The 72,089-nt window shown below is 46.9% G+C and overlaps 1 long non-coding RNA gene across 1 annotated transcript; it reads right to left on the minus strand.

Moving 5' to 3' along the window:
* Window positions 1-619: 619 nt before the first annotated feature.
* Window positions 620-50,876, minus strand: LOC120982005. The gene is made up of 3 exons (XR_005774823.1): window positions 50,864-50,876; window positions 50,505-50,766; window positions 620-827 (listed from the first exon to the last, which is right to left on the minus strand). It is a non-coding gene; the product is annotated as an uncharacterized LOC120982005 (long non-coding RNA).
* Between the last annotated feature and the right edge of the window lie 21,213 nt (window positions 50,877-72,089).

A 72,089-nucleotide genomic window follows, 5' to 3' on the forward strand; every position in this document is an offset into this window, starting at 1 on the left:
AGCTCTCAGATACCTCATCTCTCCACCAATTTCCATTGTGCTTGTTTCTCTATATGCCCAGAGTGCTGCTAAAGATATAATTTCTGCTTCATCTAAGGGTCCAAGTGTGCAGTGATACAGTAGGTGGGTCCATACAATGATTAGCTAAAACTCCCCTGACGAATACTATCTAAGTACAGTAATAGAATTTCCAGTGTATGTGATATTTCTTCACATTTGCTATCCTCTGTCTTGCAAGTGCTAATAGAGAGAACCCAATCACAAGCAGGAGGCACGGGACACAGGCTGAAGCTGCATCACAGAGGGTACACCGATACTCTGGAGAGGGAGGTAGGGAACAACAGTTCTGTCCCTGATCTTATACTTTCTGCCTGTATTACAATGCCACTCCACCACTTTGTCTCTGCAAAGCCAGGGGAATGATGGGAAATATAGGCATCATTAGGATAACCAGATCAGTATGAAAGAAGGAAACAGGATGGTAGACAACCCATAAATGACACCTCAACTAAAACAGGTATACGCAAGAAATACACAAAAACCTCTATATTATTTTTTACTATCAGCAAATGCTGCACTACATAGGTAAAAAAAAGTGCTAGAATGTGTCTTCAAAAGATACATGGATTTTGTTTTCATCAAGGACTTAATTTTATACAAAAACAGACAGCGCGTTTCTCCAAATCATGAGGTCTTCAAATCATGACTTGATGAAAGCATCAGTCCAGTGCTGGAAGACGTTGTTTATGTATGATCTTGGTCGCAGCAGTGCCCATGTATTCCTTGGATTTTCTATCTGATTCTGGAGAGGTCCATCATATTATCAGCTAAGAAAGGAAAAAAAGTAAGGTTTTCAACAATCATCCACAATAATGAGAAATGTTTTGCATATTTAATATATAATAAAAATCAAATTTTGAACCTATAACAATATATATATATATATATATATATATATATACACACATTACCACAAAAATACCTTTGTACAAACCAGTCCAGATTTTTAGGTCTTTTTGGCTACTGAGAAGGGGGTCTAGAGCCCTGAAACGCGTATAACCTTAGCAAGCCTTTGCACATAGTGTGCCTGTCTTTACATTGGAAATACTATTATCATTATATATTATATCGATAACAGGAGCATTGATCAATTTGGAACTGGCAACACACTAGCAATACTTTATTACTATCACTTATGCATTGGAACTCCTTTGACTACTTCTGATAAGCCCGAAGCTTGCTCGCTATCCAGCTAAACCACGGCAGGACCAAAGAGCCCACCCAGCCATTCCAACCAAATGGCACATGTGCCGGGTTTCAGTTTTGATGAAAGTGCTCCGGACGTCACGGCGAATCCCGCTATGTACCACTCAAACTGCTGAGTCCACTCAAGTGGATATTATACATTTAACTACTTATTTCCACAATTTGGACAAATAAACTGAAATTCAGAGCTATTGACTAGTGGGACTTACATTACAGCCTGGCATTATCTACTCTATTCAGCCGGCATTACGTTTATGATTTATATATAGACTTATGAGAGCTTTCCACTCCAGCTACTCAAAAAATACTGAGTTTTAAAGACCGGACAGTATTTTGATAGACAGATCTGTTTTATACTTTTAATAAGTGTGTTGCTGCATGGCCCACAGCTGATGTTTTAATTATTTTCTGTGATTATTTGCAAAACATTTCTCATTATCGTGGGGAATTTTTGACTCTATTCCCTTCCTAACCATTATTTTTTAGTCTATTACCACCGGAGTTTGTAAGTGCGTTCATCAATCACATACCCATCTATATATCAGTCTCTAGACTGAGTTCTATATATCCACCATTATTACTACTGTCATTTATCCATATATTGGATAGTGAGCTGTCTTTTTGTATTGATTATACTATCAGGTACAATGCTTTTGGAAATCACTTTTTCAGATTTTGGCCTTGAGCTAAAATAAAAAATAATGTTTTTTCCCCATCAGTCTGCAGTCAATACTCCACAATGAGAAAGTCAAAACAAAATTTTAGAAACGTTTGCAAATGTATTAAAAGAGAAAACAAAATTTTTGCATGGACATAAGTATTCAGACCCTTTGCTTTCACAACTGTGGTAAATTCAGTTGACTGGACATGATTTGGGAAGAAACACCCTGTCTATATAAGGTCTCACAGCTGACAATGCATATCAGAGCAAAAATCAAGGCATGAGGAGGAAAGAACTGCGGAACGTGGAAGCATAGATATGGAAGGGTACAAAAAATTCCTGCTGCACTGAAAGTTCCCAAGAGCACAGTGTCCTCCATAATTCCTAAATAGAACATGTTTGAAACAAAGGCTTCCTTTAGCTGGCCGCCCCACCAAAAGGAGAAACTGAGGGAAAAATGCCTTGGTAAGAGAGTCGAACAAGAACCCAATGGTCACTCTGTCTGTGCAGATGGAAGAAACTTCCATAAGGTTATTCATTACTGCAGCGACCAGAAAGAAGTCTCTCCTCAGTAAAAGTCAAATGGAGTTTGCAAAAAAGCACCTAAAGGACTGTCAGACTGTGAGAAACAAGATTTTCTGGTTTGATTGAACTTCGTGGCCTCCATGTCTGGAGGAAACTAGTCACTGCTCATCACCTGCTCAAAACTATCCCTACAATGAAGCATGATGGTGGCAGCATCATGCTGTGGAGGTGTTTTTCAGCAGCTTGGACAGGGAGACTTGTCCGAGTTGACGGAAAGCTGAATGGAGAAGACTGGGCTGAAGGTTCACCTTCCAACTAGACAATGACCATAAGCACAAAGCTAAGACAAAACAGAAGTGGCCTAGGGACACCTCTTTGAATGTCCTAGAGTTGCCCAGCCAGAGCCCTGACTTGAATCCAACTGAATATCTCTGGAGAGACCTAAAAATGGCTGTCCACTGATGTTGCCTATCCAAACTGAGAGAGTTTGAGAGAATCTGCAAAGAAGAATTCTCAAATGGAGGTATGCAAACCCAAGAAAACTGGAGGTTGATATACAGTATGCAACAGCAGGCACAGTTCATGGGGGTATGGCATACTATAAATTATACGCACAATTTATGGGAGGGTTATGGCAAACTGCATAGTAATCTGCAGCAGGCACAGTTTATGGGGAGTATGGCACACAATATATTATACACAGCAACAGGCATAGTTCATGGGGAGGTATGGCACACTATATATTATATGCAGCAACAGGCATAGTTCATGGGGAGGTATGGCACACTATATATTATACACAGCAACAGGCATAGTTCATGGGGAGGTATGGCACACTATATATTATATGCAGCAACAGGAATAGTTCATGGGGAGGTATGGCACACTATATAATATGCAACAGCAAGCATAGTTCATGGGGGGCATGGCACACTATAAATTATATGCAGCAACAGGCATAGTTTATGGGGAGGTATGGCACACTATATATTATATGCAGCAACAGGAATAGTTTATGAAGAGGTTTGGCACACTATATAATATGCAACAGCAAGCACAGTTCATGGGGGGCATAGCACACTATAAATTATATGCAGCAACAGGCACAGTTTATGGGGGGGTGGGATATGGCACATTATATAGTAAGCAGCAGGCAGCCAGGTACAGTTCATGGGAGAGTATGGCACATTATATATTATATGCAGCAGGCACAGTTCATGGGGCGGTAAGGCACACTATATATTATACACAGTTCAGATGGGTTATGGCAGACTATATAATATGCAGCAGTAGGCACAGTTCATGGGACAGTTGAAGAGAACATGGACAGGTAGTGGGAGGGTTTAGGAATGGGGAATGGGGTCCCAATTCCAGATTCTTGCTATGGAGCCCAATGATTTCTATATACGCCCTTGCCTAAGACTATAGTATCTTAGAAATTATTGAGTGAACTGCTATATGCAATTTCAAAAAACAGTATCTGCTACTGCATGAAGCAATATCCAGATGATTCTGTCATGTCAAATGAGACATTCAAGTGAAATATTGAAACATATGATATTTAGATACATGCATAAATCATTATGATAGATAGATAGATAGATAGATAGATAGATAGATAGATAGATAGATAGATAGATAGATAGATAGATAGATAGGCAGAGATAGATAGATAGATAGATAGATATGAGATAGATAGATAGATAGATAGATAGATAGATAGATAGATAGATAGATAGATAGATAGATAGATAGATAGGCAGATTGGTAACTTAAAGTTCCCTTGGAAAATAAAAATACCTAAACATGGCCCCATGTTAAGATAGATTGGTATATAGGTTTGTTATAAAAAATATGTTTCTTTTGTTTTATATTCTTTTTTTAGCTGTTGTGTATAGAGATTAATATGAAATTTCTCAGTCTGTGTTTATGTGTTATTGTTACTGCCTCTGTCTTTTCTCTTTCTTGCTTATCAAGGGAAGAATGAAATGGGAAGGAGATTTCAGTTAATGATCTCCGATAAATAAAGCATTCTTTTGAGAAAAACATAACACTGTATTTGTTTTTGGTACCTAATATGCTACTGGCACCCCCCTCTGTGACCTGTCGGTCCAGCTTTGGAAGAAGACTATCCCCCCATCGGGAGGGGCACGCAGCATCCGATGTGCTCCTCTGAGCATTAATAAAAGCCCTCCGTTAGCCTCATCTCATTACTCTACTACGAGTATTGACTTTGGCCTGCAGTCATGTATAGATGAAATGAAGATGGCTTGTCCTAAGTGATTACTCAGAATTACAAATCATTTCACAAGTAACTCTACACCACAGCAGGGCTGGCACCCTGCCCCTGCACCCCCATTAGCTTCCCCCCACTCAACAATACTGTATAATAATATATATAGCCGTGCACTCCATCATGGATGTGATTAGAATCTTTGCACAATAAGTCTTATATTCACTGGAAGTAATACTAAGAAGAGTACAGATTTAATGTTACTGTAAGCACTTTACATGCCGGTGGGGCCAACAGATATAAATGCAAGTGTTTGTATGTGACAAGTAGCACATAAACTGAAAAATACTTACTAAACTACAACCCCAATTCCAAATAAAAGTTGGGACGCTGTGTAAGATGTAAATAAATGTAAATAAGAACAGAATATAATGCAATTCTTATAAATTTCCCAATAGATTATAGAACACATATATCAAATGTTGAAAGTTTTACCATTTCATGGAAAGAAAAAAATTATTTAGAACTTGACGACAGCATCTCAAAAAAGTTGGCACAAGGCAGTGTCTACCATACCATAGCATCCCCTCTTTTAACAAGTTTGTAAACATCTGCAAAGTGAGGAGACCAATTGTTGGAGTTTTAGGAGAGGAATGAAGTCCCATTCTTGTCTGATGCAGGATCCAACAGTCCTAGGTCTTCTTTGCCAGATTTGTTGTTTCATGATGCGAAAATGTTTTCTATTAGTGAAAGGTCTGGACTCCAGGCAGGCCGGTACAGCACACGGACTCTTCTTCTCTGAAGCCATGCTGTTGTGATGGATGTAGTATATGGTTTAGCATTGTTTTACTGATATATGCAAGGCCTTCCCTGAAAGAGACATTGTCTTGATGGGAGCACATGTTGTTCTAAAACCTCTATATACTGTGCAGCATTAAGGGTCTCTCCAGATGTGTAAGCTGCCCATGCCACAGGCCAGGGATGTTGCAGATGTTGCAAAACTACAACTCCCAGCATGCCCAGACTGCTTACAGCTATCAGCCTACAGCAGGGCCTGGTGGGAGTTGTAGCTTTACAGCAGCTGGAGAGCCGCTGGTTGGCCATCCCTGCCATAGGCACTAATGTAACCACATACCATCAGAGATGCATTGCAGGATATTGAACTGTGCGCTGATAACAAGCTGGATGGTCCTTCTCCTCTTGAGTCTGCAGGACATGTCATTCGTGCTTTCCAAAGAGAATTTCAAATTTTGGTTTATCTGACTACAGAACAGTTTTCCATTTTGCTTCAGTCAATTTTAAATGAGCTTTGGCCCTGAGAAGATGGCAGCATTTCTGGATCATGTTGACGTGTTCTATGCATGATATAGCTTAAACTTGCATTTATGGATTGCACAATAAACTGTGTGTCATAATGGTATTTTTACTTCTGCCCCTGTACTGTGAGCACCATGTTCATGGTTCATGTTGCCACGGCTCCATGTATCCTGGCATTGGTTACTTGTGGTTCTAATTGTGCCAATGTGATTATATTCCACCTCAAGTTTAGTATTTTGAGGGTTAATCATTCCTTGCTATGTATGTATCTCTTTGATAAATCAGTATGGTGGCTTTTGTCCGTATTCCTGTGCCGCTGTGTCTGAACTGTGTTTTAGGGTTCTGTGCCTGTTCTACCTTGCTATGTTTTGCTCATGTATGTGCTATGTCTGAACTGTGGCAAATTTCCTGTAGTCCGTTCCTGAAGTCCATGTGTCCAAGTGCAAGTTCGTTCGTAAAGTCTGCCCCTCTACCAGTGCTCTGTTTTTGTCTCATTCCTGTATTATGTCTCGGATTTGCCTGTGCTCTTTCTGGTTCTTAATCTTGCCATGCCTGTGTCTTTGGTGCTTTGAACTAAGGTTCCTGATCCCAGTTGGTCACCTGGAGACCATCCCAGAAGGTAGCAGTCTGGTCGCTAACTTGCAACAAAGTCCACATAACTGTAGAGGGATAAAGGGTGAATACCAGGGAGGCGCCAGAATAACTCCCTTAGGGTTTGGCCCAATATCAAACCGGTTACTTGGCACAGTGGTTCCACAACCATTGTCTGTATCATCTGTTTGGTATCCTGAGCCTATGCAGTGATTTCCAGTACAGAATCATGCCTGTTTTTAATGTAGTGCCACCTTGGGGCCCATAGATCACAAGCATCCAATATTGACTGTCAACCTTGTCCCTTGTACACATGGAATTCTCCAGATTCTCTGAATCATTTGATGATATTATTGTCACGGAACCATGAACCAGACGTACAACAAGAGATAAGTGAAAATAAGAAGGCTTTATTGAAAATAAAGCTGTAAAGCAAAAGTCCAAACGGATGGTGAAACCGAGCAGAGTCTTTGCGAAGCCAGAGGTCAGGAACCAGAAGGGTAGTCAGACGAAGCCAGGATCAGGAACCAGCAGGGTAGTCAGACGAAGCCAGGATCAGGAACCAGCAGGGTAGTCAGACGAAGCCAGGATCAGGAACCAGCAGGGTAGTCAGACGAGGCCAGGATCAGGAACCAGAAGCAGCAGCAGTCTTAGAAGCATGTGAACACAAGAGGACCAAGCAAGGAACTGAAGCCACAGACCTCCTATATATATGAGCTAGGCATCCAGCTCCTCCCAGGGGAAGGAGGAGCCGCAGGGTGGAAGGCTACAAGAAACCCAGGACCCAAGATGGCCGCCAGCACATGTCAAACGAAGGAGAGCAGCAAGCAGGTAAGACCATGACAGTACCTCCCCCTCATGGGCCCCTCCTCCGCGGAGCACAAAACGGTTTCTGAGGGAAGCGTGCGTGGAAGGCTCGGAGCAAGGCAGGAGCATGGACATCTGCGGAGGGAACCCAGGAACGCTCCTCTGGACCATAACCACGCCAATGGACCAAAAACTGCAACCGACCGCGGACCAGGCGTGAGTCCAGGATATTGCTCACCTCATATTCCTCACGATTGCCCACTTGGACCGGACGAGGCCGAGGAACCGAGGAAGTGAAACGATTACACACCAGTGGCTTCAACAGGGAGACATGAAACACGTTGGAGATCCGCATGCCAGGAGGAAGCGCAAGGGCATAGGCTACCGGGTTTACCCTGCGAAGCACTCGGAAGGGACCAACAAAGCGAGGCGCCAGCTTGGGAGTGGGCACTCGAAGGTTGAGGTTGCGGGTGGACAACCATACACGGTCTCCGACCTGGTAGGAAGGAGCAGGCGCTCGTCTGCGATCAGCCTGGAATCTCTGGCGCTGCGCAGAGACCTCAAGGGACTTCTGGATCTGTACCCAAGAAGCACGTAGGACGGAAAGGTGATCCTCCACAGCCGGAATATCCTGGGGAGAGAATACCTCCGGTAACACGGCAGGTTGGAACCCATAATTGGCCATGAAGGGAGACGTCCCAGAGGAAGAGTTCACCGCCGTGTTCCTGGCAAACTCAGCCCAAGGCAGGAGGTCAACCCAATTGTCTTGGTGATCGGAGACATAGCAACGAAGGAATTGCTCCAAGGCCTGATTGGATCGTTCTGCGGCCCCATTGGACTGAGGGTGGTAGGCCGAGGAGAAGGAGAGATGAATCCCCAACTGGGAGCAAAAGGCGCGCCAGAACCTGGACACAAACTGACTCCCCCGATCCGACACAATCTCCTTAGGCAAACCGTGCAACCGGAAGACCTCCCTGGCAAAAATCGTGGCCAACTCTTGTGCAGAGGGTAACTTCTTGAGAGGAACACAGTGGCACATTTTGGAAAACCGATCCACAATCATGAGAATGACCGTATGGCCTCGGGATGCAGGGAGGTCCACAATGAAATCCATCCCCCGGTGTGACCATGGGCGCTCCCCGGTGGCTATGGGTTGCAGAAGGCCCAACGGAAGGTGCCGAGGGGACTTACTCTGGGCACAAACGGAGCATGCCGCTACATATGCGGCGATGTCGGAACGTAGGGAAGGCCACCAGAACAGACGTGAAACAGCCCAGGACAGCTGATTCTTTCCAGGATGCCCCGCGGTCTTGGAGTTATGGTAGGTTCGCAACAACCGAGTGCGCAACTCCTCAGGCACAAAACATCTGCCGTTGGGTCTCCCAGAGGGAGCACCAGATTGAGCCGCCAAAATCTGCTCACCCAGGGGAGAGGTCAGGCTGGTGCGAATGGCGGCCAGGATCTGATTCGGAGGTATGACCGAAGTCGGAATCGACTCCTCCCTGGACAGCTCGGAGTACTGCCGTGATAAGGCATCCGCCCTGATGTTCTTGGAACCGGGTAGGTAGGAGACCACGTAATTAAAACGTGACAAGAACAGAGCCCATCTGGCCTGACGTGGTGTCAATCTCTTGGCCTCAGAAAGGTAGGTCAGATTCTTGTGGTCCGTCAGGATGAGAACCGGAACCACCGAACCCTCGAGCAAGTGCCTCCATTCTTTAAGGGCCTGCACGATGGCCAATAACTCCCTGTCACCAATCTGATAGTTGCACTCCGCGGAAGACAGTTTCCGGGAGTAAAACCCACAAGGAAGCAGAGGACCCTCTGGTGTTCTACGCTGAGACAGAAGGGCGCCTACTCCCGTCTCAGACGCGTCCACCTCGAGGACAAAGGGCAACCCAGGGTTGGGATGCGACAGAATCGGAGCCGACACAAAGGCGGACTTTAGGGCCTCAAAAGCTCGGATGGCCTCGAGCGGCCAGACCTGGGAATTACTGCCCTTCCTGGTCAGATCCGTGAGAGGCTTGGCCAGCATGGAAAAGTCCCTGATGAACTTCCGATAATAATTGGCGAAGCCCAAAAAGCGCTGCAGGGAACGAAGACCACTGGGCTGGGGCCACTGTAAGACAGCCGAAACCTTCTCAGGATCCATGGAGAACCCCTCAGCGGAAATGATGTAACCTAAGAAGGTTACCTGGGATCGGTGAAATTCGCATTTCTCAAGCTTACCGAACAGCTTGTTCTCTCGTAACCGTTGCAACACTCGTCTGACATCCAGAATGTGGGCCTCCATGGATTCAGAATATACCAAGATGTCATCCAAATAGACTACCACACACTGCTGCAACAGGTCACGGAAAACATCGTTGATGAATTCCTGAAAGACTGCGGGCGCATTGCACAACCCAAAGGGCATAACCAAGGATTCGTAATGACCGGTCCTGGTGTTAAACGCGGTCTTCCACTCATCGCCCGCCTTGATCCTTACCAGGTTATATGCCGCCCTCAGGTCGAGTTTGGTAAAGACCGTGGCCCCTTTAAGGCGATCGAACAGCTCGGAAATCAAGGGTATCGGGTAAGCGTTCTTGATCGTGATGCGATTGAGACCCCTGTAATCGATGCAAGGCCTCAACTCACCGCCCTTCTTTTTCACAAAGAAAAATCCAGCCCCTGCCGGGGACGAAGATTTGCGAATGTGTCCGCGTGAAAGCGCCTCCCTCACGTACTCCTCCATGGCCTCATTCTCCGCTACCGACAGTGGATAGACTTTGCCACGAGGAGGAACGGCACCAGATTGTAACTCTATGGCACAATCGTATGGGCGGTGCGGAGGTAGGGCAACCGCGCGCACCTTATCGAATACATCCCGGTACTCCTCGTATTCAGGAGGCAACAGAGAGTCCGAGGAAGTACACAGCAACTTGACAGACCCATGGATGCAACTAGCCCCACACTGCGGTGACCACGAGAGGATCTCGACCGATCTCCAATCGAAAGTCGGATTATGCTTCTGGAGCCAGGGGTACCCCAAGACCACCGAGTAGTGTGGAGACGAAATAACCTGGAGGCAGACCGACTCTCTGTGAACGGCACCAATGGCTATTCCCACTGGAAGGGTCTCATGAGTCACGTGTGGCGGCAGAAGGGGTCTGCCGTCTATCGCCTCAAGAGCCAGTGGGGAACCTCGAGCCTGCAGAGGAATGGAATTGGCGGCAGCGAACACACTATCAATGAACAAACCACCAGCACCAGAGTCCACCAACGCCTGGGTCGTCACCGAGCCCCCGACCCAGGAGAGGACAACAGTGATCAGTGGTTTGTCAACACGGGAAACCGGGGACGAGGAGACTCCACCCAAGATCTGCCCCCGACAGGATCTCAGGGTACGAGCGTTTCCCGGACGGTTCGGACATGCCAACCGAAAATGCCCACCGAGACCACAGTACATGCATCGGCCCTCGCGTCTCCGGAGTGCCCTCTCCCCCTCGGACAGGCGAGCAAACCCCAGCTGCATGGGTTCACCCCCAGACAAGTCATCCCCAGGAGGCGTGGGAGGAGAGGGAGGCACGGGTGGGACAGCAAACGTAGGCACCAATCTGTTAGAAGACCTCCGCAGGTTCTCCTTAAAGGAAGGTCTCTCCCTGAGTCTGGTGTCAATCAAAATCAGGAAAGAAATAAGAGACTCGAGCTCAACTGGTAGGTCCTTAGCTGCAACCTCATCCTTCAAGGCATCCGAGAGACCATGAGAGAAAGCAGCGACCAGAGCCTCATTATTCCAGCCCACCTCTGCTGCCAGGGTACGAAACTCAATGGCGTATTCAGCTACGGATCGTGAACCCTGTCTGATGGACATAAGGAGCTTCGCAGCAGAGGCAGCACGAGCCGGCACATCGAATACCTTCCGAAGAGAAGCAACAAAACCGGAAAACTCGGCAACCACCGGATTGTTGTTCTCCCATAAAGGGCTGGCCCAGGCCAAGGCCTTGTCCGAGAGCAGCGAGATCAAGAAGCCCACCTTTGATCTCTCAGTAGGAAAGGCATGTGGCAGCAACTCGAAATAAATGCCCACCTGGTTAAGGAAACCTCGGCACTGAGTTGGCTCTCCCCCAAAGCGCTGTGGAAGAGGGGCAGAACCGGTCATACCCCGAAACACCGCAGGCGCAACAACAGGTGTCGGGGTAGACTCTGGCGCAACAACCGGAGCGGCAGTAGGAGCGAGCCCAGGAGCGACAACCGACCCATCGGCAACGGGAGCGAAATGAGCCGTGCGTTCAAGCAGGGTTTGCAACGCCACAGCGAACCGACCCAACAGGTGATCCTGCTGATCAAGTCTGGCAACCAGCGTGGGTAGCGAGGATGGCCCTGTACCGTCAGAATTCATGGCTTGGTCCTAATGTCACGGAACCATGAACCAGACGTACAACAAGAGATAAGTGAAAATAAGAAGGCTTTATTGAAAATAAAGCTGTAAAGCAAAAGTCCAAACGGATGGTGAAACCGAGCAGAGTCTTTGCGAAGCCAGAGGTCAGGAACCAGAAGGGTAGTCAGACGAAGCCAGGATCAGGAACCAGCAGGGTAGTCAGACGAAGCCAGGATCAGGAACCAGCAGGGTAGTCAGACGAAGCCAGGATCAGGAACCAGCAGGGTAGTCAGACGAGGCCAGGATCAGGAACCAGAAGCAGCAGCAGTCTTAGAAGCATGTGAACACAAGAGGACCAAGCAAGGAACTGAAGCCACAGACCTCCTATATATATGAGCTAGGCATCCAGCTCCTCCCAGGGGAAGGAGGAGCCGCAGGGTGGAAGGCTACAAGAAACCCAGGACCCAAGATGGCCGCCAGCACATGTCAAACGAAGGAGAGCAGCAAGCAGGTAAGACCATGACAATTATGTACTGTAGATGGTGGGATATTTAAAGTTCTCACAATTTTACATTGAGGAACATTTTTCTGAAATTGTTACACAATTATTAGATTGTTTTGCAGATTGGTGAATCTCTGCCCATCATTGTGTCTGAGTGACTCTGCCTTTCTAACTTCTCTTTTTATATCCAGTCATGTATTAGTAGCAAATTGCTCCTCCAGCTGTTTTTTATTAGCACTGCTTACTTTTCCAGCCTTTTGCTGCCCCTGTCCCAACTTTTCTGAAATATGTTGCTGCTATCAAGTTCTAAATGAGTTACATTTTTTTCATGAAATGGTATGTGTCTCACTTTCAACATCTGATATGTATACTACGTTCTATTGTGAATAAAATATGGGTCTATGAAATTTACAAATCGTTGCACTCTGTTTTTATTTACATTTTACAGAGCTTCCCAACTTTTTTTGGAATGGAGGTTGTACTAATAGTGTGCAAAATATTAATTTACTATCTGTGGATGTGATTTTCTAAATGTATAGATATCTTGTTACACATCATCAATACAATTGCCACAGCAAACAATTAGTAGACATAGTGAACCTTTTACATGGGATGAAGATCAAGCAATTGGCATTTGTATAAATGCTTATTCCCGATAATTGCTCCATGTAAAGGTGCGGCTGATCACCAGGTGATCAAGTAAACATTTTTTCTTCAGGATATCTTTTAATGTGGCACATAAAATAATGGTTTGCTAGTAGGAGATCATCTTGAGTAAACACAAAGTTGTGATTGCTCATCCCCATACTGAGGGGATGATTGCTGCATATAAATTCATCTCTCCTCTGAGCTCAATGATATGCAGTTATCATTGTTCCCAATAATTGCCTGTCAATTGGCTACGTAAAAGGGTCAATTCGCTACGTAATAAAAATGCAGGAGTTAGTTCTGCCCATACAGGCATACAGTAAAGAGATAGATAGCTTTATTAAAGATGAATTATAGTATGCCACCTGCAGCCTTCCTCTTGTATGCTCTGATCCCATGCATGCTCCTCCAAGCTCTTAAAGAGCCATTGTGTGCACTGCTTAATTTGTCAACAGCCTATGACTGCATTCCCTGCGGTATATATGGAACTCTTCCCTAATAGATGGTGCCTGTGCAAAAGGTTTGTAGCTTGTCAAGTCCTGCAAATGTATGCTTATAGTGTTTTCCAAAGTTCCATACCTGACCTGTGCTTTTTAAACATATTGACCCTATGCTGCCTGTCCTGACCTCTGCATGAACACCATATAGTAGGCCCTGTGCCACCTGCCCTGATGTGCTGTATTACCTTATATCACAAACTCTGACTGTACTGACCTCGGCTCATTCACAGACTATGCTTTCGCATGCCAGGCATCGGTGTTGTTTGACCCCTGTGGGTCAGCAGCCTCTGAATGTAGACTACCCCTAGAGGAACAGCCTGTTGGTCCCTGCAGAAAAGTCCAGATCTTCATATGGAGGTAAAGGGCGAGTACCAAGGGAACACCTTGACAATACCCTCAAGAGTAGCTCCAAGTGAAATCTGTTCAGTGGCAAAGTGGGTTCACACTCGATGCATTACACGGGAATATATATATATATAGCTTTTTTGAGGGGGACATTTTTTTTTTTGAAGAGTAGAAAGCGTCCAATGGCTTTGGGAAAAAAATTCTATAGGATGAGGGAAGCACAGGAGAAGTCACAAGGGTGGTCGTCTGGAGGAGATAAAAATAGACAACAGTAGAAGGTAAAAAAAACATGATTGTCAGCCTGTCTCCTTATGAGGACCTGAAATGCTTCTGTTGACTATATCGGAGGGGTGCATATTACATCAGGATTGGATATGCACATAAAACAGGGCGCATTTGCACAGATGAATTTGCAAGTCATGATACCACTGTATATTTTGCCAAAATGGGCTTGAATTACACTTTAGGGAAAGAAAGGAAAATTCCTACAAAAAAGGAAACTTATTGTTACCGTCCTCTGCCAAGATTTGAGCAAAAAATAGAAATTTAGTGAACATGACATATGAAAAATGTTGTGTATATGAATTATGTACATGTTTATATGCCTACCCTTTGTACTGGCTATGCCGCAGTGATTCCCCATTAAATGAAACCACAGTGGTCCACAACAAGTGTTATGCTGGTGACTTATGTCCACCACTACCCATGTGTATTGGGGTTAGTATTCAGTAAGACTTCTCTGTAGTGCTACAAAGGTTAGCCTTCCATCTTGCTTTCTTTTCATCTGCTAAGGTGCTGATCGACCCACCTATTTATTCTTGGTTTTTTGTTCCATCCCATTGCCTGAGCTTTAGGTATTCTAGTGTTTATTAGTCCTAGTAAAGGTGTGCTTTTTCTGTCTGTCTGCCTGTGTACCAACTCTGCCTGTTTACCAACTATGATCCTATGATCCCCTGCTGCCTGTTTTGATATTGGACTTGTTTTATGTATTCACTCGAACTCTACCTACTCTGACCTTGAATTTGTTTTAAGGATAATGCACAAACTCAGCCTTCCCTGTCCTCTGTCTGTTTCCTGGGCAAGGTAATGGGACTAGGGGAGGAATGGAAGGAGGGTCTAGAACAGTGGCAAAACCCGGCCTGGAACGTGGGGAGTAGTCACCCACCCAGCACTTTGACTACTCCCAGTAAGAGCCGTCCCGGATCAGCTATTACAGCCATGCTAAGTACCAAGGTGTCAAACAGCAACTGCTGCTGACACATAAAAACTGTCTCTTACTGCACCAAGGCCAGGAACCTCAGAGACATGTACCTATCATCCATGATGATTCCTTGTACTTTCTTACATACCCCCTTTGTTCAACTCTGAGGGGGTGAACACATGCCATTCAGTATACTCGGGATAGGGCATCCGCGTTTCCCTGCAACCGGTCTGCCCTGTGTTCTATGGAGAACTTAAAGGGATTCTGTCACCAAGTTTTAGGTTATAGAGCTGCGGACATGCACGGCTAGATCGCCGCTAGCATGTCCGCAATATACCTGTCCTATAGGGCTGTGTGCTTATATTTTCTTTAAAAAAGGATTTTAGAGATATGTAAATTAGTCTTGTAAGGTGACCAAGGGGCTGTACGAACCTCCCTGATGCCCAGTAACGCCCGCCTGTGAAGGAACCCAGCACCGCCTATGTCCTCCGAATCTCGCCCTTTCGTCATCGATAGATAACCGTAATCTCGCGATGCGCGAGCTCGCGCATGCGTAGTGCCGGTATAGTGTTCCTTCCCTGTGCTGGCATCAGCCTCAGGGAAGGAACTGCGCATGCACGAGCTCACGCATCGCGAGATTACAGCTATCTATCGATGACGAAAGGAGGAGATTCGGAGGACATAGGCGGTGCTTGGCTCCTTCACAGGCGGGCATGGCTGGGCACCAGGAAGGATCGTACAGCCCCTTGGTCACCTTACAAGACTAATTTACATATCTCTAAAATCCTTTTTTAAAGAAAATAAAAGCACACAGCCCTATAGTACAGGTATATTGTGGACATGCTAGCGGCGATCTAGCCGTGCATGTCCGCAGCTCTATAACCTAAAACTTGGTGACAGAATCCCTTTAAAGGAAGTCTTTCACCTAAAATCACCATTATAGAACACTAACATCAGCATCTCCATTACATTCCCCATATTAGAATGCTACCTTCCATATTGCTGTCCATCGCTGATTTTCTCAGAAAAACACTTTTTTTCAATATGTTAATTAGCTTCTGAAGGTGCCATGGGGCAGTGTTCATGCAGCAGTTGCCCTGGAACTTCGTCGCTTTTCATACAAAATTCCTCCAAATTCACCCCTCTGACCCGCCCTAGGTTCTTCTAATTACGTCCTCCTCTTAGTGAAAAATCCAGCGCCAGTGCCGTTCAACAGATTCGCCGAGCCTGCACACTTTATTACCCATTATGGGCAGAGGCACAAGGCTGGCTAGATCGGGATGTACGGGCCGGCACATGCGCAAGTGTTTTTCTGAGAAAATCGGCAATGGACAGCAATATGGAAGGTAGTATTCTAATATGGGGAATGTAATGGAGATCCTGATGTTAGTGTTCTATAATGGTGATTTTAGGTGAAAGATTCCCTTTAAAGTTCTGTAAGGACAGGAACCACCAGGCGACTCGGGCATTTCTCTCTTTGGCCTGGGTCATCCACTTGAGAGAGGAGTGGTCAGTCACTAGGCGGAATGTTCTCCCCAATAGAGATGGCCTTGTGGTTCGCCCGGCGGTCGTTTCGCTGCGAACTTTGCAATGTCCGCCGGCACCATATTCTTTTACATTGTGAAGAACTTTGACCCATGACATATCCGCCAGGTGGTACAGGACAGCCAATTGAGACATTTCAGCACATGGACATACCCCCTACCTTAAAAATAAACCTGATCTGGCCGCCATTTTACATTCAGTCTTTTGCCAGTGTAGGGAGAGGTGCAGGGACAGACTGTTAGGGACACCAAACGCTAGCTAATAGGGCCACAAAAGTCCTTTTATGGACTGGTATAGGTGTGCTATCGATAGGTGTGACTTACTGAGGGGTGTAATATACTTATAATATACCTTCTAACATAGAAAGTATATTATAGTGCATTTGTATTGTGCAGCAGTTGTGTGTAGGTATATAGAGTGCCAAACGCTATTGGAACAAATCATTTCTACTGGTGTACCAGTTGCCCCCCCAAAAAAACTGATTGAAGCAGGAGTGTTATATACCAATTATATACTTTCTATATAGTGCATTTAGGTAGCGCAGCATTTGTTTGCGGTTTAGCTGCTTTACCTCAGCTACAGATAGTGACAAACGATATTGGAACAAATAATTTTTTCTGGTGTGATATACCAGTTGCCCCCCGAAAAAACTGATTGAAGCAGGAGTGTTATATACCAATTAAATAGTTTCTATATAGTGCATTTTGGTAGTGCAGCATTTGTTTGCGGTTTTGCTGCGTTACCACAGCTACACAGAGGGACAAACGCTATTGGAACAAATAATTTCAACTGGTGTGATATACAACAACAACAACAACTAAACATTTGTAAAGCGCTTTTCACCCGTAGGACTCAAAGCGCATAAGCTTGTCTCAGATCGGTACATAGTGATATGTACAGGGGGGAAAAGTTATGTGATCGTAACTGCTAGGCTAAACAGGTGGCTTTTCAGTTTTGATTTAAATGTGTCCAGGGTTGGAGCCATATACCAGTTGCCCCCCAAAAAAACTGATTGAGGCAGGGGTGTGATATACCAATAATATACTTTCTATATAGTGCATTTGGGTAGTGCAGCATATGTGTTATTGAATTTCAACTATTATCATTAGGGTTTTTTTCAAGAGGGGGATTTCGTTAGCCATGTTTTTAATCCAATTTTATATTTTTAGTTCTTTTAAACATATGTATTTGACCTGTATTTGTACTGGCCTGCAGTAAAATTGATATCCATTGGCCGTGTACTATACCTCCGGCCACATAATCACTTGATCTTTTCTGTCCTGTGAATGCCTAATGTTTGGGGCCTGTAGTCCAGTGGCCTACAGTACAATTTTTATCCATTGACCGCATAATGTACCTCGAGCCACATAATCAGAATTTCTTTTATGTCAGGTAAATGCCTAATTTTTAAGGCCCGTACTCCCGTGGCCTAAAATAAAATTTTTCTAGGCTCCAACAGGGCACATTTCAGAGAATTTCCCTTTAAGACGCATAGAAATGTCCCCTGATTAAGATACACATTTTTTGTTGGAATTTTTATCATTGATCCGCCTCTAGTATTTCACTGTCCATGTTGTGGGACTATTTGTACACTTCAAATAAGTATTTGGTGGCTGCAAATATGAGCTGAAGGTTTTTCAGGTTCGCCTGCCATTAAAGTGAATGGGGCCCGCCGCGAACTTGCGGTTTCGCGAACATTTGATCGCGTTCGCACAATCGGGTTTGCGAACCTTCCTGGCCGATGTTCGTCCATCACTACTCCCCAACAAATAATAGCGGAGAGACTCGAGTGCCCACTTGATAGCCAGGCACTCTCTCCCCACTAAACTATACCGGGTCTTGGCTGGGGTGAGCTTACGGCTGAGGAAGACAATGGGATGCTCCTCCCCTTTGACTTGCTGACACAGTACACCACAGAGACCTACTTCAGAGACATCGGTCTGTACTATAAACTCCCTTTTGAAATCGGGCATCACCAAAACCAGGGACCCGCACAGGGCCGACTTCAAAGCGGAAAAAGCCTCTTCCGCCCGATCATCCCAACAAACCACCACTGACTTATGTCTCTTCAAGAGCCCTGTGAATGGCGCGGCCACGTAGCAAAGTGGGGCACAAATCTCATGTAATAGCCCACCCGCCTTCCGAAGGGAGTCCACTGCAGCCTGAACTTTGGTTACGTGACTTTCCTAGTCGGTACTGTGGATGACAATATCGTCCAGGTAAGCTGAAGCGTACCGACGATGTGGACGAAGCACAATGTCCATAAGCCATTGAAAAGTGGAGGGGGCACCATGCAGACCAAAGAGTAGCACCTTGTACTGATACAACCCTTCAGGTGTGATGAAGGCAGTTTTCTCTTTGACCGCCTCCATTAAGGGCACCTGCCAGTACCCTTTCGTGAGGTCCAAAACAGAAAAATATCGGGCTTGTCCTAACCTCTCGATAAGCTCATCCACCCGGGGCATGGGATACGCATCGAAATTGGAAATCTCATTCAGTTTACAAAATAATTTACAGAACCGTAAAGTCCCATCTGGCTTAGGTATTAAGACTATAGGACTTGCCCACTCACTTTTACACTCCTCAATGACATCTAGTTGCAACATTAACGGCACTTCCTCCTAGAGCCTTGGGTACACAGTACGGTTTTAACAGGACTTTGTCATGCTGGATTGTGGAAGTGCGTCCAGGGAGGTCCGAGAACACATTCTTTTCCGACTAACGAACTCCCTGGCCTCCTTAGCCTGTTTAGAAGAGAGGCAACTTTTACAGCAGCAACCGCTTCCCTTGCATCAGACAGGGCCGGAACCTCTTCCCCTATAAAATCCGGTCTTCCGTAGAGGTCTCTCTATTCTTCCACGGCTTAAGTAAATTAACATGGTAGATCTGTTCCTGCTTTCGCCGCCATGGCTGGTGTACCTTGTAGTTCACATCTCCAACTTTCTCGAGTACCTCGTAGGGCCCCTGCCACCTAGCCAGGAACTTACTGTCCACGGTCGTTACCAGAACCAAAACTCGATCCCCCGGAGTAAAGATCTGGACCCGAGCCTGCCGATTATAGACCCGACTGTGGGCTCGCTGAGCAGCCTCCATATGCTCCCTAACAAGAGGCAACATTGTCTCTATCCGTTCTTGCATCTGGGTAACGTACTCAAAAACACTTTTATGCGGAGTGGGTTGTTGTTCTCATACCTCTTTGGCTACATCCAAGAGACAGCGAGGGTGTCTGCCATATAGCAGTTCGAAGGGCGAGAACCCAGTATAGGCCTGGGGTACCTCTCGCACTGCGAACATGAGATAGGGCAGAAGAAGGTCCCAGTCATTCCCATCTTTAGCCACCACCCTTTTCAACATATTTTTTTATATTTGGTTAAACCTTTCTACCAGACCGTCTGTTTGCGGATGGTAAAAGGACGTCCGTAGCTGCTTTATGTGCAGCAACTTACAGAGTTCCCTCATCACCTTGGACATAAAAGTGGTCCCCTGATCAGTCAGAAACTTTTTAGGTAGCCCCACTCAGGAGAACATTTCCATTAGCTCCTTAGCTATTAGTTTAGCCTATGTATGTCGCAGTGGCACCGACTCCGGGTACCGAGTGGCGTAGTATAGGATGAATAAGATGTGCTGATGTCCTCTAGAGGACTTCGGTACTGGGCCTATGAGGTCCATAGCGATATGCTCAAACAGTACCTTGATGATCGGGAGATGTACCAAGGGACTGCGGAAAAGGTGCTGAGATCTAGTTGCCTGGCAGGTCGGGCAAGACTTTCAGAATTCGTCCAACTCCCTAAACACACTGGGCCAGTAAAACCATTGTAGAATAATTGCATGTATTACTCGGAACCAACCAGAAGAGTCAGGTTGAACAGCTGATGACAGCAGAGGGCAAGGCTAGTAATCGCTACCAATTGCATTGAAAGTTTACTGATGAGTATACCGCTATTGGCTAAGACAACAACACGCTCTAATGACGATATGCAAACAGAGATGATAAATTGAGCCGAACAGAGGGCACGCTCACACTCTGCCCTAACTCCTGAAGACGCCGGTACTCGGCAAAACATGTCGGGGGGCAGCGTTGCTCATATGTTTTAATTCAGCATAGCCTCAAGCAAAGCAATAGCATGATAACTCCATAACTAGTAAAAGATACATTGTACCTACAAACTATACTAGCAGCGCGCAGCCAGCAATGGTAACAATGTCACAGTCCTAGCTAGAATATTAGAGCAGGAACTGAAACAATATTTAGAAGTGCAGGCTGAGACTAGCTGGCAAATTTTAAAAGCACTCTTTAGAAATATATTAGATAGAATAAATAAATAAAAGCTAAGTTTTATCAATAATCAGGTGCAGGATTAAGAGGTGTAATTTAGTCCATGGGACATTAGTAGGTTTGATTTATTGAGTAAAACACTGCATCCTGACACCTTAAGGGAAAACTAAGTAGTTATGAGGAGGACTATGACATAGTGGGAATAACTGAGACATGGCTGGATAATAGCTATGACTGGGCGATTAATGTACAGGGTTTCAGTCTGTTTAGAAAGGATCGCAAGAACCGGAGAGGGGGAAGGGTCTGCCTTTATGTAAAGTCCTGTCTAAAGCCCACAGTCCGATAAGATACAAGTGAGGGACATGAACATGTGGAGTCACTGTGGTTAGAATACATGGAGGCAAAAACAATAATAAAATACTAATAGGAGTTTATTATAAACCAAATATACCAGAATCCACAGAAAATCTGCTACTAAACGAGACAGACGAGGCGGCAGATCATAATGAGCTCGTTATTATGGGGGACTTCAACTACCCAGATTTAGACTGGGAAACTGAAACCTGTATATCTCATAAATGTTCTTGGCAATAACCAAAGACAATTACCTTTCCCAACTGGTTCAGGACCTGACTAGAGGGACGGACATACTGGACTTAGTATTAACCAATAGACCTGACAGAAAAACAAATGTGTCGGGGGAAACCTGCGAAATAGTGACCATAAAGTAATAACCTTTCAAATGTCATTCAATAGAGTGGTTTTTCAGGGAGGAACAAAAATACCAAACTTCAAAAAAGCTAAACTTAGCCAACTAAGAGAGGCTATAGGCCTAACTAACTGGGGGAAAGTCCTCAAAAATAAAAAAATACAGCCACAAAATTGAATATTTTTAAAAGCATCCTAAAATCTAATTGTGAGAGGTACATACCTTTTGGGAATAAAAGGTTAAGGGACAAGAAAAAAAACCTATGTGGATAAAAAAAAAACTGTAAATAAAGCAATACATGACAAAAAGAAAGCATTTAAAATCACTAAAACTGGAGGGTTGCGAGGAAGCACTGAAAAACTATAAGGAAAAAAATAGAATATGTAAAAAACAAATAAAAGCAGTCAAACTAGAGACCGAGAGATTAATTGCCAAAGAGAGCAAAACTAACCCTAAAATGTTCTTCAATTATATAAATGGTAAAAAGTATAAATCTGAAGGTGTCGACCCTCTACATAGTAATGAGGGGGGAGTTACAGAGAGCGATGAGGAGAAAGCAAATCTATAAAATATTTTTTACACTGTATTCACTGAGGAAAATGTAATGCAGAATGTAAAAGTAAATTCCCCATTAAAAGTACCCTGTCTGACCCAGGAAGAAGTACAGCGGCGTCTTAAAAAGATTAAAATAGACAAATCACCAGGACCAGATGGCATACACCCTCGTATCCTAAGAGAATTAAGTAATGTCATAGCCATACCCTTATTTCTGATATTTAAGGACTCTATACTGACAGGGAGTGTTCCACAGGATTGGCGAATAGCAAATGTGGTGCCAATATTCAAAAAGGGTCCAAAACAGAGCCTGGAAACTATAGGCCGGTAAGTTTAACATCTGTCGTGGGTAAACTGTTTGAATGTTTTCTAAGAGATGCTATCTTGAAGTACCTCAATTCAAATATGCAAATAACACCATATTAGCATGGCTTCATGACGGATCGGTCATGTCAAACTAATTTAATCAGTTTCTATGAGGAGGTAAGTTCTAGACTTGACAGCAGCGAATTAATGGATGTCGTATATCTGGACTTCGCTAAAGCATTTGACACTGTACCACATAAAAGGTTAGTATGTAAAATGAGAATGCTTGGACTGGGAGAAAATGACTGTATGTGGGTAAGTAACTGGCTCAGTGATAGAAAACAGAGAGTGGTTATTAATGGTTCACACTCAGATTGGGTCACTGTCACTAGTGGAGTACCTCAGGGGTCAGTATTGAGCCCTATTCTCTTCAATATATTTATTAATGATCTTGTAGAAGGCTTGCACAGTAAAATATCAATTTTTGCAGATGACACTAAACTGTGTAAAGTAATTAGATTGTAAGCTATTGCGAGCAGGGCCCTCATTCCTCTTGTTGTAATAATCGACTTGTCTGTTGCTATGTTATTTATGACTGTTTGTACATGAACCCCTGAATTGTAAGGCGCTGCGGAATATGTTGGCTCTATATAAATAAAGATTATTGTTATTATTATTATTATAAGAGGACAGTATACTGCTACAGAGGGATCTGGATAGATTGGAGACTTGTGTAGATAAGTGGCAGATGAGGTTTAACACTGACAAATGTAAGGTTATGCACATGGGAAGGAATAATGCAAGTCATCCGTACATACTAAATGGTAAAACGCTGGGTAACACTGACATGAATAAGGACCTAGGAATTTTAGTGAACAGCAAACTATGCTGTAAAAAACAGTGTCAGGCAGCTGCTGCCAAGGCCAATAAGATAATGGGTTGCATCAAAAGGGGCATAGCTGCCCGTGATGAGAGCATATTCCTACCACTTTAGGAATCACTAGTCAGACCACACATGGAGTACTGTGTACAGTTCTAGGCTCCTGTGAACAAGGCATAGCAGGGCTGGAGAGGGTTTAGAGGAGGGCAACTTAAGTGATAACTGGAATGGGGGGACTACAGTACCCTGAAAGATTATCAAAATTAGGGTTATTCACTTTAGAAAAAGACGACTATGTATAAATATATCAGGGGCAGTACAGAGATCTCTCCCATCATCTATTTATCCCCAGGAATGTGACTGTGAAGAGGGGTCATCCTCTGTGTCTGCAGGAAAGAAGGTTTGTACACAAACACAAAAAAGGATTCTTTACGATAAGAGCAGTGAAACTATGGATCTCTCTGCCTGAGGAGGTGGTGATGGTGAGTTCACTAAAAGAGTTCAAGAGGGGCCTGGATGTATTTCTGGAGTGTTATAATAATATAGGCTATAGCTACTGTGATGTGAGGGGTTATGTCTGGCAAGGCAGGTATTTTCCTTCCAGCACGTGCGGCTGGGCTGGTTTCCAGCCAGGTGAGGTCAAATACCGGACTGGAGTTTAAGTGTCGTTCCGGGGTTTGGCAGCACCTGGCAGTCCTTAAATAGGCAGCTGGGCTCAGCAGAGAGGTCTCTGTTTTGGGGATCTGAGGCTTTGTGCTGTACTGGAGGCCCCCTAAAGCCTGCTGTGGACTACTGGAGGCAGAACTGGCAGCAAGGTGACATGTGTTATATGAACTTTCCATTGTGTGTGAATTAATTGGTGAAGGATGCGTGCATGAGCAGTGAGGCTGCCATGAACGCTGATATTTTTGGTTTCTGCATTTTTCATGCACGGTTGTATGTCGTACATTAAACAATCTGTATTACAACCAGTGCCCCACGACAAAATGGAGGCTGTTGTGACGGCCCTCATGGAGGCTAATCTGCAGCAGTGAGAGACAAACCTGCAGCAACGCAAGGCTAATAAGCAGCAGCAGGAGACTAACCAGTTGCTGCTACAACACGTGATGGCTTTGCAGACAGCAGGAGCAACCCCGAGTGTCCACGATGCCCAGAAAGCAGTCCGTGCTGCGATTCCTAATATGACCCCCGCAGATGACATCGAAACCTATTTGGCGATGTACGGGAAAGTGGCCATCAGGGAAAAGCTACCCGGTGACCAGTGGGCTGAGGTATTCGCTCCATTCCTGGCATCTGATTCCCAGCAGTTGTATTTTGACTTGCCGGACGATCAAGCGGCCGACTACCAAAAAGTAAAGGGTGAGATTTTGGCAAGACTGGGGGTGAATGTGTTGGTCCGGGCCAAGCGGGTACATCAGTGGGGGTTTAAGCTGGCCGAGTCTGCGAGGACCCAGTATTATGACTTACTCCACCTCTTGCAAAAGTGGCTATAGCCTGATGTGCTGAGTCCCAGGGTTATGCTGGATAGACTATTGGCTGATATGTTCTGGAGGGCTCTGCCACCCCTTCTCTAGCACTGGATCGGCCAGGTGTCTCCTGGCAACGCCCTAGAAATAGTGGACCTTGTGGAGCGCTACGAGGCTACTAAGACTGTTACAGGGCGTTCTTTTGGGAAGGGGGCACTCAAACCCTGTAAATCTCCATCCCAGACCCGGCAACTTGTACCAACCAAACCCACCCGGGGTGTACTCTCTACGGACCTGGCTCTGATAGTCTGCTGGTGGTGTCAGGAGCCGGGCCACGTAAGAGCTGACTGTCCCATCAGGTGGAACCCATGGATACTAACTATGGCTACCATCAGTCGCTATATGCCAGGAAGTTGTGTGCAGCAGGTACACCAAAAACTCTAAACCACCTGTGCCAGGTGGAGGTAGGAGACACTCCAGCGGAGGCTCTGCTGGACTCAGGGAGTCTGGTGTCCCTAGTAAGTGCTCCCCTGGCACAGTCAGCGGAGTATACTGGCCAGAAAAGTCGGGGTCATGGGCATCCATGGAGACTTAAAGGACTATCCCACCGCCCTGGTGTCTCTAATGACAGGGGCTGGCAGATGGACCCACGAAGTGACAATTCCCCCAAATTTACACTATGAACTTATAATAGGGAGAGACTTCCCAGGGTTCCCAGCACTGTGGACTGCTATGAAAGTGACTGATACCCATGAGACAGGGGTAATCCTAGCAGAGTGGCCCGGCTCAGGGGGGAAACCAGAACCCCTGGAATATGAGACCGAAGGGCCAGCACTAGGGGTGACCGCCACTTCGGTGGAAGAGGAGACAACCCCACTAAGTGTGATGGTGGGAGAAGTGGAGGACTTGCCGCCGGGTCCTGAATTGGCAGACCTCAATGTCTTCGGGGATAATTTTGGTACCGCCCAACGTCGGAACCCAACCCTATCCTGCGCCTGGGAAACTGTGTTAATAGTAGATGGTGAACCACAACAACCTGGGGCAGAGTCAGTGTTTCCCAGTTTTGTGGGTGAGCCTATTAAACAGTTGGTGGTCCCCAAGGCTTATCACAAGCTTGTGTTAGATCTAGCCCACCAACACGTTCTCGGGGGTCACCTGGGGCTGCAGAAAACTCAGGATCGCATTCTACAGCGGTTTAACTGGCCCAGCATATTCAAAGAAGTGGAAGAGTTTTGTAAGTCTTGCCCGACCTGCCAGATAATTAGCCCCCAGCCACAATTCTGTAGTCCCCTAGTACCTCTCCCGATTACCGAAGTGTCGATTGACCAAACAGCTATGGACCTCATAGGCCCAGTACCAAAGACCACTAGAGGGCATCAACACATCTTATTCATTCTAGACTACGCCACTCGGTACCTGGAGGCGGTGCCACTGCGACATACCTCGGCCACACTCATAGCTAAGGAGATAATGGAGATGTTTCACCCCAGGGGGACTACCTAAAGAGCTTCTGACCGACCAAGGGACCCCTTTTATGTCCAAGGTGATGAGGAAACTCTGTAAGTTGCTGCACATAAAACAACTACAGACGTCCGTTTACCATCCGCAAACGGACAGTCTGGTAGAACGGTTTAACCAAACATTAAAAAATATGTTGAAAGAGGTAATGTCTAAAGATAAGAAGGACTGGAACTTCCTTCTGCCCTATCTCATGTTAGCAGTGCGAGAGGTACCCCAGGCCTCTACTGGGTTCTCGCCCTTCGAACTGCTATATGGCAGACACCCTTGCGGTCTCTTGGACGTGGCCAAAGAGGCTTGGGAACAACAACCCACTCCACAGAAAAGTGTCATTGAGTATGTTGCCCAGATGCAAGATCAGATAAAGACAGTGTTGCCTCTTGTTAGGGAGCATATGGAGGCAGCTCAACGAGCCCAAAGTCGGGTCTATAATCGGCAGGCTCGGGTCCGGATCTTTAACCCGGGTGATCGGGTTTTGGTTCTGGTGCCAACCGTGGACAGTAAGTTCCTGGCTAGGTGGCAGGGGCCCTACGAGGTACTCGAGAAAATTGGAGATGTAAACTACAAGGTACACTAGCCAGTCTGTCTAATGCAAGAGAGGCGGCTGCCACAGTAAAAATTGCTGACAGTCTCTCCTCTAAACAGACTCAGGAGGCTAGGGAGTTTGTTATTTGGAACACGGATGTGTTCTCGGACCTCCCTGGATGCACTTCCATAATCCAGCATGACATTGTCACTGAGCCTCAGGCAAAAGTCCGAATAAAACTATGCCGGGTACCCAAGGCTCGGCGACAAGCCATATCGGAGGAGGTACAGCTAATGTTGCAGCTAGACGTCATTGAGGAGTCAAAAAGTGAAAGGGCCAGTCCTATAGCATTGATACCCAAGCCGGACGGGACGCTGCGGTTTTGTAACGACTTTCGAAAACTTAACGAGGTTTCCAAATTCGATGCATATCCCATGTCCCAGGTGGATGAGCTCATCGAGAGGTTAGGAGAAGCCTGGTATTTTTCTGTTTTGGACCTCATGAAAGGGTACTGGCAGGTGCCATTAACAGAGGCTGCCAAAGAAAAAACTGCCTTTGTAACACCTCAGAGTTGTGTTACTACCTCTACCCAGCTACTATCTCCAGAGTTCCAGGAAGAAAGCATCCCCAAAGAAAGCATCTGTGAGATAAGTCCAGAAACCTAGGAAAAGTCAATTCCTCCTCAGCTAGTCTGTCCCCACAAAGAAGAAGGTACCAGATAAGGCCTCTTTCACACGGGCGAGATTTCCGCGCGGGTGCAATGCGTGAGGTGAACGCATTGCACCCGCACTGAATCCGGACCCATTAATTTCTATGGGGCTGTGCACATGAGCGGTGATTTTCGGGCATCACTTGTGCGTTGCGTGAAAATCGCAGCATGCTCCTCTTTGTGCGTTTTCCAGGCAACGCAGGCCCCATAGAAGTGAATGGGGCTGCGTGAAAATCGCAAGCATCCGCAAGCAAGTGTGGATGTGGTGCGATTTTCACGCACGGTTGCTAGGAGACGATCGGGATGGAGACCCGATCATTATTATTTTCCCTTATAACATGGTTATAATGGAAAATAATAGCATTCTTAATACAGAATGCATAGTACAATAGGGCTAGAGGGGTTAAAAAAATAATAATAATAATAATTTAACTCACCTTAATCCACTTGATCGCGCAGCCTGGCTTCTCTTCTGTCTTCATCTATGCTGTGCACAGGAAAAGGACCTGTGGTGACGTCACTGCGGTCATCACATAGTCCATCACATGATCCATCACCACGGTGATGGATCATGTGATGGACCATGTGATGAACTCAGTGACATCATCAAAGGTCCTATTTCTCAAAGAAGAAGACAGAAGAGAAGTCAGGCTGCACGATCAAGTGGATTAAGGTGAGTTAAATTATTATTATTATTATTTTTAACCCCTCCAGCCCTATTTTACTATGCATTCTGTATTAAGAATGCTATTATTTTCCCTTATAACCATGTTATAAGGGAAAATAATAAAATCTATACAACACCTAACCCAAACCCGAACTTCTGTGAAGAAGTCCGAGTTCGGGTGTGGGTACCAAACATGCCGATTTTTCTCATGCGCGTGCAAAACGCATTTTGCACTCGCACTGAAAAATCGCGCATTTTCCCGCGACGCACCCGTATCTTATCCTGGCCAAAAACATGACGCCTGTGTGAAAGAGGCCTAAGTGCTGAAGCTAACCCTGCCACAATTACAGAGCTACCAAGCAGACGTTTTTATCCTGCAAGCTCCACATTTAAAGCAGAAGGATTTATTCCTGCCAATAATTGCCAAAACCTGCTGGGACCAAGAGACCAAAGCTGTATACTGCTTGGATGCAGGTTATTTCAAGTAAAGAAACGTTTGAACTTCATCAAAAGGTCTTGACATCATTTATTCTGCAAAGTTCCTCTATTACTCCTACTATCACTACACTCAAATTTATTGCAAGTGAGCCAGGAGTCCGTACCCAGGTAGGAGACACCGTGACACAACTACCACCAAACTATAGAGACATTATAGGCCATTACACCACTCTGGCATCCCTAATCCTGGGATAGTACCCTGCACACATTGCAATTGGCGTCACGACAAATACAGGATATATTATCCACCAGACCCTGCCACTGCATTAAAGTGGTGTCAGCGAACCCGTTCCTGGTCACTGCACCTTCATCACGCCTGAGGGGCTATATCAATGTAAAGTCTTACCCTTTTTTCTGCATGGCGCCCCCGCCACTTTTCAGAGACTAATGGACATTGTGCTTCGTCCACATCGTCGGTACGCTTCGGCTTACCTGGACGATATTGTCATCCACAGTACCGATTGGGAAAGTCACCCATCCAAAGTGCAGGCTGTGGTGGACTCCCTTCGGAAAGCTGGTTTAACCGCTAACCCCAAAAAATGTGCGATAGGGTTAGAAGAGCCTAAGTACCTGGGGTATGTCATTGGGCGCGGAGCCATCAAACCCCAAGTAAACAAAATAGAGGCAATATGGAATTGGCCCCGACCTGTAACCACTAGGCAAATAAAGTCATTCCTGGGAATGGTGGGCTATTACATGAGGTTTGTTCCCCAATTTGCTACTCTAGCGGCGCCCTTGACAGGGCTCTTGAAGGGACGATGATCAGTAATGGTTCACTGGAATGAGCGGGCAGAAGAGGCTTTTGCCGCTTTGAAGTCGGCCCTGTGTGGGTCACCGATTTTGGTGACGCCTGAAATCAAGAGGGAGTTCGTGGTACAAACGGGTGCCTCCGAAGTAGGCCTCGGTGCTGTACTGTCTCAGGAAGTCAATGGGAGGAGCATTTTGTCTTTTTAAGCAGCAAGCTCACCCCAGCCGAAACCAGGTACAGTATAGTGGAGAGAGAGTGCCTGGCTATCAAGTGGGCACTCGAGTCTCTCCGCTACTATTTGTTGGGGAGAAAGTTCCGCCTGGTGACCGACCACTCCCCAGTGGACGAGCCAGACCAAAGACCGGAATGCCCGGGTCACCAGATGGTTTTTGTCTCTTCAGAACTTTAAGTAGAACACACAGCAGGCCGGTTGCAAGGAAACGTGGATGCCCTGTCTCGGGTGCATTGTCTGGCGTGTGTCCACCCCCTCAGGGTTGAACAAAGTGAAGGGTTGTGTCTGGCAAGGCAGGTATTTTCCTCCCAGCATGTGAGGCTGGGCTGGTTTCCCGTCAGGTGAGGTCAAATACTGGAAGTAAAGAATGGACTGTAAAGAATGGAGGTCAAATACTGGACAGGAGTTTAAGTGCCGGTCTGGGTTTTGGCAGCACCTGGCTGTCCTTAAATAGGCAGCTGGGCTCAGCAGAGAGGTCTCTGTTTTTTGGAATTTGAGGCTTTGTGCCGTGCTGAAGGGCTGAGAGCCGCATACTGGGGAAACGGGCCCCCTAAAGCCTGCTGTGGACTACTGGAGGCAGAAGTGCCAGCAAGGTGACTTGTGTTATATAAACTTTCCATTGTGTGTGAATTAACACCAAGACTGCAAAGTTACGTGCTGTTTTGTGCAATTGCCTCAAGTGTGAATAAACACTGATGTTTTGATTTAAGAACTTGTATTTTGCCTCTGTACCGCGCCTGCTTACCCTATCTACCACATTGAAACCCCACACTACTAAGATGGGTTGTTGATCCAGGGAGTTATTCTGATTGCCTGATTGGAGTCGGGAAGGAATTTTTTTGCCCTTAAGTGGGGAAAATCGGCTTGTACCTCACATCTTTTTGTTTTTGCCTTCCTCTGGATCAACTTGCAGGATAACAGGCCGAACTGGATGGACAAATGTGTTTTTTTAGCCTTATAAACTATGTTACTATGTTACATGTATTGCCTGACCGCTCAGTGCTTCACACAAATGTCTCTGACTCCCATGGGTCAGCTACACTAGGTCTATTCCAAGAGGTAGTGACCTGGTGGGTCCCATGCAGCTAAAAACATCCCTGTTGACGGTTTAGAGGGTTAAAACCAGGGGATCACTGGGATAATGCCCTTAGGACTATCGCAAAGTCAAACCAGTTAGGTGGTAGAGTGGATCCACATCCAGTGTCCATTACAGTCCATTACATCAGGATTTCCATAACAGCAGCCACAGTTCCCTGTACAAAGTGACCAAAACATGACAACCCCCTGAGATGTATAGATTTGATGACCTACCAAACAGGGATCATCCTAGTACCTAACAGAGCTCAAATAGTAGGGTATAAAAGTTAGGGGAGATTTATATAAGGGTGCTAATTGTATCACTGTGTAGATATACTGCATATTAAGTGAAAATAAGTTGTACATTATGATCTGCTCAAATATTAACAGGGTGTACCCAGTTGGAGGGGGCAATTTGAATGAGTTGATGAGTCAGATACTAAAGTATTAAAGGGGTTCTCCAGTAATTTTATATAGAAGACCTATCCTCAGGGTAGATCATCAACATGAGATCATAGGGGTTCCAACACCCGGCACCCCTGTAGATCAGCTGCAGGGTGAGTGGTGAGTGCCACAGCCTCATACATAGTATTATATCTGTGCTTGGTATTGCAGCTCAGCCCCATTCACCTGAACGGGAATGAGCTACACCTACGCCATGTGATGATGAATGTGATGCTACTGGTGTAGGAAGAGGCCTAAGGGCTTGAGATCACCACAGCCTCTTTATATTGCCGATTGGAAGAGGTCCAACTCTCACAGCCCCTGCGGATAAGCAGTATGAAGAGGCTGCTGATCAGCGGGTGTGGTGAGAGTCAGATCTCTGCTATCTGATATGGATCCAAACCCCTAAGCTGGACTTTGATATGAAGTTTCAATTGTGTTTCAAAATTCTTCAACTTGCCCAGGAGGATGAGATCTACAATCGTCTTCACATAGTCCCATTCTTGCAATGCAACACTGGTTTAGCTGCCATGGAAGCCAATACTTTGTTTCCAGGAGATCAAATTCATTAGAATTACTACCACTATTCTGTTCCTTCCATATCCTATGAATATATGTGCTATGACTATATGAAAATATATAAAATAATAAATGTACCAGGTATTATTAATTTCCAGAATATGTTTTAAAACCAGTAAATTGTCCCATTAAATCCAAGCAGCAACCCCCACTGCCATGATAGTCATGAGAATAATTATGGAAGAGCGGGGGCTACTGATGGTACTCAGATAGGGATAGATTGCTCTGATTTGCTTTATTGATCATATGAGTGGCATTATCCATCCCTGGAAGTGATAACCCTGATAAAAAGCCACTCACGGACTATGTGTCTGCACTTGGGACCCCGGCACAGGATGCAGGGAGAAGATAGCATCTTCCTGTGCCCAGAGAGGACTTGTAGGCTGAATGAAAATATTCATTGATAATTTATGGAGGAGGCAGATAAAGTGAGCACGCGGTGTGTGTTTTCCATCAGCTCTGATCACCTCTCATGTTTAATTAACTCTTTAACTAGTGAATATGCTTTACTCACAACTAGCTTATGTGTACGTGATGGTACCTTTCATGCAGTGTGGTCATTTTGCAGATACAATGTGATAACTGAAGATTTTTATATCTCTTGTCATTGTAGTAAATGCTGTGATTAAAAAAATATATATTGAATTTGTATATTTTTACATATATCTGATGGATGCAATATCATTCGAATGCTCAGACCACATGGGACCATGAACTGTATATTAGATATTTTTGTGTGACTGTTTACAGGTTAGTGTTCTTAACATTATCCCAAAAAGCGTGACTCTGTCCCTAGAAGTTCCAGCATTTAAAGGGGCTGGCCATTTTATATTACTATGAAGCACAGCAGGCATGATCTCTAAAACATAACTTTTAATATAAATAGATTAAAACACCTTTCATTAAGATAACAGGAATGGGCCCTCACAAACAGAAATGATAGTAGGCCAAACAAATGACAGACATCTGGGTCAGAAGTGGTCCAAACAAGCAGGCGGGGGGTTCTGTCCCTAAGGAGACCATCACTATGCCTGATAACAGAGAAACACTCTGATGGTGGATGTACCCTGCACTGGAACCTACCCCTACTATCTCCCAAGTATACCCTATAGTGTTCCGGCATGTTTCCACCATTGGGTTCATCAGGTGACAAAAGACACCTGCTAGGGGTAGAGTGTGCATGTTAGGAGCTCCCAGATATAGGGAACCAAACCAGGATCTTGTCTCGGCTGAGACATTGATCATCATCCCCAGCCTGAGCCCTGCAGCCTCAGCTGGATGCCAAGCAAGCAGACAACTCCAGCTACAGGAAGAAAGCATACCCTGAGAAGATAACTGTGAGTAAAGTCCAGAGACCCAGGAGAAGCCATATTCCTCCTCAGCTAGTCAGTCCCCATACAGCAGAAGATAGATAGTGCAGAAGCCAAATTCCTGCCACAGTATAGAGCTAACAAGCAGACGTCCTTTCCTGCAAGCTCCAGGTTGATAGAGCAGAATTCCTGCCAACCATTGCCAATACCTGCTGGGACCTAAGACTAAAGCTGTATCTTGCTTGGATGAAAGTTACAATCAGTAAAGGCAAGTTTGAACTTTACCAAGGGTCTGGATCTCCATTTCTGCTGCAAACTCCTACTAGTACTAGACTTATTGTATTGCAAGTGAGCCAGGATCCAGGAGTCCAGCCGTACCCAGGTAGGAGACACCGTTGACACCATTACTACTACCATACAGAGACATTACACCACTCTGGCATTCCTAATCTGGGACGTGAGTTACAACACCTTAAAGGGCCCTGTGATTGTACCCTGTGCGCGCTGCAATTGGCGTCACAAACAAAACTATAGACTATTACCTACACCTGACCAAGCCATTGCATAATTTGGTGTCAGAGTGCATACCCCGGTCCAGCTCACAGCATTTTTTGGCGTCACTGGAACAGGATCGGATTGTTTGCCTATCCCTGCCATAACCGGATCCAATTGTGTGCCAACAGGATCGGATCGAATTGTGTGCCAACAGGATCAAATTGCATGTTTAACTGTACTGCAAGATCTGAGGAATGTGCCAAAACCTTAAAAACTGACTTTATTGCTTTATTGCTGTGCCAGAAAGCGCTACACAGTGCGCACCAGCACTCCAAGGGTTAATTCGCCATATTCGTGTAATGGCGCCGCTTCTTCATGACCTTTAGAAGCGGGAAAACTCAAGAACACCCTCTCAAGAGCGCGAAAATGCCGAATACGCCCCCATAGAAGCGGGAACTCTCAAGCCTGCCCACCAACAACTTTGCAATGTGAGCCAAGGGAGTGAAGACTCCTCCCTCTGGGCTCCACCCTCATTCCCTGTACCAAGTGAGAGAGGAGACGCAGGAAACATGGCGCTCCCATCACCTAAGTGGGACCAGATGGTCATCGGAGGAGAACCTGTCTATGAGGACCACCCGCCAGAGTTTAAAGTTTCCCAGCTGGTAAAGAAAAGTGGCCCCTCCGTCTTTGGCGCAATCCCAGAGGCAGTGGATCCCTCCGCGGCTACCGAGCCCGCAGCCCAGATTGTCGCCAGCGCTGAGGACAAGATGGCCACCGCACTCCAGCCCGCTCCCGCGGAAGAAGCTGCCATCCCTGTCAAGACACTGGAGGAGATGACTGCACCAATCACCTTACCGTCTGTACTAGTGACTGATGTCCCGGCCCAGAGGCAAGCCGCGACTCCTGCAGAGCGGACTACAGCTTCAGAGACAGCCACGATGACGTCACATTTCATTAGAGGTTCCCCCGCACCACCACGAGGCACTGGAACCGCGACATCAGGTAGGAGCAGCCACGCTCCCTGAGGCCCAGGCCCGGTCCGAAGCTGCCCCTGCATCATGCCCAGTGGTAGGCTCAAGTCAGCTCCGCCAAGCACACATTCTACTGCGGCGGAGGTGGCCGGAATTTCCACTCCGCCGCCCAGAGCTAACACCTCCAGAGCGGGACGCCTAATGTCACGGCCTATGGTGTGTTTAGTGATATTTTCCTTCACTTGGTTGCCCGTGACTACGTTTGGTGTTGTATGCATGTGGTGGCAGTGTCTCGGCCTTCTGGCTGATCCCCAGGACATGGTTGCCACACATGCCGTTGCTCGCGGCAACAGGTGAAGTGTGTGTTTATGTGTGTACTTCCCCTTTAAGTGGCCGTCTTCCCTTGCCATGTGTTGGAAGGGTTAAATTCCTTCCTAGTATGTGTGCACTGGGTGTGTCTGTGTGTGGGTGTGGCTACAGGGGCTATAAAGCCTCAGTGAAGATCAGTAGTCTGAGGGGTACTTCAGCCATGGCTAGCTGGAGTCATCCTCCTGTGATATACCATCTGCCAGTGAGGGCCACCCTTGTGGTCATAGCTTTATGTTACAAGATGTTATGAAGATGTTTGTTTGGTCTTTATTCTTTGCAGCTTATGGTCCTGGGTTCCTGTGTGATGTGTGGTGTGTGCTGTGTCCATTTGTGTTGTTGTGGACAGCAGCACTTGCACATGGGTTCCAGGCTTTGTGTCTGTGGCAGGTGAATGTTGTGTTTGTGGCATGTACCTGCCATTGCCATAAGTTGTATATGTTGCCCCTTCCATGTAGCTTGGCCAGTGAGACTCCTGTTCCTCCATATCCAGAAGGAACAGGTCATCTTACCCTGCTCTTAGTTTAGGGCCACCCTGAGGGCTAGCAGGGACTTCAAGGTTCCGGAGCATGAGCCCTCCTACCATCAATGTTGGCTCATGCAGCTAGGAGTCAGGGTCAGGGATGCGATAGGAGGTGACCTGCTCCCTAATTCTGTGGTCCTGGCCAAGTAGCGACCTATCATCTCCTGGCATCGCACGGCTGAGGGTTTTCCCCATCCTCAGCCGTGACAGTATGACCACAACGGCTCCTCACGTGGCATCACCTTCGGAAGAGGGTGCAACATGCATCGCCATCTTGTTATGGGGTGCATGCGCGTTCTCCGGAGGGAGAGCGTTAGGGGGTTGCACCGTTTACGGCGCGGTGTGTGGCTTTTCCCGGCCATTCCTTTCTCACCGTTCTCCGTGTTGGTGTCCCCTTGTTTGTCATTCCACTCCCCCCCCTCCCATTGTTTTTTGTGCCTCACCAACTTTCCCCCATTTGTTTTTAGGAGGGGCTTTGAGGAGTGGGAGTATCTGGCCTTCGGAAGAGGGCGCAGCATGTGGCGCCTGCCTCTTTCTGGCACACATGCTTATCCTCCGGAGGGAGGGTGAAAGGGGAACCCTGATACTGTGCAGTTCTCTGTGGCTGTTGCTGCAGTGTCTGTGAACTGGCACTAGTGGTTGGGTTTCTCCTCGTCCACGTCTCAGTGGTTCGCTCACTTATGTCGGTGTGGCTGGCTGCAGTCCTCGTTGGACTGGCTGTGTTGTATGCTGTGAGAGGATGCATGCTGGCAGCAACTTTGTGGGAACCGTGTGCTGAGAGTGGACGCAGTGTTCGGTACGGTCTCTTCAGGCTGTTTCTTTACTGGTCTCCGGTTCCTGTATGTTGCTCCGGAGCCTGGCAGTCGGCTCCTGGTTCCTGTGTGTTGTTCCAGGGGCTGGCAGCAGTCCTGGGGAGACACGCATGCTGACACTGATTCTGCTACCTTTTCCCTTCTCCCTTCCCTGTTTGGGGTCCCACACTGGTTTTCCCTTTTGTGTTGGTGAGGGGGCTTTGAGGGGTGAGAGTGTCACGGCCTATGGTGTGTTTAGTGACATTTTCCTTCACTTGGTTGCCCGTGACTACATTTGGTGTTGTATGCATGTGGTGGCAGTGTCTCGGCCTGCATGTGAAGTGTGTGTTTATGTGTGTACTTCCCCTTTAGGTGTCCGTCTTCCCTTGCCTTGTGTTGGAAGGGTTAACTTCCTTCCTAGTATCTGTGCACTGGGTGTGTCTGTGTGTGGGTGTGGCTACAGGGGCTATAAAGCCTCAGTGAAGATCAGTAGTCTGAGGGGTACTTCAGCCATGGCTAGCTGGAGTCATCCTCCTGTGATATACCATCTGCCAGTGAGGGCCACCCTTGTGGTCATAGCTTTATGTTACAAGATGTTATGAAGATGTTTGTTTGGTCTTTATTCTTTGCAGCTTATGGTCCTGGGTTCCTGTGTGATGTGTGGTGTGTGCTGTGTCCGTTTGTGTTGTTGTGGACAGCAGCACTTGCACATGGGTTCCAGGCTTTGTGTCTGTGGCAGGTGAATGTTGTGTTTGTGGCATGTACCTGCCATTGCCATAAGTTGTATATGTTCCCCCTTCCATGCAGCTTGGCCAGTGAGACTCCTGTTCCTCCATATCCAGAAGGAACAGGTCATCTTACCCTGCTCTTAGTTTAGGGCCACCCTGAGGGCTAGCAGGGACTTCAAGGTTCCGGAGCATGAGCCCTCCTACCATCAAGGTCGGCTCATGCAGCTAGGAGTCAGGGTCAGGGATGCGATAGGAGGTGACCTGCTCCCTAATTCTGTGGTCCTGGCCAAGTAGCGACCTACCATCTCCTGGCATCGCACGGCCGAGGGTTTTCCCCATCCTCAGCCGTGACACCTAAATCCTTAAGTCCCATTGGAAATCACTGCTCATGCCCAGACGGCCTGGGAATACAAATTGGTCATTGAGGAATGGGTCAAGCAGGTGTTAGAGGACCTCCGGCCTGGTGACCTAAAGCTCACCAGGTGCACTAGGACCGTACTCTGGTTCTCAGTGGAGAGAGGAGTTGGATTCCTGCAAGACAGTTACAGTGGGGAAGAAATATTTGTGGGCCGCCGCTCTGTCAAGCGCCACTACTTGCCCCAGGCCCGTCACAACCTGTACGCAGGGGATCAAGTGGAGTATACCCCCATGCGCTCCATCCAAGGCCTGTTTGCTGCCAGTGTGACCCTGCTGGCCAAACCTTTGTCCCCTGCAGTTACCCCAGAGTCCTGGCAGGAAGATCCAGGCTCTGCAGGGAGAGTTAGGTGTCTTCAAGAGACTCAAGATCGTAGGTTGCAGTTCAAGGAACAGCCTCAGCCAGAACCTGAACCACTCATCCCTGACCTGGCCGCACCACCAACACTACGGGTGGGCCAGATTAATAACTCTGTCTTAACATTTAACCCCAGAGTTCAACCATACATTTTGCCCTGGAAGCTGCCACAGGCACCCCCAGTTTGCCTTCCAGAATCCCTTCAGCCAGAGGTATTAACTACCTCTGCACCGGCTAGGGATCCCGGCTTGCAGCATGTCACAGCTGCATTCACCAGGCTGTCTGCACAGCCACCACCTAAGGACACCACCACAGGGCAGTGGCGTACTACTGCTGCTGCAACTCTGAGCTACCAAAGGCAAGAGCGCCCTCTAATGCGCTTCAGTAGCTCGAGCAGCGAGGAGGACCTGGACATCCTTCTCTAAAAATGCTCCTTTTCAAAAATAAAGGACTAATGGGAGCCACGTCGTGGACTGTTCCTGACTGGTGAGGACCCGTTGGCATTGTTTTAATGTTTTCCTTTACAGGTTGCCCTATTTCGTCCTCACTCTGATGGTCATGTGCAGTAAGGACTCCCCCCATCAACATTAGCCCCTGATGTCCAAGTTTACATTGTTTATCCCCTTTCTCAGGTTACTTGACAGCCTTATGGAACTACGGTTCTTAATATGCTGCTTTTAAGTGTTTTATATGACATTTTATACCGCCTAATGGATTACAATTAACTCTTTTATTCCTGTGGATTACAATTGACTTTTGCCTGTTTCCAGAGGATTCTACATCAAGTACTTGAAGTAAAAGGACTCAAGTCATATTTGAGCATATTATTGCACTAATAAATGCATAACGTATTTGCACAGTTTTTTCCAAAATGTTTACTGCAACGTTAAAAGCTTGCACCCAAAGAAAAGACTCAAACGTATACCGAAACTCTTTGTGATCTCTATGTGATATTCTTGCACAAATTTTGCATAAATGTTTACGTGTATTCTCTTCTAGGTGCCGCAATGTGACCCTCATGCACTTATTGTGAAATTGCACTTAACTTTTGCACTTAACCAGATATGTAGCAATTTACTCTTGTGTGCCTTGCTTTACAGCTCTTGTTCTCTCCCCCTTTATACGGACTGCCTATATGGACGCTTAATACTAATGGCCTACACCCGGTGTTATATACTCATAGGTACCCAGGGTAGGACCAAGTGGTAAGTCCTGCCAGGTCTAGTAACTATACGGGTGAACCCGCTGCTTCGGGAATGGTTAGAGGAGTTTTTGACCCCTCCTTCCCGCTTGTTATTTGTTCAGGATTGCTCCCATCCTGAGGTGTCTTTCAGGAGTTCCATGGGATTATCATACCCTCCTCCTGTGACTGCCAGAAGTGCATGGAGACGCTAATACCTCCCCTTCTGTGCCTTTGCCTAAGGTATGGTACCTCAAGCCTTAGAGCCTTTTAGCTACCCATAGTCACCATAGTGATCGTGCTATAAGCCTTATATTTTGACTTTGGTGCAGGGAAGGGAATACAGGATAAAGCCACCCTTCCATTTGCAGGCATTTCATTACATAATAGTGGGACTACAGAGTAAAGACACCCCCATGCTTTCTTTGGTGTTTACAGAGCTCAGAACACTTCAAAGTTAGGCAGTAGTGATTGCTTAGTGCAGACCTTTGGTTCACTGGTTATACCGAGAGGGAAACTGTTACTTAGGACACCCTACTCATGCGGGCAGGAACCTCAGGGTAGCCGTTATATGTTTTGTCTATGCATATCTTTATGTGTAATACATGTAGCACTTTGTACTTATTTGGGTACCCCAGAGCTGGTTCCTCCCCTCTTAAGCATAAGCCGAGTGCGGCTTAACTCGAAGTAAGGGGGAATGTAACACCCCAGAGTTGTGTTACTAAACTCATCTACCCCGCTACAATCTGTTAAAATCATTTACCTTGTCATCTTATGTAATTTTCCATTATATCCTCACAACTGTGCATTATAAGCCTTGTTAAATGTATATTGTTGTCATTCTTCATGTTCACCAGCAGGTGGCAGCAATGTTCTAGCAAGGAGCTAGGTTCAGTTTAGCACATCTAAGCTGGAATAGTTCATTCCAGTTTAGCTCCCCCTCTGTGAGCAGAGTGGGCTGTGGCCACATCCTGCCTCATGGGAGAGAAGGAAGTTAGAAGTAGTGTAGCCCACCCCCTGGTAGGGGTAGGGTGTGCATGTTAGGAGCACCCAGATAGAGGGAACCAAACCAGGATCTTGTCTCGGCTGAGACATTGATCATCATCCCCAGCCTGAGCCCTGCAGCCTCAGCTGGATGCCAAGCAAGCAGACAACTCCAGCTACAGGAAGAAAGCATACCCTGAGAAAATAACTGTGAGTAAAATCCACAATTACAAAAACAAAATGGCTGCACACCATTATATATACAAACAATAGAGCTAGGAAATGGGGGTCATTCTAGATAAAAGTGGTACAATACAGACTATAAATGAGTATACATGATTAATGGAGGCCCATCTACCAGGCTTCCGCGGAAGCCACCTTGACGCCTGGTAGATGGCCCCGACACGTATGTGCGCTAAGAGCTTTCATTATTCATGTATACTCATTTATAGTCGGTATTGTACCACTTTTATCTAGAATGACCCCCATTTCCTAGCTCTATTGTTTGTATATATAATGGTGTGCATTATTCATGTATAATCATTTATAGTCGGTATTGTACCACTTTTATCTAGAATGACCCCCATTTCCTAGCTCTATTGTTTGTATATATAATGGTGTGCAGCCATTTTGTTTTTGTAATTATGTTTGCCTCATGGATATGCACCTGTGATCCTGAAGGTTTTAGACTAAATTTTCTTGCAATGTGAGTAAAATCCAGAGACCCAGGAAGAAGCCATATTCCTCCTCAGCTAGTCAGTCCCCATACAGCAGAAGATAGAGAGTGCAGAAGCCAAATTCCTGCCACAGTATAGAGCTAACAAGCAGACGTCCTTTCCTGCAAGCACCAGGTGTCATGCCCCACTCTGACGATGTGCGGAGGTCATGTATTCACAGATTGAACATTGTCCTGTTCAGGGAATTCTATAGTAGAATGTGATCATAGACACAAGGATTCACAGTAATACCATCATTCTAAAATATAACTTTTAATATTTACGTAAAATATAGTCAATACACCCTTCAAATATATAGATAATAAATGATGAAAAAGAAAAAGAAAATAATAGTCTAGGGACAGATTGGTGTTGATTTGTACGATGTTAATGATCTGGTTAGTAGATGTTAATAAAACCTGCTAGGGGCAGTGGCCCTAGTCCTGACCCTAGTGTAGAAGCCCTACCTAATTACGGAATAGCCACCCCGATAGGGGCGATCCCGTCTCACGTGCCTCCTGGTGTCTCTAGTTAGCCCTCTCACGGGATAGATGTCTATCTAATGGGGGACCCCAGCGATGGACTGGCCATCGGGAGTACCGGGAGAATCCCGGTGGGCCGATCGAATTATGGGCCGGCCAGGGCCGCCATCAGGGGGGTAAAGCCGATACCCCAGTAAGGTACCCGGACCCCGGGGGGGCCCGGCCGGTCCCGAGCCATTTTAATTTTTTTGCTGTCAGTGTGTTAACTTTAAAATCAGCGCTCATCTCTTTACTATCTTACACTGACTCAGCTCCAGTAACAGCAGGCAGTGTGGGGGCGGCGCTCACTCACTGACGTCACACGCCTGCTCCTCCCACTAGGCGGCGCAGGCGCGTGACGTCAGTGAGTGAGCGCTGCCGCCCGCACTTGTTACTGGAGGCTGGAGGGAGCTGAATGTAAGGTAGTAAAGAGATGAGCGCTGTGTTAAAATTAAAGTTACTGTCTGCAGCCTGCAGGATACCGATTTTTTTAATGTATACTACTGTGAGTGGCGGGGAGGGGGATCTATGGATGACGGCACTGTTATAGGGAGGGGGATCCGTGGATGGCACTGTTATGGGGGGGGGGTCTGTCATGTGGATGACACTTATGGGGGGGGGGGGGTCTGTGGATGACACTTATGGGGGGGATCTGTGGATGGCACCATTATGGAGGGGGATCTGTGGATGACACTGTTATGGAGGGGGATCTGTGGATGACACTTATGGAGGGGGATCTGTGGATGACACTGTTATGGAGGGGGATCTGTGGAGGGCACCGTTATGGAAGGGGATCTGTGGATGGCACCGTTATGGAGGGGGATCTGTGGATGGCACCGTTATGGGGAATCTGTGGATGATACATACCGTATATAACATCTTATGCTATATGTGTCATCCACAGATCCACCCCATGACAATGTCATCCACAGATCCCCCTCCATAACAGTGTTCTGTGGATGACACTATTATGGGGGGGATCTGTGGATGACACTATTATGGGGGGGGATCTGTGGATGACACTGTTATGGGGGGGATCTGTGGATGACACTGTTATGGGGGGATCTGTGGATGACACTGTTATGGGGGATCTGTGGATGACACTGTTATGGAGGGGATCTGTGGATGACACTGTTATGGGGGGATCTGTGGATGACACTATTATGGGGGGATCTGTGGATGACTGTTATGGGGGGGATCTGTGGATGGCACTGTTATGGAGGGTATCTGTGAATGGCACTGTTATGGAGGGGTATCTGTGGATGACACATAGCATAAGATGCTATATACGGTATGTGTCATCCACAGATCCCCCTCTATAACAGTGCCATCCACAGATCCCCCCATAACAGTGCCATCCACAGATCCCCTCCATAACAGTGCCATCCACAGATCCTCTCCATAACAGTGCCATCCACAGATCCCCTCCATAACAGTGCCATCCACAGATCCCCTCAATAACAGTGCCATCCACAGATCCCCTCCATAACAGTGCCATCCACAGATCCCCTCCATAAAAGTGCTATTCACAGATCCCCTCCATAACAGTGCCATTCACAGATCCCCTCCATAACAGCGCCATTCACATGTTTTTTTTTGAGTGTGTTTGGGAAAAATAAAGTGGGCCGGTCTGGCTGAAGTCCAGGGCCACTTTATTGTCCCAGTCCATCCCTGGGGGACCCTATAGGTACGCCTGGGCAATTCTACACAAGAAAAATAATAAATGTATATAAATACCTAAAATAGGTGACAAACAGCACCCAATTACCAAATGTGATATATAAAAGGAATTAGATTATAGTTAGAGAAGTCAATTGTCCAATAAGGTCCCTACGCGTTTCGCCTGGTTGGTGTCAGGCTCATCAGGGGACATATTTGACAAGGAATACCTATCACCATGAAAAATTACAAATATTATTAAACATATATAAATTTATTTTCTTTTTTATATATTTTATATATTTCTCTATAAAGATATTCAGAGAAATATTGAAACATGTAGTAAAAATAGGCCAATAACTAGGAAATACTGATCAATCAATTTGATAAAATGATCAGGTCAGTTAGTGTTAGCAAAAGATGATAAATGAGTAAATGAACGGAACAGGTCTCAATACTGTTGGAGGAAACCCAAAAACCTTCACATACCTCTTGCTAATACATAATGGCCAGACTGAAATATACCACAACATATATCCAGGTATATAGCCCTCAGTCAATTATAGTAGGACTGTGCCTCAATAATCATACCAAGCCAGAAGTTATGCCAATAAGCGTTTCACATATAGGATACAAGTCCATATTAATGATATAACAATATTGACTTTTCAAATTATAACTACCGATCCACATCACAAAGATATATAGGGTCTGTTAAAACCATACATTTCTTGATGATTGAGGTGGTAAAAATGTCCAAAAGAGGTGGTGATTTGGATAAATTGTTAAAACAGAAAGAATCAAGGTGGATTTTTAGGTTAAATACTGTCACACCAGTTGGTTTAAATGAGTCTATAGACTTTGCGTGCTTCATATAAGACGTTCGATCTATCTTTTGGGATTATTATATTCCTTATATCATAACCAATATCAATCAGGGGACTAATTGTATCTTATTGTACCCCGAATATATATTATTGTTAATCACCCTTTAATTACTTATACTAGTTACAGAAACACTAAGTCACTAGTTCAATATATCGCAATAGATGTCTATTTAGGTATTTTGGCTGGCGACTGTTGCATATGTTTATTCACATGTGGCTGTATATATAAAAAAAATATATAGTAGGACATCTATATTAAAGCCTTACAGCCAGTGTCCCCTACGTGTCTGCTCTGCCTCTCTCTGATGGCTTTTACCTTCTGTCATCGGCCTAATCATGTGACCGGGCTGGTAAGATCAATCACATGACCGGCACAATGGTCACGTGCGTGCGTCTGATGACGGACGCTATTTGCTTCACCTCCCACTGAGGACTTTGTGTTAGCGTCTGACGTCAGACGCATCGTCATCACGTGATTTTCCCATGTGACCCGATACCCGGAAGTAGCATTTTAAAAGGTAGGAACGCCGGCAGTACCTCGCCGCTTCACCACCGGACGCCGGACCACGATGCTACCATTGCTACTAACATCTTGATTTGTGGAGACCACCACTGACCGTCTCAACTTCTAATGGGCATGCAAGTAGTATCGATGGAAACTATTTGATACCACGCAGCATCGCATATCTATCAGTGATGCTATATGAGAGAGAGAGGTCATGCGAAAGTATGTCGCCGAGAGTTTGGCAAAGGGTCATATTAGACCATCTAAGTCTCCAGTAGCTGTAGGTTTGTTCTTCGTGAAGAAGAAAGATGGATCACTGAGACCGTGTCTGGATTTCCGGGAGCTGAATCGTATTACAGTCCGGGATCCATATCCCCTGCCTTTGATCTCTGATCTTTTTGATCAGATTGTTGGAGCCAAGGTGTTCTCCAAGTTGGATTTGAGAGGAGCATACAATCTGATCAGGATCAAGGAGGATGATGAGTGAAAAACGGCCTTCAATACGCACGAGGGTCATTTTGAGAACCTGGTAATGCCTTTTGGGTTGACGAATGCGCCAGCGGTATTTCAGCGATTCGTCAATGATATTTTCCATCATTTGGTGGGGAGGTTAGTAGTAGTCTACCTAGATGACATTTTAATTTATTCTCCTGATCTGAAGACCCATCAGGATCATGTGAGACAGGTTTTGACGATCCTTCGGGAGAATAAGTTATACGCCAAATTGGAGAAATGTTTGTTTGCGGTGCAAGAGCTTCCATTTTTGGGATACATGCTTTCGGATTCTGGTTTTCGTATGGACCCCGAAAAGGTCCGGGCGGTTCTGGAGTGGGACCGACCGGAGAATCAGAAAGCTTTGATGCGATTTTTGGGGTTTACGAATTATTATAGAAAATTTATTTTGAATTATTCCACGCTAGTCAAACCTCTTAATGATATGACCAAGAAGGGCGCTGATGTCTCTGTCTGGTCGGATGAGGCATTGCAGGCCTTTTCGGCTATAAAGGAGCGTTTTGCGTCTGCTCCCATTCTGGTGCAGCCGGATGTTTCTCAGACATTCGTGGTCAAGGTTGATGCATCAGAGGTGGGGGTTGGGGTGGTGCTTTCGCAGGGTCCTTCTCCTGGCAAGTGGGTCCCGTGTGCCTTCTTCTCCAGGAAGCTCTCGGTCGCCGAGAGGAATTATGATGTTGGAGATAGGGAGTTGTTGGCGATCAAGTTGGCCTTTGAAGAATGGCGTCACTGGTTAGAGGGGGCTTCTCACCCCGTTACTGTGTATACAGACCATAAGAATTTGGCTTACCTGCAATCTGCCAAGCGTCTTAACCCTAGAAAGGCCAGATGGTCATTGTTTTTTACCAGGTTCAATTTCATGGTTACTTTTCGCCCAGGGGTCAAGAACGTCAAGGCAGATGCCTTGTCTCGCAGCTTCCCTGGGGGAGGTGATTCAGAAGATCCAGCGCCGATTTTGGCGGATGGAGTGGTGGTCTCCGCTCTGTACCCTGAATTGGAGATGGAGGTGTTGGGAGCTCAGGAGGGGGCTCCTGGTTCGTGTCCCCCAGGGAGGTTGTTTGTTCCTGAGGGCCTACGATGCAAGGTGTTCAAGGAACATCACGATACTGTTCTCGCTGGACATCCTGGTGGTAAGTCCACCTGTGATCTGGTGTCCCGGAGGTTCTGGTGGCCAGGTTTGCGTAAGAGTATTGAGAATTACTTGACAGCTTGTGAAACCTGCGCTCGGTCTAAGGTTGCTCATACTCGACCGCCTGGTTCACTTCTTCCATTGTCTATTCTATCTCGTCCTTGGACACATTTGTCCATGGACTTTATTACGGACCTACCGAGTTCCTCCGGGAGAACAGTGGTTTTGGTGGTAGTCGATCATTTCAGTAAAATGGCTCACTTTATACCACTAACAAGTCTGCCTAACACTAAGACTCTTCCGCAGATTTTTGTGGATAATATTGTTAAATTGCACAGTATTCCTTCGGATGTTGTCTCTGATAGGGGCACGCAGTTTGTCTCCAGGTTTTGGAGGGCGTTCTGCTCTCGACTTGGCATTCAACTTTCTTTCTCGTCGGCTTTTCATCCACAGTCGAATGGTCAGGCGGAGCGTACCAATCAAAACCTGGAGACCTACTTGAGGTGCTTTGTGGCTGAGAATCAGGAGGACTGGTCTTTATTCTTGCCCTTAGCAGAATTTGCATTGAATAACCATAGGCAGGAGTCCACGGGTAAGTCGCCATTTTTTGGCGCATACGGTTTCCATCCTCAGTTTGGTACCTTTTCTGGGTCTGGTTCCTCCGGGATGCCAGAGGAGGAGAGATTCTCTTCTGCCTTATCCTCTATCTGGCGGGGGATTCAAGGGAATTTGGAGAGGATGGGTGAGAGGTATAAACGAATGGCTGACAGGAGACGTGTGACTGGTCCGGACCTGGGTGTGGGTGATTTGGTGTGGTTGTCCACTAGGAATATCAAGTTGAGAGTGCCATCTTGGAAACTGGGTCCAAGATTTGTTGGTCCGTATAAGATTTCTGCTGTGATCAATCCTGTGGCATTTCGACTTGATCTGCCGCAGACTTGGAGGATCCACGATGTCTTCCACAAGTCTTTACTAAAAAAATATGTTAAACCGGTGGTACCATCGCCATTGCCTCCTCCTCCTGTTCTAGTCGAGGGAAACTTGGAGTTCGAGATCTCCAGGATTCTCGACTCGAGAGTTCTGCGGGGTTCCCTCCAGTACCTGGTTCACTGGAGGGGATACGGTCCTGAGGAGAGGATGTGGGTTCCGGCGTCAGATGTCAACGCCAGCCGTCTGGTGAGGGCCTTTCATAGGTCCCATCCGGATAAGGTTGGTCCAGGGTGTCCGGAGGTCACCCGTAGAAGGGGGGGGTACTGTCATGCCCCACTCTGACGATGTGCGGAGGTCAGCCAGGATTGCAGCACGAGTCTACAGGGAGTGCAGAATTATTAGGCAAGTTGTATTTTTGAGGATTAATTTTATTATTGAACAACAACCATGTTCTCAATGAACCCAAAAAACTCATTAATATCAAAGCTGAATATTTTTGGAAGTAGTTTTTAGTTTGTTTTTAGTTTTAGCTATTTTAGGGGGATATCTGTGTGTGCAGGTGACTATTACTGTGCATAATTATTAGGCAACTTAACAAAAAACAAATATATACCCATTTCAATTATTTATTTTTACCAGTGAAACCAATATAACATCTCAACATTCACAAATATAAATTTCTGACATTCAAAAACAAAAACAAATCAGTGACCAATATAGCCACCTTTCTTTGCAAGGACACTCAAAAGCCTGCCATCCATGGATTCTGTCAGTGTTTTGATCTGTTCACCATCAACATTGCGTGCAGCAGCAACCACAGCCTCCCAGACACTGTTCAGAGAGGTGTACTGTTTTCCCTCCTTGTAAATCTCACATTTGATGATGGACCACAGGTTCTCAATGGGGTTCAGATCAGGTGAACAAGGAGGCCATGTCATTAGATTTTCTTCTTTTATACCCTTTCTTGCCAGCCACGCTGTGGAGTACTTGGACGCGTGTGATGGAGCATTGTCCTGCATGAAAATGTTTTTCTTGAAGGATGCAGACTTCTTCCTGTACCACTGCTTGAAGAAGGTGTCTTCCAGAAACTGGCAGTAGGACTGGGAGTTGAGCTTGACTCCATCCTCAACCCGAAAAGGCCCCACAAGCTCATCTTTGATGATACCAGCCCAAACCAGTACTCCACCTCCACCTTGCTGGCGTCTGAGTCGGACTGGAGCTCTCTGCCCTTTACCAATCCAGCCACGGGCCCATCCATCTGGCCCATCAAGACTCACTCTCATTTCATCAGTCCATAAAACCTTAGAAAAATCAGTCTTGAGATATTTCTTGGCCCAGTCTTGACGTTTCAGCTTGTGTGTCTTGTTCAGTGGTGGTCGTCTTTCCGCCTTTCTTACCTTGGCCATGTCTCTGAGTATTGCACACCTTGTGCTTTTGGGCACTCCAGTGATGTTGCAGCTCTGAAATATGGCCAAACTGGTGGCAAGTGGCATCTTGGCAGCTGCACGCTTGACTTTTCTCAGTTCATGGGCAGTTATTTTGCGCCTTGGTTTTTCCACACGCTTCTTGCGACCCTGTTGACTATTTTGAATGAAACGCTTGATTGTTCGATGATCACGCTTCAGAAGCTTTGCAATTTTAAGAGTGCTGCATCCCTCTGCAAGATATCTCACTATTTTTGACTTTTCTGAGCCTGTCAAGTCCTTCTTTTGACCCATTTTGCCAAAGGAAAGGAAGTTGCCTAATAATTATGCACACCTAATATAGGGTGTTGATGTCATTAGACCACACCCCTTCTCATTACAGAGATGCACATCACCTAATATGCTTAATTGGTAGTAGGCTTTCGAGCCTATACAGCTTGGAGTAAGACAACATGCATAAAGAGGATGATGTGGTCAAAATACTCATTTGCCTAATAATTCTGCACTCCCTGTAGTATTTGTTTTGATGCTGTGCTGGATCCGCCTCGCATCAGGTGCACTGGGTGGAGTCATTAGTTTAAATGGTCTCCAGCTAAGTGCTCTGAGCGGATTATACTGTTCATTATGGTCTGGAAGTTTGGAGGGAAGGTTGGCTGTTTGTTCCTGCTCTCAGCAGATAAGTGTCTTTTCGTTTGGTTGTTTATGTCACCTATCCCATCTAGGTTCTGTGCGAGCAGGCTGCTCCTTTCTCCCCACTTCACCATCTCAGGAAGTTCAGGGTTCTGTTAGTATAGGCTGGAGGACACAGCAAATCTACCTTCAAGGTTTGTCTGTGGGCTGAGCATTGCAGGGAAAGAGGTCAGGGATAAAGTCCCCCTGTCTCTCGTCCAGAGTCTGGTTGGTGTGTTATCTGTTAAACTGTGCACGTCCGCCGTGACACCAGGTTGAAAGAGCAAAAGATAAATTCCTGCCAACCTTTGCCAATACCTGCTGGGACCTAAGACTAAAGCTGTATCTTGCTTGGATGAAAGTTACAATCAGTAAAGACAAGTATGAACTTTACCAAGGGTCTGGATCTCCATTTCTGCTGCAAATCCCTCTATTACTCCTACTAGCACTAGACTCATTTTATTGCAAGTGAGCCAGGATCCAGGAGTCCAGCCGTACCCAGGTAGGAGACACCGTTGACACCATTACTACTACCATACAGAGACATTACACCACTCTGGCATTCCAAATCTGGGACGTGAGTTACAACACCTTAAAGGGCCCTGTGATTGTACCCTGCGCACGCTGCAATTGGCGTCATGAACAAAACTATAGACAATCATCTACACCTGACCCGGCCATTGCATAATTTGGGGTCAGAGTGCATACCTCAGTCTAGCTCACAGCATATGCATGCAGCTAATAATAAGCATTTCTGAAGGGGTTTTCCAAGATCTTTTTACTGATGACCAATCCTCTGGAGAGGTCATCATAATCTGATTGGTGGGGGTCTGATACCCAGGACCTCCACCAATCAGCTGTTTGAAAAGACATTGGCACTCGTAGTAGTGTCATGGCCTTTTTGTAGCTTTGCCTAGGCCAAGTGATGTCACATTCATTGGTCACATGGACTAGGCTTAGCTCAGCCCCATTGAAGTATGCAGCAATACCAAGCACAGACACTATACAATGAACAGCGCTGTGCTTGGTGAGCTAAGAGAAGGCAGAGGCTCCTTCTCAAACAGCTGATTGGTGGGAGTCTCAGAAAACCTCTTTAAACTATCGGCACTGATGTCTGATAGTTTAATATGAATTAATCATGCAAGGCCCCTGACCTGCATGCCAGGGCTGTGCTGGGAACCTAACCACTGATGGAGGGCTCTGTCCATCAGCAGCCTCCATTCACAGCCTCCATTCACTCATACTGGCCGCCCCCATTATGTGAATGGTGGCCACTGTTGGACAGAATCCTCCATCAATGACCGTGTTCTGAGTGTAGCGCCAGCATGCAAGTCAGGGGACCTGCGTGTGAATCAGAATTATTCATGTTAAACTATCAGACATCACTGGTGATAGTTTAATAAAGCCTATTACTAACTGCATGTACCAGCCCATGTGTAGATAGTGATATAAACTGGCTAGCCCCTCTCATTTCAATAGCCAATGTGTAATTCTTCCTTTCGACTATGGGGGTGCTACAGATGAATTGATGACTTGCTGGCAGGCTCCACCACAGATAACAGCTGACCTCTTGGAAAAAACTGTGATTGGCTTATTTTCTGGGGACTATTAAGATAAAAAAGGACTGTGGTTAAATTTTTTTATGATGAAATGCTCTTTTGTCAGGCATGTAGCATAGGGAAAGCAGGTTACTTCCACACTTTTAGAACAAGTTTTTGCTGCATTTTGACTGTTGTAACTCACCACAGTGTCCAGGTTGATGTTCTAGTGAAGAAAAGCAAAGCAAAGCAGGCCAACTTTACAGTATAACATAAAGGAGAATCCCAGCACTCGCAGACTGCTAACCTCTTCTTTCATTCATGGTAGAATAAAGGATGCTTTCTGGCCTTTGTCAGAGGCTGTTTGTTATAGTATTGGAAAAAGTATTGCCGAGGTCTTCAAGTAAAATAATTTGAAGAAAATCCCATTAACACATCGTGGTAAATAAATACAGTTTTTGGTAGGCCTAAAAAAAAGCAAGCAAGCCCATGTTATAGTTATACAGCTAATGTTCGGGGACACATACCACCCAACTTTTTGGAAGATTAAAGACGGACACTTACATATCATTGTATGCAGGGCTTTTTTTCTCAGAGAAAAGGTGGTGGAACTCACCCCCCCCCTCCCCTGGCCACGCCCCTACCCACCCCTAGGACCGCCCCCTACCTGCCCCTAAGACCGCCCCCCTACCCACCCCTAGGACCGCCCCCTCTACCCAACCCTAGGACCGCAAGTAAAATTTGGGGGGGGGGGGGTATAAAAGTCCAGCCCAGCAAAGAAACCCCCCAGATGGGGATGGCACTGTTAATGGGGGATCTGGGGATGGCACTGTTATGGGGTGGAGGATCTGGGGATGGCATCCACAGATCCCCCATCCTATAACAGTGCCATCCACAGACCCCCCCCATCCTATAACAGTGCCATCCACAGACCCCCCCACCCCATAACAGTGCCATCCACAGACCCCCGCCACTCCATAACAGTGCCATCCACAAACCCCCCCCACCCCATAACAGTGCCATCCACAGACCCCCCCACCCCATAACAGTGCCATCCACAGACCCCCCCACCCCATAACAGTGCCATCCACAGACCCCCCCTCCTTAACAGTGCCATCCACAGACCCCCCCACCCCATAACAGTGCCATCCACAAACCCCCCCACCCCATAACAGTGCCATCCACAGACCCCCCCCACACCATAACAGTGCCATCCAAAGACACCCACCCACCCCATAACAGTGCCATCCACAGACCCCCCACCCCATAACAGTGCCATCCACAGACCCCCCTTAACAGTGCCATCCACAGACCCCCCCACCCCATAACAGTGCCATCCACAGACCCCCCCACCCCATAACAGTGCCATCCACAGACCCCCCCCACCCCATAACAGTGCCATCCACAGACACCCACCCACCCCATAACAGTGCCATCCACAGACCCCCCACCCCATAACAGTGCCATCCACAGACCCCCCCACCCCATTACAGTGCCATCCACAGACCCCCCCACCCCATAACAGTGCCATCCACAAACCCCCCACCCCATAACAGTGCCATCCATAGACCCCCCCACCCCATAACAGTGCCATCCACAGACCCCCCACCCCATAACAGTGCCATCCACAGACCCCCCTTAACAGTGCCATCCACAGACCCCCCCACCCCATAACAGTGCCATCCACAGACCCCCCCACCCCATAACAGTGTCATCCACAGACCCCCCATTGCCGCTCCAGTAGAGACTTATAAAATGTGTAATTAAATGAATAATGATTCCTGCTGCCCCTCAGTAAGATAACTTTCAATATATTGTACTCACAGCCGGCTACTGTTAATGCAGGCGGCCGGGCAGACGAGCGGCAGCGTCACTGACTGACGTCACCAGCCTGGGCCGCCTGCTTCATTCATAAAGTAGGCGGTGCACGCACGTGACGTCAGTCAGTGACGCTGCCGCTCGTCTGCCCGGCCGCCTGCATTACGATAACAGTAGCCGGCTGTGAGTACAATATATTGAAAGTTATCTTACTGAGGGGCAGCAGGAATCATTATTCATTTAATTACACATTTTTTAAGTCTCTACTGGAGCTGGGGGCCGGAGCACAGTGAACGCACCGGCCCCCAGTTCCTCCTCCCAGTCCCTCCCCGCTAATACATCGCAGCCTGCGATGTCAAAAGGTGGCGGAACGCCGTTCCGGTGTGTTCTGCCAGAAAAAAAGCCCTGATTGTATGAGGTGGGTCATGGCTGCAGCCAGTGATTCACAGCATGTGCAGTCCATGGGACAGCTTTCTTATTGTGCTGGAATGCCCCTTTAAATATTAGCACAAAAATCATCTGATTATAGACAATTTAAAGGCTATGTACATCTTTGGAGGCAAATTTTTTATTAATGCATTGTACTCATTTTGAGCTAAAATATTTTTTAAATTGATCTTTATTAAAATAAATATGGTGTCCTTTTTTCTGTACAGAGCTGAGATGCTCTAGTAGCATCCTTTGGATTTAGTGTCTTTTCCGTCAGACCAGGAGCAGACAGACTCCTTATCTCTGCTTTCTGACCTCCTAAATACTCATTATAGCTCAGTTCTTACCTTACTGATAAGAATGTGGCCTAAATAAGTGTTTATGACCTCTCTGTTTTTTTGCAGCACTTCCTAAAGGGCCGGTGCGCGTCACTTCCTGGGTTTTATGGTTAGGTCATGAGACCTCGCTGACCAATCCTAGCCTTCATGCGCATATATAAGTGGCTCAGCCCCCTTCCCAGATGCCTCAGTGTCAAGGTCCTTGTGCTCTGCTAAAGCTCCTGATAACCACTTGTGTTCCTGTGTTCCTGACTCGTATTTGTGTTATTGGATTCTGCTACCCATCTGATCCCTGCCTGCTAGCCTTGACTCTCCTGTTGACGAACCGGATTGCCTGACCTGTACCTGTGCCACCTACCCTGACCTTTCGCCTGTCTGACTACACCTCTGCCTCATCCTTCAGTCTTGCACTGTTGCTCCTGGTAACGACTCCGCCTGCCTGACTACGCCTGTACTTCTGGTACCTTTCCCTGGTACCTCCTGGTCCACCTGGACCAGCTGCCTCGTGTGCCTATACTCCTGAAGCGGTAGCAACCTGGTGTTCCCCTCGGGAAAGTCTATCCCCACCATCAGGGGTACTATGAAGAATTGAGGGGTTCACTTAGACAACTCCCTTAGGCCTCTTTCACACTTGCGTTGTTGGGATCCGGCATGCACTTCCGTTGCCGGAGGTGCCCGCCGGATCCGGAAAAAACGCAAGTGTACTGAAAGCATTTGAAGACGGAACCGTCTTCCAAATGCTTTCAGTGTTACTATGGCACCCAGGACGCTATTAAAGTCCTGGTTGCCATAGTAGGAGCGGGGAGCAGGGGAGCGGTATACTTACAGTCCGTGCGGCTCCCGGGGCGCTCCAGAATGACGTCAGAGCGCCCCATGCGCATGGATGACGTGATCCATGCGATCACGTGATCCGTGCGCTTGGGGCGCCCTGACGTCACTCTGGAGCGCCCGGGGAGCCTCACGGACGGTAAGTATGCTGCTCCCCCGCTCCCCGCTACACTTTACCATGGCTGTCAGGACTTTAGCGTCCCGGCAGCCATGGTAACCATTCAGAAAAAGCTAAATGTCGGCTCCGGCAATGCGCCGAAACGACGTTTAGCTTAAGGCCGGATCCGGATCAATGCCTTCCAATGGGCATTAATTCCGGATCCGGCCTTGCGGCAAGTGTTCCGGATTTTTGGCCGGAGCAAAAAGCGTTCCGGAACTGAAGACATCCTGATGCATCCTGAACGGATTTCTCTCTATTCAGAATGCATTAGGATAATCCTGATCAGGATTCTTCCGGCATAGAGCCCCGACGACGGAAATCTATGCCGGAAGACAATAACGCAAGTGTGAAAGAGCCCTTAGAGGAAGTAGGACACGTGGTACAGTGGGTTCACACCCGCTGGTTCGTGACAACCAGCACAAGATAAGAGTGAAAATACCAGTAACATAACAGAGCTAAAAAAAAAAAAAACTGTTAACCCTTTGTGAAAACAGCTCAATATTTTTAACGAAGGCCGATTGAAAAAATTATTTTTAGCCAAAAATTAAGAACATGCAATCATAAAAGAAAATGCCTCAGAAGATGTACAAAGCCTTTAGGCTCAGTTCAGACCTGAGCGTTCTGAAAGGAGCGCTCTGTATGCGCGATTGTACTGGCGTTTACACAAGCGCGCATACAGAGACAAGCGTACACACAGTGTCGCGCGTTCCCGTACATAGCGCCCAAAAAAACGCTCCTGTACTTGTTTGAGCGTCGGGCGTTTTACAGCGCGATCGTACGCGCTGTAAAACGCCCAGGTGAGAACCATTCACATAGGGAAGCATTGGTTTCTCCTTGTTGAGCGTTTTACAGCGCGTAGGAACGCGCTGTAAAACGCTCAGGTCTGAACTGAGCCTTAAGGTCCAAATTGCACTAAATAAATTAAAATATGTAAGTAGATGTCTAATATAAAGGAGGACAAGTAGTTTCTGGAGCAGTTTAATAAATTTACTAATGCAGATTAATTTCCCAGGTCAAAGAGAGGCACCTTAAAGAACAAAAAATGACAGAGGGACTTTGGTCAAAAAGGAGAAACACGTGGGAGACATGGGCACATTTATGTGTAAACTAGCAGAAGGACCCGGCTTTGCACGGATATATTTAATCTATTTCATTAAATGTTTGTGTGTGTCGTTAAAAGATATCGACAGTATCCACTATAACAGTGACCTCCACAGCAGCCCGCCCCTTTAACAGTGACCTCAACAGCATCCCGCCCCCTTAACAGTGACCTCCACAGCGGCCGCCCCTTTATTAGCGACCTTCACAGTACCCTATTTCCACAACACCCCGTCCCCTTAACAGTGGCCTCTACTCAATCTGCCTCTTAACACTGACCTCCAAAGCAGGCTGTCCCCTTAACTGTGACCTCCACAGCAGCCTGCCCTTAGGGTGGCCAGAGGTCCGGTTTTAGGCCAGACAGTCCAGCTTTCAGACTCCCTGCCCTCCGTCCGGCACAGGGCCTGGATGGACACAGGGACACACTGTGCTGTCTGGGCATGAGCTGCAGGGAGAAAGTGACTCTCCCTCCCACCCCTGCAGCTGACAGAAGTTGATTTTTACCTTAATTTTTTCAATCCCGTTGGCTGCGGAGTGGGAGGATTTTGAGCGTGGCCGGAATGGCCACCCTACCTGCCCCCTGAACTGTGACCTCCACAGCACTCATCCTTAACAGTGTCATCCACAGCGCCCTGCTCCTTTAAAGCTAACCTGCAGCAGTGACAAAAAATGGCTTGGTTGTTATGGAAACCTGCTGTAAAACTGTGTGTATGTGGAGACTAAGGACCTGAGAGCTTCAATTGGCTGATAAGGGACATGTGACCATGTGTATGGCAGTTGGGATATGGAGAGAAAGACCTGCATGCTTCTATTGGTTAATGTAGGTCATTATACATACACTCAGCTTTATACACTTCTCAAAAAAATAAAGGGAACACAAAAATAACACATCCTAGATCTGAATTAATTAAATATTCTTCTGAAATACTTTGTTCTTTACATAGTTGAATGTGCTGACAACAAAATCACACAAAAATAAAAAAATGGAAATCAAAATTTTCAACCCATGGAGGTCTGGATTTGGAGTCACACTCAAAATTAAAGTGGAAAAACACACTACAGGCTGATCCAACTTTGATGTAATGTCCTTAAAACAAGTCAAAATGAGGCTCAGTAGTGTGTGTGTAGTGGCCTCACGGACTAAGCGTGGGCACTACACGAGGGTCAATTGGGGTGTGCGTGACTTCTCTTCACTTGGTATAGGAGTGTCATTTCCAATTGTGCATATTTTATGTAAATTGTAAAGTATTGTTTTTGTATTGTGCAATGTTTCCCTGTTATAGGCATTATCAGGCCTAGTCCCTGTAGTTAGTCATCCCAGACGCTAGAGGGAGCTAGAGTACCCCTAGTATAAGTAGTCAGGCCCCAGACAGGGAAGGGAGTTGAAGGTCAGGAGTCTGCAAAGACAAGCTGGAAGGCACCAGTCAGGGCCTTCTCCTGACATGTAACTAGACAGTCCAGGCTTCTAGTTGCCACCAGGAGACTAGTAGAGGGATCCTAGTCTACCTCCTGATCCAGAGAGCCATGGTTAGCTCAGAAGATCTAACCCAGGGGAAGAGGTTGCCTCCTGGGAGCAAACCTGTAGTTACCACCGAGTCGAGCAGAGCCAACAGGTCCAGCTGATACAAGTAAGCTGAAGGGCAGAGAGAATAGAGGTATGGAGCAAGAATGAGCACCTAAGGAGGATTATTTACCAAGGATAAAAGCCTACAATAAGGTATCTGGGCCTTGGGATTAAAGCCAGACAGGAATTTCGAAAGGAACAGTGTACACTAATCTCCGAGGAGTCTGTACAGCCTGATTCTGCGCATGTGGATGTTTACCCTCTGTGTATCTTGCCTAACCACCATATACCTGCCATAATTGTGAAACCTGCTTGTGAAGTGTATTTGACATGTGGAACTGAGTTGCCATCTAACTGTACAGAGTGGAATTTACTACAGTAAAGCAAAGTTTGGTTCACCCTGCCATCTGTGTTCCTTGCTTATTAAGACCTTCCACCGGTGTGCCACCATTACCGGCACTGGCGTCACGAACCTTAAAGGGACCTTGCCCCAGGCACATAAAACACCTGCAACATCCAGGGCACCTCAACCAACATCAGGCTTGGTCCCTAAATACAGAGTGTGCCCCAGAGGACTTTTGTGCCAGCCTCTCCTTCACTGCTGTATGCCTGCCCAGGGGTTTCCATATATAACTGTGAGAGACCCTCGCTTGCCATTGACCGTGACCTCACAATCGCATTACCCTGCAGGTCTGGCGTACCGCATAAATTGGCGTCACGAACAGGATTTACAGACATTCCTGCGCCATTGTTGGATTACAAAACTGTGTGCTGAAAATCATCTTAAAGTGACCAAGCCCTAATTGTTTTATTCAAAATTGCTGGGCCAAAGAACTGTCCTAAGTAGCGGTGTGAAAATAGTGTTTTATGGACTGTTTGCTGCTTGCTTAAACCACCGCTTGCTGTCAGTGAATAGACAGCGTTTTGCTAAAGATGGCCGCTGAGCTTGCTTGAAATTACTACTGCGTCATCTTCATCCTGAATTGGCGGTAAAAATTGGCGCCTGTTTGCTGAAAAAGCGGGAAAAGGTTCAAGGTGAGGCGCCACCGCCTGTCTGGACATTTTCATATCTGCCAGAATGGACTCCGCCTTCCCCATACTGGAGTACCTGGGGGGCGGCCTCCCAGTGCAATGGGAGGATCTGGCTGAACTTATTGGCGCCACCCTGTCGCTCTCCAGAGAAGGATCGAGCATGTTGCAGAGTGAAGACTGCTCTGCTGAGATGTCTGCGCCTGATCTATTACACACGGATATCGTTGGTGTCGAGCCAGAGGAGGCTCCACCGGCCTACTCTCCGGGACCGGAGAGACCCGCCTGCCCGCCACCGGGGAAAGAACCAGAGAACTACTACGGCTCCTGGAGAGACTTCTTTCAGCCCTCTTTCAAGTGGTCAGCATTAATGGCAGAGGTCCGGGAGGCCGTTATAAAGAGGAATACGAAAACAAAAATCTACTACGAAGAACTGACCAAGTCTATTCACGAGCGCCACACCAATACCCAACCCCGCCTGGAAAGGAGAAAGGGGTTGGTTTTGTCCTTCGATAAGACCCGTGGCTACGGGTTCATACAGGACTATGTTACTGGCAGAGACTTATATGTCAACCGGAGGTCTGTCAAGAGAGGTTACCTCCCCGAGCATCTCCATAACCTCCGCGAGGGAGAGGAAGTGGAATTCACCCTTGCCGAGAGCCTGCGAGGCCCATATGCTACTGCCGTTACCCGTCCTAAGAAGGAACCAGAGGACTGGGAGGCAGATGGGGACTACTCTGGCTGCGAGTGCAAACCTGAGCGCTCTCCAGAACCGGCCCATCACGCATTCCAAGAGGGGGGCTCTTTCATTGGTCCTAATGTGTTTTGGCAGCCAACTGTGTTGGAAAAATGGGTGAGTCCCTATCCGTCCCCCGAGCTGCCTCGCCGGGAGAAAACCATCCAGGACATGGAGAATCTAAAAGGACTTCGCGTTACCCTGGAGAATATCCGGAAGGGTAGGAGACCCGATGCGCCACCAGAGCCTGCAGCGGCCACGTCCGATGCATCTTGCACTGTACCTGCGCCGGCGGCGACAGCGGAGGACAGCGATTCTGAGACCGAAAGCATAGGTGACCAGATCGTCCGTCTGGAAGAAAAATTGCGGGAGCTGCGCAGGATTGCCACCGCCAGGATCCAGACGCCGCCTAAGAGAGACGAGGTAAGGGTGCCTGTCACCACCCATAGGCCACCTTCTACTACCTCCACTCCGTCGGTGCCCCCAAGACGGCCCTCTAACCCTGTGACTTGCTGCGCAGAGTCAGTCATTCCACAGCCCACCGGACCGCTTGCGGCGGCGGTATCAAGTCCACCACAGCCTACAATAATTATGCCTGGACCGGTGCGGTCCTCAAATGTCCTTACCCCTAGGCCTATGGGGCCGATACCTATAAGGGGTCCTTTCATGCTACAGCTGCCCCCTGACACTGTAATGTGGGCACATCCGCCTGTGGAGGATTACTACAGGCCTTATTTGCCAGCAGAGCCGGGTAATTATGATATGCTTTTGTGAATCAGCCTGCTAGGCCTTTGATTTGTTTTGCCAAGGGATTATTTCCAAAAATTTAACCCTTTCAGGACAGGAGTCCTTTGTTTTTGGTCCTTTGTTGCTGCTGCCAGTTTACCCACGGCTCAGTGGTAGTGGTCACCCACTGAAATAATAAAGTCAGCAAAGCCAAGTTTGTTTCCAGGACCTCCTGCCTGCTTCTGCTATCACTCACCAAGTTGTGCCTGTTCCGTTGTTGCACCTTTTACCCTTAACCCCCTTTTCAGGTTGATCAGGGGTATTACTGCACTTGTTTTTTAGCTGTCATTTTTATTGTGCAACAGAACTCCAAGGATACGTGCCCAGTGATAGACTCAAAAGTACCTGAGCCTCTGAGATCTTTGTTTTTAAGGAAATGTGCCCAGTGATAGACTCAAAAGTACCTGAGCCTCTGAGATCTTTGTTTTTAAGGAAATGTGCCCAGAGATGGACTCCACTGCCTGCGAGCCTCTGTGATTTATAAGAAAGGAACCTGGGTACGGACTCATAATTGTTCTTTGAGCCTCCAAGAACTTTTAAATTGTTTTATTGTGTTCTGCTCTTCTCTTAAGGACAATTGTACATATGGACTATCCTGGTCATAATGTACGCTGTGCCAGGCCAGCGCCCCTGTTCCCTCATACGATCCTGAGAGGAGAGAACGACGCCCCTTTTCACCGAACTTGTTCCTAAGCCAGTTGGAACTGCCTGATATGTGCATATATTATGCTTCTGCAAATGTAGATGTGTTTCCTGCTTTGCTTTTTGGTCTCTTTTTCAGGTGCAGTATCCAGCTGGGCAGGGCCCCTCCATGTTGCGCCGAGGTCGGGCAACGTTAAAGCGTGGGGGTATGTAGTGGCCTCACGGACTAAGCGTGGGCACTACACGAGGGTCAATTGGGGTGTGCGTGACTTCTCTTCACTTGGTATAGGAGTGTCATTTCCAATTGTGCATATTTTATGTAAATTGTAAAGTATTGTTTTTGTATTGTGCAATGTTTCCCTGTTATAGGCATTATCAGGCCTAGTCCCTGTAGTTAGTCATCCCAGACGCTAGAGGGAGCTAGAGTACCCCTAGTATAAGTAGTCAGGCCCCAGACAGGGAAGGGAGTTGAAGGTCAGGAGTCTGCAAAGACAAGCTGGAAGGCACCAGTCAGGGCCTTCTCCTGACATGCAACTAGACAGTCCAGGCTTCTAGTTGCCACCAGGAGACTAGTAGAGGGATCCTAGTCTACCTCCTGATCCAGAGAGCCATGGTTAGCTCAGAAGATCTAACCCAGGGGAAGAGGTTGCCTCCTGGGAGCAACCCTGTAGTTACCACCGAGTCGAGCAGAGCCAACAGGTCCAGCTGATACAAGTAAGCTGAAGGGCAGAGAGAATAGAGGTATGGAGCAAGAATGAGCACCTAAGGAGGATTATTTACCAAGGATAAAAGCCTACAATAAGGTATCTGGGCCTTGGGATTAAAGCCAGACAGGAGTTCGAAAGGAACAGTGTACACTAATCTCCGAGGAGTCTGTACAGCCTGATTCTGCGCATGTGGATGTTTACCCTCTGTGTATCTTGCCTAACCACCATATACCTGCCATAATTGTGAAACCTGCTTGTGAAGTGTATTTGACATGTGGAACTGAGTTGCCATCTAACTGTACAGAGTGGAATTTACTACAGTAAAGCAAAGTTTGGTTCACCCTGCCATCTGTGTTCCTTGCTTATTAAGACCTTCCACCGGTGTGCCACCGTTACCGGCACTGGCGTCACGAACCTTAAAGGGACCTTGCCCCAGGCACATAAAACACCTGCAACATCCAGGGCACCTCAACCAACATCAGACTTGGTCCCTAAATACAGAGTGTGCCCCAGAGGACTTTTGTGCCAGCCTCTCCTTCACTGCTGTATGCCTGCCCAGGGGTTTCCATATATAACTGTGAGTGACCCTCGCTTGCCATTGACCGTGACCTCACAATCGCATTACCCTGCAGGTCTGGCGTACCGCATGTGTGGCCTCCACGTGCCTGTATGACCTCCCTACAACGCCTGTGCATGCTCCTGATGAGGTGGCGGACGGTCTCCTGAGGGATCTCCTCCCAGACCTGGACTAAAGCATCTGCCAACTCCTGGACAGCCTGTGGTGCAACGTGACGTTGGCGGATAGAGCGAGACATGATGTCCCAGATGTGCTCAATTGGATTCATGTCTGGGGAACGGGCGGGCCAGTCCATAGCATCAATGCCTTCGTCTTGCAGGAACTGCTGACACACTCCAGCCACATGAGGTCTAGCATTGTCTTGCATTAGGAGGAACCCAGGGCCAACCGCACCAGCATATGGTCTCACAAGGGGTCTGAGGATCTCATCTTGGTACCTAATGGCAGTCAGGCTACCTCTGGCGAGCACATGGAGGGCTGTGCGGCCCTCCAAAGAAATGCCACCCCACACCATTACTGACCCAATGCCAAACCGGTCATGCTGGAGGATGTTGCAGGCAGCAGAACGTTCTCCACGGCGTCTCAAGACTCTGTCACATCTGTCACATGCGCTCAGTGTAAACCTGCTTTCATCTGTGAAGAGCACAGGGCGCCAGTGGCGAATTTGCCAATCTTGGTGTTCTCTGGCAAATGCCAAACGTCCTGCACGGTGTTGGGCTGTAAGCCCAACCCCCACCTGTGGACGTCGGGCCCTCATATCACCCTCATGGAGTCTGTTTCTGACCATTTGAGCAGACACATGCACATTTGTGGCATGCTGGAGGTCATTTTGCAGGGCTCTGGCAGTGCTCCTCCTGTTCTTCCTTGCACAAAGGCGGAGGTAGCGGTCCTGCTGCTGGGTTGTTGCCCTCCTACGGCCTCCTGATGTACTGGCCTGTCTCCTGGTAGCGCCTCCATGCTCTGGACACTACGCTGACAGACACAGCAAACCTTCTTGCCACAGCTCGCATTGATGTGCCATCCTGGATAAGCTGCACTACCTAAACCACTTGTGTGGGTTGTAGACTCCGTCTCATGCTATCACTAGAGTGAAAGCACCGCCAGCATTCAAAAGTGACCAAAACATCAGCCAGGAAGCATAGGAACTGAGAAGTGGTCTGTGGTCACCACCTGCAGAACCACTCCTTTATTGGGGGTGTCTTGCTAATTGCCTATAATTTCCACCTGTTGTCTATCCCATTTGCACAACAGCATGTGAAATTGATTGTCACTCAGTGTTGCTTCCTAAGTGGACAGTTTGATTTCACAGAAGTGTGATTGACTTGGAGTTACATTGTGTTGTTTAAGTGTTCCCTTTATTTTTTTGAGCAGTGTATATTAGACTAGCTGAAGGACCCGGCTTCTCTCGGGTATATTTAATCTATTTAATTTAATGTTTGTGTGTGTCATTAAAAGATATCAACACTATCCACTATAAGAGTGACATCTACAGCACTGCGCCCCCTTAACAGTGACCTCCACAGCCCCCCACCCCTTAACACTGCCTCCCCACAGTGCCCCCTCCATTAAAATTGGACCTCCACACCAGCCCACCCCCTTAACTTTGACCTTTATAGCAGCCTTCTCCTTTAACAGTGAGTTTCACAGCACACCACCCCCTTAACAGTGACCTCCACATGGGCCCGACCCCTTAACAGTGGCCTTTATAGCAATCTGCCCCTTAACATTGACCTCCATAGCTGACCACCCCCTTACTGTGACCTCCACAGCAGCCTGCCCCTAGGGTGGCCATATGTACAGTTTTAGGCCGGACAGTCTGGCTTTCAGACTCCCTGCCCTCTGTCTGGCGCAGGGTCTGGACGTACACAAGGATGTCCTTTTGAACAGCTCACTCTCAGATAGCAGCACTATACTGTCTTAGTGTGAGCTGCAGGAAGAAAGTCACTGTCCCTCCCACCCCTGCAGCTGACAGAAGTTGATCTTTAACTTCATTTTTTCAATCCCTGTCAGCTGAGGAGTGGGAGGGGGTGTGGCCTTACCAGATCAGGACATGGCTTAGCGGGACCTAGAAGTTGATTTTTAACTTTATTTTTTCAATCCCTGTTGGCTGAGAGGTGGGAGGGGGCGTGGCCTAACTGGATCGAGGGCATTTTCTTTTGTACAGCTCCCTCTAAGACAGCAGCACTGTGCTGTCTGAGTGGGATCTGCAGGGAGAAAGTCACCATCCCTCTCACCCCTGCTGCTGACAAAAGTTGATTTTTAACTTCATTTTTCCAATCCCTGTCAGCTGAGGAGTGGGAGGGGGCGTGACCTAACAAGATCAGGGTGTGGCTTAGCGGGACCTAGAAGTTGATTTTTAACTTCATTTTTTCAATATCTGTTGGCTGAGGAGTGGGAGAGGGCGTGGTCTAACTGGATTGGGGCGTGTCCTTTTGAACAGCTCACTCTAAGACAGGAGCACGGTGCTGTCTGAGTGTGAGCTGCAGGGAGAAAGTCACCCTCTCTGCCACCCCTGCAGCTGACAGAAGTAGATTTTTACCTTAATTTTTTCAATCCCCGTTGGCTGAGGAGTGGAGGGGGCGTTGCCTAACCGGATCAGGGGTGTGGTTTAGCGGGACCTGGGGGCGGGGGTTTTAAGTTCATCCTTTGAGGGTGGACACATTGTGACAGGGGGTGTGTCTGGGCTCCTTTCTGCAAGAGTGACGCCCCTCTGGGCACCTTACTGGCTCATTTGCATACCAAATAAACTGGATTTTCAGAGGATAAAAACATCTATTGCTGGAACAAAGGCACATCTTAAAATAAGGTACTAAGTGCTATTAGGCCATGGCTTTACTTCAATAGCAATTATCCTGGTGACAGATTTCCTTTAAAGCTCACCTACAGCAGTGAAAAAACATGGCTGGGTTGTTATGGAAACCTGGAGTAAAACTGTGTATGTGGAGGCTGGAGGACCTGCGAGCTTCTATTGGCTGATAAGGGTCATGTGACCAAGCTTCTATTGGCTAATGCATTTTTTGGGAACAGTACGTCCTAGAGAGCTGAGACCTGGTCTAAAACCTTCCCGGACACTTGATGTACCTGTGTGCCAAATTTTGTGATTGTAAATGCGACGGTGCGGATTCCTTTAGCGGACATACATACATACATACACTCAGCTTTATATATTAGATTAGTAGTTAACAGTGCAAAGGATTCGGAATTTGGATTTTGCCTTATTTTATTAATTCTACAGTAATTCCACAGTAGGTCTATGCACATGACGTTGATGTATATGATATCTTAGAACTCCGGTGTATGCAGTATTTATTACACGTCTCATACAGATGAAGCTATTATTGTATGGCTTTACAGTCAGTAGGTCACTGTTCATTACATAGGAATTAGCATTGCCCGAGGCTGTCCCTTCTTAATACTGAGCAGTCAAAACACCAAGCTATGTGCGTTGCGTGCAGCAGCATAGAGTAGGGCGTCTCATCCTTAGATGGCACACTCTTGTAATTCCACTGTGGCGAGGTCATGTTGGATACCGTCCCATACCCCGTTATGACATACATAGACTGTAGGGCTGGAGACAATTTATCATCTGCTCTCCAGCTGTTCAGAACATACTGGAGAAGTAGTGCTGAAAGCCCCTGCTGACCGAGAAAACATGTGAAATGTTCTCACTGCAGGAGAAGACGGACAGGAGCCGGACAATTTGGCAATTTGGGTATTACAGTTTTAAACGTTTGCTTTTGCCAAGTGATACAATATAATATGAAATATTTTATAATAAATTTGTTCATTTCTCTACTGGTTTTGGTCTTCAGCCACCAGTCCAGGATGTCTAAGCAGAACTTTATATGACACTTTCTATACCGTACTGTGTTATGCACCAGATATTGCGGATGCCATCACTCTTTCTCTTATCGACCTTATGTCTCTCTCATATATGTCTCGTTTCTCCCCCATCTTTACCCCCCTCATTATAAAATGCCCCCATTGCTTTAATTAAGCCCCTGCGGTTTGCAGAAATGTGTCTGTCTGGTGTCATTATTTTCCCAGGGGATCTTTATAATTACCCACATCCATCGCTGGATGCCTGCAAGCTGCTGCATCCTTATTACCAGCCCGCTAATCGTTGCATCCTCAGGAACAGCTGCTCTGCAAGTTCTATGCAGAAGAACGGGAGGGGGTCCCTGGAGCTGTCACATCTTCCCTCTTCTCATTTCAATGCTTTTCTTATTTTAATGGGCCAGAGTCTATGTCCTGTACTGGTCCACTGCGTGAGTGGTACTTGGTTACTGTACAACTTTACATTTAACTTTTTTTCCATCCTTCTTATAATTAGAAATAGGAGGAATCACTCGTCAGATTGGAAATTTGTAAAGGCCAGAGGAATCAATGAAGAAGAGAAGACTGAAAGATTTGCTCATCTCATTGTAATATAATCACCCACTAGAAATAGTAATATAACAGAATAAGTTCTGATGCCGGTCCATCAATATCAAGACTGTCCTGTAACTTTGTTTATGAAAATGATTTTGGACATATATCTTGTAAATTTAAGTTTTATTCGAACTTTTATTTTTTTTTCGAATAGAAAATTATAACATAAACCAAATAACATTGGTATAAGAAAGCAGGAACTGAGTTCAAGAATTCTCTACAATGATCATCTACAGTACAATGATCATCAGATTTTGGACATATTTCTATAATCCTAATAATTTAAATAAGCATATGTTAAGGCTGGGTTCACACCTGCCTTAGGCTCCATTAAGACGTCCGTAGAATGGGTCCACATCCGTTCCGCAATTATGCGGAACGGGTGCGGACCCATTCATTCTCTATGGGGCCGGAACAGATGCGGACAGCACACAGTGTGCTGTCCGCATCCGCATTTACGGAGCACAGCCCCGATCTTCCAGTAGAGCATGTCCTATTCTTGTCCGCAATTGCGGACAAGAAAGGCATTTCTATGGGGGTGCCGGCCGGGTGTATTGCGGATCCGCAATGCACTACGGACGTGTGAATGGAGCCTTATCCATTGTTCTGCCCCGTGTAAGAAGGTACCTGGAATCATCGTGGATGGAAGGTATGTGTCAGCGAGGTTCCTGGCCTCGGTGAAGTAAGAGCCGGTATTTTATGTGTCAGCAGCAGCTATTGCTAACTGACACTTTGAGATTTAGCATGGCTGTCATAGCTGATCCGGGACGGCTCTTACTGTGAGTAGTCAAAGTGCTGGGTGGGTGACTACTCCCCATGTTCCAGGCTGGGTTTTGCCAGGCATAAAAACCAGCCAGCACTGCCAGGTGTGGTGGATTTACCTCCCTCTGACAGTGGAGTTCAGGAGTCTGTGTGCTGTGAACTGAGCGCAGTGCTGGGATTTGAGGTTTGAGCTGGGCTGGAAGACTCAGGCCCCTCTAAAGGCGAACAGGCCGACTATGTACTTGATAAGGCTGAACTGCTAACAGGGTGTGAAGTAACACCCAGGAAAAAAGGTGACTTTTATTGTTTATGGAATTTCCTTGTGTGTGAACACCAAGCCACCTGCATTTTGTGATACACCTTATCTGCATTCTGTTATACACCAATGTGTGAATAAACACAGCTGTTTGATTCAAGAACTGTGTACTTTGCCTCTATACTGCCTGCATCCGCTAGTCCTAACTATCAGAGCGAATCCCCACAATTGGTGGAGGATGTGGGCAAGCGCAGTGAGGCTGGCATGAATGCCGATATATTTTTGGGTTTGCATTTTTGGGCACAGTTGTATGTCGTACATTAAACCAGCTGTATTTCAACCCGTGCCCCACAACAAAATGGAGGCTGTTGTGAAGGCCCTCATGTAGGCTAATTTGCAGCAGCGAGAGACCAACCTGTACCAACGGGAGGCTAATAAGCAGCAGCAAGAGACCAACCAGTTGCTGCTACAACACGTGATAGCTTTGCAGACAGCAGGAGTAACCCCAAGCATCCACGATGCCTGGAAAGCAGTGAGTGCAGCGATCACTAAGATGACACCCGCAGACGACATCGAAACCTACCTGACGATCTACGAGAAAGTGGCCACCAGGAAAAAGCTGCCCTGAGACCAGTGGGCTGAGGACGTCACTCCTTTCCTGGCATCAGAGTCGCAGCGGGTGTATTTCGACTTGCTAGACGATCAAGCGGCCGACTACCTGAAGGTAAAGGGTGAGATTTTGGCAAGACTGGGAGTGAATGTGTTGGTCCAGGCCCAGCGGATACATCAGTGGCAGTTTAAGCCGGTTGAGCCTGCGAGACCCCAGTATTATGACTTACTCCAACTTTTGCAAAAGTGGCTACAGCCTGATGTGCTGAGTCCCATATTCTGGAGGTCGCTGCCACCCCCTCTCCAGCACTGGATCGGCCAGGTATCTCCTGGAAATGACCTGGAAATGGTGGACCTGGTGGAACGCTATGAGGCCACCAAGAATCTCAAGGGGGCTTCTTTTGGGAGGAGGGCAGGTAAACTCCAGAATTCCCACCCCAGGCCCACTGGTATGAGCCAATGAAACCCTCCTGGGAGGTTCCCCCTATGGGCCTGACCCAGTTAATCTGCCGGCGGTGTTAGGAACCTTGCCACACCAGGGCTGAGTGTCCTCATCAGATTGAGCCCATGGACACTAATTGTGGTTACTGACAATCGCTATATGCTAGGAAACTGTGTGCCACAGGTACCCCGGAGGCTCTAGACCACTTGTGCCAAGTGGAAGTGGGAGACACTCAAGCGGAGGCGCTGCTGGACTCTTGGTGACCCTGGTAAGGGCTACCCTGGTGCGGTCCACTGAGTATACTGGCCGGAAAGTTGGGGTGATGTGCATTCATGGAGACTTGAAAGACTACCCCACCGTGCTGGTGTCTCTAACCACAGTGGCCGGCAGGTGGACCCACGAAGTGGCACTCGCCACAAATCTCTGCTATGAACTCATAATAGGGAGAGACTTTCCAGGATTCCCTGCCCTATGGCCAGTTGTGAGAGTTAAGAATACCCCTGAGACAGGAATAAACCCTGGAGATCGGCCTTGTTCAGGGGGACGGCCAGAACCCTGGGAACCTGAGGCCGAAGGGCCAGCAGTAGGGGTGACCGCCACTTTGGTGGAAGAGGGGGAGACAACCCCGCGTAGGGTAATGGTGGGAGACGTGGAGGAGTTGCCACCAGGTCCTGGGTTGGCAGACCTCAACGTCTCCGGGGAGAATTTCGGTACAGCCCAACGCCAAGACCCAACCCTATCCTGGGCCTGGGAGAATGTAGTAATACTTGATGGTGTGCCCCAACAACCTGGGGCCGAGTCGATGTTTCCCCGTTTTGTGGTCCACCAGAATATGCTATATCGGGTAAACCAGCTGTGGGGTGAACCTGTTGAACAGTTGGTGGTGCCTGGGGCCTATCGAAAACTCATGTTAGAGTTAGCACACCAGCATGTTCTCGGGGGTCATCTGGGACTACAGAAGACACAGGACAGGATACTACAACGGCTTTACACGCCCAGTGTCTTTAGAGAAGTGGATGACTTTTGTAAGTCTTGCCTGACCTGCCAAACCACTAGCCCCCAGCACCTGTTCCGCATTCCCTTAGTGCCCCTCCCGATTATCGAGGTACCATTTGAGAGAATCACTATGGATCTCATAGGCCCAGTACCGAAGTCAGCTAGGGGGGGCACCAACACATCTTGGTCGTCCTGGATTATGCCACTTGGTACCCGGAGGCGGTGCCACTGCGACTTACATCGGACAAACTCATAGCAAAGGAGTTTATGGAGATGTTTTACCAAGTGGGAATACCCAAAGAGGTTCTGACTGACCAGGGGACTCCTTTTATGTCCAAGGTCAAGCGGGAGCTCTGTAAGTTGCTGAATATCAAACAGATACGGACATCCATCTATCACCCGCAAACTGACGGCCTGGTAGAAAGGTTTAATCAAACGTTGAAAACTATGTTAAAACGAGTAGTAGCTAAGGATGGAAAGGACTGGGACCTCCTTCTGCCCTATCTTATGTTCACAGAGTGAGAAGTGCCCCAGGCCTCTACTGGGTTCTCGCCCTTCGAACCACTGCATGGCAGACATCCACGTGCTCTGTTAAACATAGCCAAAGAGGCGTGGGAGCAACAACCCACGCCATATAAAAGTGTTGTTAAATACGTCACCCAGCTGCAGGAACGTATGGAAACCATGTTGCCGCTGGTAATGGAACATATGGAGGCAGCTCAGCGAGCTCAAAGTCGGTGTATAATTGGCAGGCTTGGGTCCGGATCTTTAACCCGGGAGATCGGGTTTTGGTTCTGGTACCCACAGTGGACAGTAACTTACTGGCTAGGTGGCAGCGACCCTATGAGGTACTCAAAAAGGTTAGAGAAGTAAACTACAAGGGATACCAGCCAGGGTGGCGTAAGCTGGGGCAGGTGTACCATGCAAATTTTCTCAAACCGTGTAAGGATAGGTAGACCAGTACTGACGATAGCCCGCAGCTGAGTTTTCTAGGGGGAGAGGTTGTGGCCCCTAAGTCTGATGTAAGGGATGCGGTTGCCACAGTGAAGATTGCTGACAGCCTCTCCTCTAAACAGACTCAGGAGGCCAGGGAGTTTGTCAGCAGGAACGGATGTGTTCTAAGACCTCCCTGGACGCACTTCCATATGTCACTGAGCCTCAGGCCAAAATCAGGTTGAAATCATACCAAGGTGTATCCAAGGCTCGGCGACAGGCCATCTCTGAGGAAGTACAATTAATTAATTAACATATGTTCTGGTATTCAAAAAGGTTATACAGTTGCAAGAAAAAGTATGTGAAGCCTTTGGAATTATATGGATTTCTGCACAAATTGGTCACAAAATGTGATCTGATCTTAATCTAAGTCACAACAATAGACAATCACAGTCTGCTTAAACTAATAACACACAAAGAATTAAATGTTACCATGTTTTTATTGAACACACCATGTAAACATTCACAGTGCAGGTGGAAAAAGTATGTGAACCCTTGGATTTAATAACTGGTTGAACCTCCTTTGGCAGCAATAACTTCAACCAAACGTTTCCTGTAGTTGCAGATCAGACGTGCACAACGGTCAGGAGTAATTCTTGACCATTCCTCTTTACAGAACTGTTTCAGTTCAGCAATATTCTTGGGATGTCTGGTTGAGGTAATACCACAGCATCTCAATAAGGTTGAGGTCAGGACTCTGACTGGGCCACTCCAGAAGCCGTATTTTCTTCTGTTTAAGCCATTCTGTTGTTGATTTACTTCTATGCTTTGGGTCATTGTCCTTTTGCAGCACCCACCTTCTGTTGAGCTTCAGCTGGTGGACAGATGGCCTTAAGTTCTCCTACAAAATGTCTTGATAAACTTGGGAATTCATTTTTCCTTCGGTGATAGCAATCCACCCAGGCCCTGACGCAGCAAAGCAGCCCCAAACCATGATGCCCCCACCACCATACTTCACAGTTGGGATGAGTGTGCTGTGCCTCTTTTTCTCCACACATAGTGTTGTGTGTTTCTTCCAAACAACTCAACTTTGGTTTCATCTGTCAACAGAATATTTTGCCAGTACTGCTGTGGAACATCCAGGTGCTCTTATGCAAACTGTAAACGTGCAGCAATGTTTTTTTTGGATAGCAGTGGCTTCCTCTGTGGTATCCTCCCATGAAATCCATTCTTGTTTAGTGTTTTATGTATCGTATATTCGCTAACAGGGATGTTAGCATATGCCAGAGACTTTTGTAAGTCTTTTGCTGACACTCTAGGATTCTTCTTCACCTCATTGAGCAGTCTGCGCTGTGCTCTTGCAGTCATCTTTACAGGACGGCCACTCCTAGGGAGAGTAGCAGCAGTGCTGAATTTTCTCCATTTATAGACAATTTGTCTTACTGTGGACTGATTAACAGCAAGGCTTTTGGAGATACTTTTATAACCCTTTCCAGCTTTATGCAAGTCAACAATTCTTAGTCGTAGGTCTTCTGAGAGCTCTTTTGTGCGAGGCATCATTCACATCAGGCAATGCTTCTTCTGAAAAGCAAACCCAGCACACCTCCAATCTCATCTCATTGATTGGACTCCAGTTGGCTGACACCTCACTCCAATTAGCTCTTGGAGATGTTATTAGTCTAGGGGTTCACATACTTTCTCCACCTGCACTGTGGATGTTTACATGGTGTGTTCAATAAAAACATGGTAACATTTAATTCTTTGTGTGTCATTAGTTTAAGCAGACTGTGATTGTCTATTGTTGTGCCTTAGATGAAGATCAGATCACATTTTATAACCAATTTGTGCAGAAATCCATATCATTCCAATGGGTTCACATACTTTTTCTTGCAATTGTATATGTGAGTCTAATTAAAGAAATAGTTAATCCACAAAAATTATATATAAGACCCTTAAAACTGTAATGTTTAATATATCAATCTAAAACCTATTACCCAAACTATGATTGGATTGCAATGCCAATCAATTACCCTGATAGTTCAAAGATACAAAAAAATAAAGGCAGAAATGAGATATACATACAGAAAGAAACGGGCCGGGGTCCCGGGGGAGGGAAATAAACTTACCCTATATCACCCTACTGTACCCCTCAGCCCAGAGAAGAATCCCAATGGTGGAGACTCTATATCCGCGTTCCTCGGCTAGATAGCCCTAAATTACCCTTAAAGGTGTTTGGGGGGTGAAACCCCCAAGACCCTGACGCGTTTCCCCCAACAAAGTGGGTTCCTCAGGGGTTTAGGATGCAGGGTATAATCAGATAATTTACACATGATAACAAAAAAATAAACAATAAATCAAGATAAAGAAATAATGAACAGTACTAGGTGGGTGGCAAAAATAGACAGAAAAATTATGTACATAAAAAAGATTTCAATATCTGTCTCATTGTTTGGAAGTTGGGCCCACAGCATTAGGCATCTACAGGGGGTGGCATGCTTCTGGTGTTTGGAGGTCAAGTATCAGGCAGCCAGTATCCTTCTGGTCGAATTCTAAACAGTGAGACAGATATTGAAATCTTTTTTATGTACATAATTTTTCTGTCTATTTTTGCCACCCACCTAGTACTGTTCATTATTTCTTTATCTTGAT

Source organism: Bufo bufo, chromosome 11, assembly GCF_905171765.1.
Source record: "Bufo bufo chromosome 11, aBufBuf1.1, whole genome shotgun sequence".
NCBI classification, from domain to species: Eukaryota; Metazoa; Chordata; class Amphibia; order Anura; family Bufonidae; genus Bufo; species Bufo bufo.